The sequence below is a fragment of the Pongo pygmaeus genome, chromosome 4, assembly GCF_028885625.2.
Source record: "Pongo pygmaeus isolate AG05252 chromosome 4, NHGRI_mPonPyg2-v2.0_pri, whole genome shotgun sequence".
Taxonomy (NCBI): domain Eukaryota; kingdom Metazoa; phylum Chordata; class Mammalia; order Primates; family Hominidae; genus Pongo; species Pongo pygmaeus.
This window is the reverse complement of record NC_072377.2, coordinates 28,640,207-28,712,295: the sequence shown is the minus strand read 5'-3', so window position 1 is coordinate 28,712,295 and position 72,089 is coordinate 28,640,207.

The following is a 72,089-nucleotide window of genomic DNA, read 5'->3' as shown; positions in this document are numbered from 1 at the left end:
ATAGAAATTTTAGCAGTAACAGTTCTTCCAATTCATCAACACAGGATATTTTTCCATTTATTTTTGCATTTTCAGTTCCTTTTATTGGTATTTTAGAGTTCTGTCTTTGGTTAAATTTATTTCTTAGTATTTTTTATTTTTTAGCAACTGTAAATAGAATTGTATTCTTGATTTCTTTTTTAGATAGTTCATTGTTAATGTATAGAAACACTACTGATTTGTGTGTGTTAATTTTGTATCCTGCAAGTATACTTTATTTGGTCATTAGTTCTAAGAGTTTTTAATGGAGTCTTTAGGAATTTCTGTATATATGATCAAGTAATCATCAAACATCTATATTTTTACCCCGTCCTCTTCAATTAGGATTCCATTTACTTATTTATTTATTTTTGTAGGTCTAATTGCTCTGGTTAGAACTTTCAGTACTATGTTTAACAGAAGTGATGAGAGTGAGCATCCTTGTCTTGCTCCTGATTGTAGAGAAAAAACTCATCTTTTCACCATTGAGTAGAGTGTTAACTATGAGCTAATATACGGCCTGTGTGGCCTTTATTAGGATAAAGTAGATTGCTTATAAATCTAATTTGTTGAGAGTTTTTGTTATGAAAAGATGTTTAATTTTGTCAGTTTTCTGTATTTAATAAAAAGATCATATGTGTTTTATCCTTCATTTTGTTAACATGGTGGATCATATTTATAAATTTACATATTCTGACCTATCCTTGCAACTCTGAGATAAATCCCACTTCATCAGGATGAAAGATTTTTTTAATGTGCTGTTGACTTCAGATTGTTAGTATTTTGTTGATAATTTTTGTATCTATGTTTACCAGGGATTGTATTTTATATGGTTTGGCTGTGTGTCCCCACCCAAATCTCATCTTGAATTCCCACATGATGTGAGGAGGTACCTGGTGGGAGGTAAGTGGATCATGGGGTTGGGTCTTTCCTGTGCTGTGCTCGTAATAGTGAATAAGTCTCACAAGATGGCTTTAAAATGGGAGTTTTCCTGCACAAACTCTCTCTTGCCTGCTGCCATTTGCATAAGATGTGACTTGTTCCTCCTTGCCTTCCACCATGATTGTGCGGCCTACCCAGCCAGGTGAAACTGTAAGTTCATTAAACCTCTTTCTTTTGAAAATTGCCCAGTCTTGAGTATGTCTTTATCAGCATTGTGAAAATGGATTAGTATAGTAAATTGGTACCAGTAAAGTGGGGCACTGCTGAATATATACCTGAAAATGTAGAAGCAACATTGGAACTGGGTAACAGGCAGGGATTGGAACAGTTTGGAGTGCCCAGAAGAAGAGAGGAAAATGTGGGCAAGTTTTGAACCTCCTACAAACTTGTTGAATGGCTTTGCCCAAAATGCTGATAGTGATTTAGACAATAAAGTCCAGGCTGAGGTGCTCTCAGCTGGAAATGAGAAACTTATTGGAAACTGGAGGAAAGGTGATTCTTGTTATGTTTTACCAAAGAGACTGGCAGAATTTTGCCCTTCCCTGGAGATCTGTAGAACTTTGACTTTGAGAGAGATGATTTAGGGTATCTGGTGGAAGAAATTTGTAAGCAGCAAAACATTCAAGGTGTGATTTGGGTGCTGTTAAAGACATTCAGTTTTATAAGGGAAACAGAGCATAAAAGTTTGGAAAATTTGCAGCCTGGCAATGTAATAGAAAAGAAAATCCCATTTTTTCAGGAGAATTAAAGCCAGCTGCAGAAATGTGCATAAGTAGCAAGGAGCAGAATGTGAATCCCCAAAACAATGGGGAAAATGTCTTCAGGGCATTTCAGGGGTCTTCATGGCCACCCCTCCCATTACAGACCCTGAGGCCTAGGAGAAAAAAGTGGTTCCATGGGCCGGACCCAGGATCCCTGTGCTGTGTGCAGCCTAGGGACTTGGTGCCCTGTGTTCCAGCCACTCCAGCCATGGATGAAAGGGGCCAATGTAGAGCTCGGGCCATAGCTTCAGAGGATGCAAGCCTCAAGCCTTGGCAGCTTCCACATGGGGTTGAGCCTGCCACTGTACAGAAGTCAAGAATTGGGATGTGGGAATCTCTGCCTAGATTTCAGCAGATACATGGAAATGCCTGGATGTCCAGGCAGAAATTTGCTGCAGGAGTGGGGCTCTCATGGAGAACCTCTACTAGGGCAGTGCAGAAGGGAAATGTGAATTTGGAGCCCCCACACAGAGTCCTCACTGGGACACCATCTAGTGGAGCTTAGGAAGAGGTCCACCATCCTCCAGATGCCAGAATGGTAGATCCAGTGACAACTTACCATGCACCTGGAAAAGCCACAGACACTCAATGCCTGCCTGTGAAAGCAGCCAGGAGGAGGGCTATACCATGCAAATCCACAGGGCCAGAGCTGCCAGAGACCATGATAACCCACCTCTTGCATCAGCATGACCTGGATGTGAGACATGGAGTCAAAGAAGATCATTTCAGAGCTTTACAGTTTGACTGCTCTGCTGGATTTTGGACTTGCATGAGGTCTATAGACCCTTTGTTTTGGCCAATTTCTGCCATTTGGAATGGCTGTATTTACCCAATGCCTGTACCCTCATTGTATCTAGGGAGTAACTAACTTGCTTTTGATTTTACAGGCTCATAGGCAGAAGGGACTTGCCGTGTCTCGAGTGAGATTTTGGACTGTGGACTTTTGAGGTAATGCTGAAATTAGTTAAGACTTTGGGGGACTGTAGGGAAATCATGATTGGTTTTGAAATGTGAGGACGTGAGATTTGGAAAGGGCTAGGGGTGGAATGATATGGTTTGACTGTGTTCCCATCCAAATCTCATCTTGAATTCCCACATGTTGTGGGAGGGACCTGGTGGGAGGTAGGCAAATCATGGGGGCAGGTCTTTCTCATGCTGTTCTCGTGATAGTGAGTAAGTCTCATGAGATCTGATGATTTTAAAAATGGGAGTTTTCCTGTGCAAGCTCTCTCTCTTGCCTGCTGCCATCTATGTAAGATGTGACTTGCTCCTTCTTACCTTCTCTCATGATTGTGAGACCTCCCCAGCCATGTGGAACTATACATCCAATAAACCTTTTTATTTTGTAAATTGCCCAGTCTCGCATATATCTTTATCAACAGTGTGAAAACAGATGCTGTATTAGTTTGTTTTCACACTGCTATAAAGATACTACCTGAAACCGGGTCATTTATAAACAAAAGAGATGTATTTTCCTCACAGTTCTGCATGGCTGGGAAGGCCTCAGGAAACTTATAGTCATGGCAGAAGGGGAAACAGGCATGTCTTACATGGTAGCAGGCAAAAGAGAGGAAGCAAAGGGGGAAGAGCTCCTTATAAAACCATCAGCTCTCATGAGAACTTATTCACTATAATGAGAACACCATGCGGGAAATCACCCCCATGAACCAATTACCTCCCAACAAGATCCTCCTGGGGATTACAATTTGAGAGGAGATTTGGGTGGGATCACAAAGCCAAGCCATATCAGATATATTATCCTGTAGTTTTCTTGTAATGTCCTGCCTTTTGGTATAAGGGTAGTGGTTTGAACCTACTACAGAAGTTGAAGGAAGGAGCACCTAGGATTTGCTATCACTTGCCCAAATGTGAGGAAGGATTGGGGAGAAAAAAGTGGGAAGCAAGTGATATTTAAAAGTTGTCAGAAGTCAAACACCTACAAAATCAAATCAGATTTTTTAATACAAGTAGACATAATTTTTATGTATCATATGTAAGCTTTTGTACATGACATAATATGGAGGGCTCTCAAAAATCCTTAACTTCAGGCTGGGCATGGTGGCTCATGCCTGTAATCCCAGCACTTTGGGAGGCTGAAATGTGCGGATCACTGAAAGTCAGGAGTTCGAGGACAGCCTGGCTAAACTGGAGAAACCCTGTCTCTACTAAAAATACCAAAATTAGCCAGATGTGGTGGCAGGTGCCTGTAATCTCAGCTACTCAGGAGGCTGAGGCAGGAGAATTGCTTGAACCTGGGAGGCAGAGATTACTGTGAGCCAAGATCAGGCCATTGTACTCTAGCCCGGGAGACAGAGCGAGACTCCATCTCAAAAATTAAAATAAAGATGGGCCTAGTGGCTCATGTCTGTAATCCCAACATTTTGGGAGGCTAAGGCGAGCAGATCATGATGTCAAGAGTTCAAGACCAGCCTGGTCAATATGGTGAAACCTCATCTCTACTAAAAAACACAAAAATTAGCTGGGCATGGTGGCACATGCCTGTAGTCCCGGCTACTCAGGAGTCTGAGGCAGGAGAATTGCTTGAACCAAGGAGGCGGAGGTAGCAGTGAGTTGAGATCACACCACTGCACTCCAACCTGGCCGACAGAGTGAGATTCTGTCTCAAAGTAAATAAAAATAAATAAATAAATAAATACAAATAAAAATAAATAAATTAAAAGAAAATCCTTAAGTTCAGAGTAAAAGTGAAATCATCTTTGCTGAGGCTTATGTGGTATAATTGGAATAATTGAGTTATTGAATAAACTTCTTCTAGCGACAGCATTATGGTGCTACTTACCCAATTTGATATATAATCTCATTTAATTTTATGAGGGGACTTGACATTTGAGAAGTATTTATTCCATTTAATAAACAACATTTATTCATCTCAGACTTTCAGCCTCAATAACTATGAGTATTACTAAAAGTTTAAAGCTTTAGTAGTTCTTGATAATTTGAAAACCTGCAAATGTTGCAGGTTATAGTTAAGGCAAATATTAACAGTCAACTACATGGAAATATAGATGATAAACTTGAAGAAAATTAATATAGATGACAGAAAAAAACTACAGTGAAAGTTAAAATTATTATTTTAAAAGCTAAAAAAGTTGAGTCAGAATACTTTTCCATTGTTGACTTTGCTTTATTTAGCAGGTTGTGCTTTGTTCAGATGGTATTTGAATTGAGTTGGTATTTTCAAGATTATCAACATCTGTTGTTATTATGCTATTTGAAAGGTAATGCTTGACAGAGATAGAAAGCAGATTGCAAGAAAACCATTATTTATAATATTTTAAAATAAAAAATAATCAGAAAATTATTTCATTTACTAAATTTAAATAACATTAACTTTTAGAGATTTAGAAAAAATTACTACGTTTTTGTATTTTGAATAAGCACAATACATGACCTATTACTTTAAAAATACATGCAATTATATACAAGGTGTTTTATATAACATGTGAGAAAAATTTTGTTCTTGGTACTTTGCCAAAACTATACCAGAAAAGAAAAATAATGAGAAAATAACATGTTTTATTACATAATTTTTCTTATTAGGACATGCATTATATATACCACTTTCTTTCATGTAACTCTTAATGTTCGGTAATTATAATCACTTAAATAATCCAAGCAAGGCTAATCACTTCAAAATGTTTTTTGTATCTGTTTTCTTGATTAAATAATAATTAATAAGAAAATTATGTACCTCAAAGTGTTTAAGATTATTTCATTTAAATTAGGTCGGGCACAGTGGCTCACCCCTATAATCCCAGCACTTTGGGAGGCTGAGGAGAGTGGGTCAGTTGAGACTAGGGGTTTGAGACCAGTCTAGGCAACATAGTGAGACCTTGTCTCCATGAAAAATACGAAAATTAGCCTGGTTTGGTGGTGTATGCCTGTGTTCCAGCTACTCAGGAGGCTGGGGTGAGATAATCACCTGAGCCTGGGGAGTTCAAGGCTGCAGTGAATTTTCATCACAGCACTACACTCCAGCCTAGATGACAGAGTGAGACCTTGTCTCAAAAATAAATAAATAAATAAAATAAAGGAAAAGATATCTAATTTACTTTCAACAGTAGTGTATATTTTATTACTACCTAATTTCTGTTATGGGTTGAATGTGTATGTCCCCCTTTAGAAGTGTTATAGGCTCAACACTCAATATGATGGTATTAGGAGGTGGGGCCTTTGAAAGGTGCTTACGTTTAGATGAGGTCATGAAAGTGGAGCCCTCATGGTGAGATTAGTGCCTTTATGAAAAAAAAAAAAGGAAGAGACACCATTTTTCTCTCTCCACTATGTGCTGACAGAGCAAGACAGGAAGAGAGTCTTTACCAAACCAAATCATCTTGGACTTTCAGCCCCCAGAACTATGAAAAATAAATTTCTGTTGTTTAGGTCACCCAGTCTACGGTATTTTTTTATAGCAGCCTGAGCTAACTAAGACAGTAATTTTCTCCTACCATCCTGAAACAGCTGGCTTGATAGAATACTGAAATGTTCACTTGAAGACTGAATTACACCACCATCTAGTGGACAATACCTTGCAAGATTGGTGTAAGGTTTTTCAAGAAGCACTATATGCTCTGAATTAGTATCCAAAATTAGTAGTGTGTCTGTAAGGCTGTTTCTGCACAAAACTAGCATTTGAACTGACAAACTAAATACAGCAAATTGCCTTCCCCAATGTGGGTGGGCCTCATCCAATCCACTGAAGGCCTGAATAGAGCAATAGACTGAGCAAGAGAGAATTCATTTTTCTGCCTGATGGCCTTTAAGCTGGGACCTCAGTCTTCTCCTTCCATGGACTCAAGCTGGAACTTCTCCATCATTAGCCCTCCTGATTCCCGAGCCCTACGAGTGTGAATCTTGAAATGTCTCAGGCTTAATAACAACATGAGACAATTTCAAGTGTGTATATATAAGTATACAAAAATGTAGACATATACATACATATGAATTTCTGTGTGTGTGTATATGTGTGTGGGTATATATATGTATATGTGTGTGTGTGTGTGTGTGTATATATATATATATATATATACACATATATATCATTAACCCTTGAACAATGTGGGGCTTAGGGGTGCTGACACTCTGTGAAGTCAAAAATTCATGTATAACTTTTTACTTTCCCAAAACTTACTATTAATACCTTACTGTTGACCAGAAGTCTTACCAATAAAATAGTCAATTAACATATCTTGTATGTTATATGTACTGTATACTGTATTCTTACAATAAAGTATGCTACAGAAAAATATCATTAAGAAACTCGTAAGGAAGGGCAAATATAATTTCTATTTATCAAATGAAAGTGGATCATCATAAAGGACTTCATCCTCATCATCTTCATGTTAAGTAGGCTAAGTTGGTCTTTCTGTCCCAGGGGTGGCAGAAAATAAAGACGTAGAAGGAAAGGCAGGAGAGGTAGGTACACTTGGCATAACTTTATGGAAATACATCATAAATTTTATCTATTTTTTTGCTTTTTAATTTCTCTGAAAATGTCTCCATTCTCTACCAATCCTTCACTGTTTGCTTTACTTTCAATGCCCATGTCATAGAATGGTCCACATCATAAAAAATGTTAAAACCAGTCTTGAATAATTGGGACCCTTCTACCAGACTGACTAGTGTCAATTTGTTTCCTGGTACTGCTTCTTCTATGTCTTCTTTCACATCATCTGGCATTGGTTAAGAAGCATTCATTTCCATTATGTCTTCTATTGTTAATTCCTTTGGTGCAGTGTCTGTTAGCTCTTTCAAAAATTGTCAAATCAGGCCAGGCACGGTGGCTCACGCCTGTAATCCCAGCACTTTGGGAGGCCGAGGTGGGCGGATCACCTGTGGTTGGGAGTTCAAAACCAGCTGGACCAAGATGGAAAAACCCCATCTCTACTAAAACTACAAAATTAGCCTGGTGTGGTGGCACATGCCTGTAATCCCAGCTACTCGAGAGGCTGAGGCAGGAGAATCTCTTGAACCCAGGAGGCGGAGGTTGCAGTTAGCTGAGATGGCGCCATTGCACTCCAGCCTGGGTGACAAGAGCAAAACTCCGTCTCAAAAAAAAAAAAAAAGAAAGAAAGAAAATTATCAAATTATCAAATCTTCTTTTTGTTTGCAAAAAATTATTCACCTTTAGATCTTTCACCTTCTTTTTGCTTTAAGTTGTCATACAATGACTTTGCCTTTTCTCAATAGGTATGCCTTTTTTATAGCAATCTTGCACGCCCATAAAAAACTGCATTTTCAATACAAGATAAAAAGTTATTTCACAAAAATTACGAGTTTTTTACACCTGATAGTGTAGCTACAGCAATAGCATCACTAATTTTCAGTTCTTTTCTTTTTTTTTTTTTTGTTTGCACTGCAAACATTTATCTTGAAATGGCAGCAACCATAGCTGAAGACCTCAATCTGTGGTTACATATCAAGCAATTACACTTTTTCTTCTAATGTCATGACCTTTTTTTGCTTCTTGGGAGCACTTCCAGCATCAGTAGTGGCAGCTTCAGTGGGTCCCAAGGTGTTATTCACTAAACATGATATATATGTATATAAAAAAAAAAAAAACCTTGAGAACTGCAAGAAATCACTTTTTATTGTGTTACACGATTTACTGGAGAGATGAACTGCTCAGTTGGGAAGGATGATCATCACAGGGTGTTTTAAGTGGATATTTGCAAAACCTGAGCTCACCGCAATACCACCTGGAGGTGACTATAAAATTATTACAATAGTACAGTATGTACTATAGTTAGTTTTATGCAGTTATGATGTAATACTGCATCTTTATTTTTTCCTGTTTTTTTTTAATATTTGCAGGCTATGTGGTTCATCTGTGAGTTTTTCCAAATTCTTGCAAATCTCCAAAACATTTTTCAATATAATTATTTTTTAAATATACATGGACCCACATAGTTTAAACCCGTGTTGTTCAAGGGTCAAGTATATATATAGTTGAGCCAATATGTGTGTGTGTGTGTGTGTGTGTGTGTGTGTGTGTGTGTGTGTGTGTGTAGCTGACCCTTGAACAACATGGTTGCTATATATATATATGAAACCTGTGTTGGTAAACTTGTGTGTATAGATATACATAGTTGCTTTTAACTTTCTTGGTAGAAAACTGAAAATATCTAATAAATATTGTTTTTTTTGTCAAGGACCAATGTTCTTTATTTAAAAAAGAAGCACTGAACAATTAAAATGTATTTCATTTTGTAAGCTTTTTAAGAGAGAAACATTTTGAGCATGATTTAGTTACCAAACGGTAGTTACTAAACTTCAGTTATAAATTAGTCTGTTCATTCTGTTCTTAGAATATTTGCCACTTAAACTGAATTTCTCCACTTCTATAAAATCTAAAAGACAGAAAAACAAACATATTACTAAATAGCTTTCGGAAAAGAGGAAGAGAGAACCTTCCCTAAATTGTTTTATGAGACCTGCATATGCCTAGTACCAATATCTGACCATCACATTATAACAAAAATAAATTAGGATGTAATATCTCTCATAAACCTAGGTTGAGTTTTAACACAGTATTAGCTAAGTGAATCCAAAAATATATAAAAATAATAATGCATGCCTGAACCAGAACGATTCATCTCAGGAATGCAAAATTAGTTCAACATTCAAAATGAATTGATACAACTTTCTATATTAAGAATATAACAAAGACATAATGTGAGATTACATCAAAAGATGCAGGAAACAATGCATTTTGCAAAATTTCAACAGCCATTAATGAGAAAAATTTTTTCTCTAAAAATTAAAATGCACCTATTGCAACCTGATAAAGACACCTAAGTAAACCTTACCACTTCAAATTAATTCATTGTTCAAATATACTTTCTATAAATCTTTCTTTTTATATTTCATTTAATGTGTGCCCCCCCAATGAATTAACATATGTAAAGTTTTAGAGCCGTGTCCCACATATTGTATATGCTATACAATTATGTGCTTTTAGTATTTACCCCAAGGTACATGTCTCCTTTATCTTGAAGTGTTTCATGCAATCTTAATATGTACTGAAATATCCTTTTCAGTATAGTCACCTCTCCTAGTGATACAGGTGTTGAAATAAGTCCCAACAAAGACATTCTTTGCCTTCATTAATCAATTTCATTTCTGGATCTTATTATTATGGTCAAATTAATGTCGTGTTTTAGTGTTCTATTGCTCCATTGTTTTCCTTGCTTTAAGTATCTTTTAAAGAACCCATCTGGTAAAGTAAATCCCACAGAATAATTTTCCTTCTGATTAATCAAAATCAAGAGATTACAACTTCATCTACATTTGCAAAATTCCCTTCATTTTTACTGTATAACATAATCCAATCATGAGAGTTACATCCATAATATTCACATACTCCACCCAGATTCAAGGAGATTATAAAAGGCATATGCACAGCAAGGGGTGGTGATCCTGGACAGCCCATATTACCATTCTGTCTATTGTCTACTAGAAACTTTGCTTAAGCTGTGACCTCAAATTCAGGCTACTCTTTATTCTACTCCAAGTCACAAGTGTCATACCTCAGGAACATATATTCTCCTTTAATCCAGCAATCTTTAATATGTGGCCAATAACTGTTATGGATTGTGGCTGGGGTAGGAATTTCTGTTGTTTTTGTTAGTGTGAAAATGAAAGTTTTATTTTCTCTCTCAGTAGAGTAGCAGTGACTGACAAAAATCATAGTTCATAAATATAGTTCATAATAAATTTATTATTTATAAAATACTAATAAATTGTGTCTTTATACTGCATAATAGTAAATTATTTCCAATTTTTAAAACTGATTTTGTCCTCTAACTCTCCAAATCCATGATAAGCTCATGAGCTTATCATTTTGCTATACTTAGATGGCAAGATACATTCGTGTTCAACTATCTTCATTACCCTATCTGTGGTATCAGTTCATGCAAAAGCATTATACATATTTCCTGGTTAAACTTAGATATGGCTCTGTGAGTTGCTTTATCTAATGTGATGAGGGTGGAACTGGCATACGTTATTTTCAGACTAAAGATTTAAAAACTAGAGAGCGTTTTATCACATTCTCTTTACCTTGCATCTTAAAATATAGAAGAATACATTGAAATGAAGCACAATTTGTTATTGAAATATGTACATGTAAGACTAGTAACAGATAAATTTTCTTGAAAACCACTGAGATTTGGGGACCTATTTGTTGTATTAGCACAATATAGCTCTTTTCAGCTGTTCTTCCTAGTTATTGGGCAATTTTATGTATCATTTTTTATTACATTTGTGTTTAAGTATGTGATGTATGCAAACACTCTTAAATTACTTTCCTCTCTTAATAAGTTGCTGATGAGGGAGCAGAGTGTGGAGATATGTTTTAAATGGCCCTGAGGTTTAGTTGTGTATAATTGTTTACTCCATGCGAGTCCTTAAATTATATGGTAATTTACCTAAGTAGAACAGTTCTCCCCAAAATTTGCCTTGCTCTAAATCTCCTCCTCTTTAATAGGTTTTGATGTATATTGTGTATGTGTGTGTGAGAGAGAGAGAGAGAAAGAAGGGATCATGTCAACAGAGAGATTTGGTTGTGAAATCCACATGAACTCCTCGATCATTCCTTGTTCTTCTGTAGGGCATACTTCATTTGCTTTGACCTCAGACCTTCCATCTCAACTACAATTCATTTTGATCATGTCGAGAAATTACTTCTGGCTTGTCTAGCTCCTGAGGATAGACTAGCTTTAACACAGACACATCAATCTGCATCTTTACCAGGTTCAGCCGTGATACTTAACAGATCCATAAACAAGCTTGCACTGTACAGTAAATTCTTCTCATGTCTTTTGTGGTGAGACAGAATCCAGTCATTGTGAAGGACAGCAGCTTCATGCTCTTTCTGTATATTGCTCTCCCATAACCGTTCAGCTTTACCAGGATAAGTCAATTAATTTATTCTTAAACATTAAAAATAGGATAGTATATAGCACTTACCCTATAATACTTTATGAAGTCATAGTAACATTTTGCTCTTTTTGTTCTCACACTTAGATTATGTAAGAAATGAATAGAATTGGCATGGAGGGGAATGTTTAGCCTATATGTTTTTCAATGTTTGTAAAATATAAAACAAAACCCAGATGATTTTTTCATTTTGAAATAGAGTACCTGGCAAGCTTTGATGGACAAATATTTCAGATTTTCCATGCCATTCTTCTGAAATGAAACATCAACTTTCTGTCAACTTAATATTATTCCTATTCACTAATAATCAATCTTTCATTACATATCCCATCAGCATAACAGAAAGTGAACTAAAACATGTGCTTGTGCTTACAGACCCTAAAACAATGATTTAAAAAGTCTTGAGTTTGACCCCAGAGTAAATCTCTTGAGTATGAGTTGTCAAAGAAAATTTGTTTAAAAATTGTTTTAAAAGACACAGAGCATTCTTATTGTTCTATCTGTAGTATTTTGACAGTGATTTTAAGTGGCTGATAGTTTTCAATTTACAAAAAGTTTTCAATTTACAAAATGAAATAGATTCTACATTTACTTCAAATGCAGTGCTATACCTATACCGTAATAACTTATAGATTTTAATTTGCATATAATCCTGCCTTTAAAACAGTATTTGTTACACAAATTATTTCATAAGAATTTATTGAGAGCCAAATTATCACGTTTTAACCTATTTTAAATATGTTAAGAATCATCACTTCTCTTCAAGAAGATAATTGAGATTTGACTCTATGTTTGGAGGCAAGGGAACTGAGCCATTGACATGTTAGTGCCCAATAATAATATTTTCAAGTAAAATAAAATATTATACGTAAATAAAACAGAGAAACAAGATTGACACTTGTTAGATGCTTGGGCTGCTGTAAGAAAATACCACACACAGGGTGACTTAAAAAACAGAAATTTATTTTCTTACTGTTCAGGATGATGGAAATCTAAGATCACGGAGTCAGCAGAGTTGATTTCTCCCGAGTCCCCTCTCTTGGACTTGCAGATGGCCGCCTGCTCAGTGCACCTGCATGTGGCCTTCAGCATGTATAGCCCTGATATCTCTTTCTCTTCTTATAGGAACACCAGTATTACTGCATTATGCTCTTATGATGTCTCTTAACCTTAATTCTCTCTTTAACGGCCTTATCTACAAATTAGTCATATTGGGGGTTAGGGATTCAACATACAAATTTTGGGGGAACATAATTTAGTCCACAATAACATATTTTAAAGATATGGACCAGAAAAAGATAGTCATAAACTGGGAAAGTTAGGCAGTGTTAAAGTATGTAGAATGAGAAAGATGAATAGGAATGTAGGAATAGTATTATTTTACACACTTGAGTTATCATTTTTGTGTTAGAGCAAGGCATGTGTATGTGCATATTTGTGTGCTTTGCATCCTTTTTTAATCAGAAGCGGAAGTTGAATTTTTATCTGTAGATTCTTCTCAGTTCATGTAGCATCAAGTTTGCTTTTAGGTTGCTATTTTCTTATTAGTGGTGGGTACAAATTTAACGATCTATTATCTAGGTATTAAGTTCACCTATTATTTCACTGAAGATGATAAAATCAGTATTTATTGATATTTTCATTTTAGAATTCTTAATTTTATAGTTATGATAAATGTTACTTCATTTAATTTCCTAAATCACTTTCCATGTGCTATTATCTGAAACATTTTATATAAAATATATATTCCTTGCTTTATTTATTTGTTCACTTGATTTGTATAAAAGGTGTCAATGGAATTAAACTATGTAAATGATGTTGAAGCAAGCAGTCAGTAAGAGATATTGAATCAAGCAGTTTGATATCCATGATGAATAAAAAGGAAACCTGACACCTATTTTACAACATTCAATGAAATTGACACAATTGTAAAAAGAAAAAAACAGTCTAAAGTCTTGAAAGGAAAACACAGAAAGTTACCTACTTGATGTCACAATTGGCAAAGATCTTTAATATAGGAGTCAAAAACACCAAAGCATTCCAAAAAAGAAAAATAACAAATTGGCTTTTATTCTAACTAGGATTTCCTGTCCATCCAGAGGCATCATATAGAAAGTGAAGACACCAAGAAATAGAAAAATTATTTGCTGTATATAAATTTTTTGAAGGACTCATATCCAAACATACAAAGGACATCCACAAATAAAAAAGAAAAATAATAATAATAACAGTGGGAAAGAACCTTAGCAAAGAGCTCTCAGGAAAAGGGGTATTTTATTAGTTAATAAGTATAATAAAAGGAAGTCAACTTCACTATTCGTGGGGAAATTATACATTAAAAATACAAAAAATGTATTATTTTACAGCCACCAGAGTAACTATAATTAAGGCTGCAAATACCAAATATGGGTTATATAGGAGCAACTCAAACCCTCATACACTGCTGATAGAGGTAGAAAACCATTTTGGACAACTGGCCATTTCTCAGTGTATACATAAGAGAAGTGAGTCTACACAAAACCAAGAATATTCACAACAGATTTATTTACAATAGTCAAAATCTTGAAAAAACCAATTGCCTAACAAATAGAGGATGAATAAACTGGAATAAATATTATAATGGAATACTACAGAACAGTACAAAAGAATAAACTCCCTGATATTTAACATGAATGAAACTCACAGACATAATTACTGAATAAGATAAGCCCATGACAGAAAAAAAAGTATGTTCTATATCATTCCAGGTATAGGAAATTCTAGAATAATTAAGGCCAATAGATGATGAGATAATTCAGGATAGTAGTTAGCTCTAGGGGGCAAGAAACTGTCTTACTGGATGCTGGGATTGTTCTACCTCATGATTTGGGTATACATGGGGCATACAACATGCAAACATTATTATGCTATACATGTATATTTAGTTATTTTCAGTCACTTTACTACATGTATCTTTACCCTTGATTCTAAAAAGGAAGTAAATACTCACATATGTGGCAAATATATCTCAGGCAACTGCTTTTAAATGACACTCATTTCTTTCTAAAAAGTGCAATATTCACAACAGAACATAGCTCACAATCACCAATATCAGAAAAAAGTAATTATTCTTGTCCCTAAACACTAGACATAAAAAAGACAGATTTGGAGTGTTGTTAATTATTTATTTAAAGGTAATCGTATACAATAGAAAAAGGTATTATTTGTAGTCTCCTAGAGAATGTTACTATGTAAATGCTGGCCAAAAGGTAGACAAGTATGTCAACAATAATTACCAAGTAAACAAAATAATATGTCTACAAACACATTTAAACACTAACAAGCAGCCAGATGATCTAGAACCTTAAGTAATTATGCAATTTGAAAGCTATGTTCAAAGAAAAAAAACTCTATGTTCAAAGAGTTTAAGCAAGTCTAGTTCATTATCAGAAAATAACCTACTGAGGAGACAGTAGTAGTTTTAAACATTTCTGTTTCAGGTTTTGAGATAATCAATCTTTAATATAGGGGCTTCTCAGAGAGTTTTTGTTCCATGTAAGATTCCTATTTCTTATACAGTGAGTACTGTATTATAATTGAAAACAAATAAACTTTAATATGGAAATTGAAATAGCACATGATGGACCTGGTTGCAAAATATGTCTTTTACTTAGTCATTGGGTATGTTTTGGCTAATACTTCTCAATTAAAGGATCCAAATTTCTCCAAGTTTGCAGGCTTCATCAGATAAACTCTTCCCCATGATACAAAACTTCCAGGGTGTTACTGGTAACTATTCTATTCTTCTAAAATTCCAAAACCAACATATATTAGTCTACACATTTCTTTTTTTTTATGATCTCATCCAATCTCAAGGGAACCCAAAGTATAATTATTTACTTATAAACTTTTTAAAATAAGGAAACTGAAGCTCGCAGAAATGAAAGTTATGTTCAGGATTATACAGTTAATAGGAAGTAGAGGCAAGACTTTTAAGATACACTTAAGGGGTACAAGTACAATTTTGTCACATGGATATGTTGGGTAGTGGTGAAGTCTGGGCTTTTAGTGTAACTATCTCCTGAATAATGTACAGTGTATCTATGAAGTAATTTTTTATCCCTCTGCCCCCTCCCACTTTCCCATCCTTCTGAGATTCCAGTGTCTATTATTCCACACTCTATATCAATGTGTACACATTATTTAGTTTCCACTTATAAGTGAGAACATGCCCGTATTTGACTTTCTGTTTCTGAGTTGTTTCACTGGAGATAACGGCCTCCAGTTCTGTCCATGTTGCTGGCAAGACATTAAGAGGTTTAGATTATATATTCAGAAACTACATTTCATGAGAATTGGAAAATATTATTGTTAAATTTTCTCCACAATGCTTATACAATTTTAAAATATGACCTTAAATAGAAATTTTTAACATCAATCTGTGTATTGGCTTTCACCCTTTAGAGTAAAAGAATTGATTTAGGGTCAAAAGTCACAGATGGTATAAGACCGAGAATTTTCACTTGAATTTTTAAGTTACTGTCTCATTTATTGTGATCATCTACCATGAAAGATATTCAATTTGCTCTTGAAGTACTAACGATAACCCCAAAAGATGCTGTTACAATTTAAGCCAGTGTTTTAATATTCATAAATGGAATAAATGATACTTTATATGTGGCAAGAGAGGAAAGGCACCTTCACTGTGAAGGACCTTATATATTGTCTCAAACTGCATTATTCAAGAGATAAGACTATAAATCATAAAGAGAAAGGCTAATGAAACTTACCAATCCATATTCTTTTTGTGCACTTGACTTAACCACATTGAATGATTTTGAGATTCAGAGAATTTAATATCTAGTGCATCAATTAATTAAAAATCGTAGTCTAATGATGACAATTAAATAAGGAATATAGAAAGGAAAAATACGGTGTTATTTTGAGTACAGTGATATAGTTAAGAAAAAAATAGCACAAATGAAAAGAATTGTAGATCTTTTACCATTCGATAATCATGAAATTGTGGTAAACACTTCAGTGTGACTTTACAAAATCTTCTTTTACAAAGTTATTAATACCCATAAAATAATAAATAACAATAATGTTTAGCATTATGTCTATATCAAATAAAACACCATATTCCTTATTTGAAATTATAGTTAATTATTAACACATGTACGATTTTCCATGTCTTTATGTTTTATTATCTCATGGTGAAATAACCATTTAACATATAATGAAAAACAACATATGTTTTGGAGACTTAAGAAAAATATCTAAGACAGATGGACATTGAAAGCACCGAGGCCTTAGTGAGAAAACATTTGTTAATTTTACTTTATTATTATAATTTTTTTCCCAGAAAGCTAAAACATTAAATTAAGAAAAACATATTTTTAATTTAACTTAGCAGCCAGAGCACCCATGCACCTGGATCAGCAGCCTAAGCTGTACAACCCTTCCTGTGAAGAAATTATGGTGAAGCAGTGCTCTCTTCACTTCACACTCAGGCAGATATCTAGGTATTCTGAGCACCCACTTGTCTGAATCAGCATCCTGAGCTGCCCCACTGTTACTGTGCAGAGACAGTGGTACAGCAGGGCTCTCTGCACTCCATGCCCAGGCAGATTTCCATGCACCTGAAATACCTGCTGTCCCGGATTTGAAGCCTGGACCACCCCACTCTGCCAAGACAGAGAACTTGAGGCCCTGGAAGTTTCCCAGCTCCATGCCTGCTCACACTTTTGGGCCCTCAGTGACCACCCATTGGATTGTCCCTTAGCACCAGTGCTTGTGCCTGCCCTCAGCAGACCTGTAGGTGGGCTTGTCCAGGCTGGCCCCTCTCTTTTTGTCCCCTACCCATGCTAGGCTGAGCAGGGAGCTCAGACCACTCCATGGATCAGCCTATTGCCCAAGGCAACAGAGATCTTCTCCCAGTAAACAAGCGTCTCCTAGCCATGTTAGTTTCAGCTGGCTCTTACCCAAAAAAGTCATCTACTGGCTTATAGATACAACTGCACAGCCCAATATAAACTGTGCTGAAAGTGCATAGGACTATAGAAGCAAAACTAAAAGCCCTTACTCAACATTCCCTACAGTCCCAACCCCTAGGGGGAGAGGGAAAGGAAAGGAGAAAAAAATGATAATAATATTACAAGGAAAGAAAGAAAAAGGAAAAAATCCTACCAACATGAAAATAATTACAAAAATTAGGAATGCCATTATCTCCATATGAAATGGAACCAGTGCAAAAATTCTGGCACCATAAAAAATTTGAAGGTAGTGGTACTACCAAAGGATTACACTAGCTCTCCAGCAATGGTCCTTAACGAAAATGAAAACTCAGAAATGACAGATAAATAATTCAAAGCATGGATTGCAAGGAAATTCAATGAGATCCAAGATAAAGTTGAAAATCAACACAAATTTCTAAATCAATTCAGGAAATGAAAAGAAGAGATGAACATCTTTAAAAATATTAATCAGATCTTCTGGAATTGAAAAGCTCACTTAAAGAATTTCAAAATACAATTGAAAGCTTTATCAATAGACTAGACCACGATGAAGAAAGAATTTCTGAGCCTGAAGATCTGTCTTTCAAACAAATCCAGTCAGCCAAAAATAAAAAAAAAAATTAAGAAAAATGTACAAAGTCTTCAAGAAGTGTGGGATTCTGTAAACAAATCTTTGAATTACTGGCATTCTTGAAAGAAAAAGAGAAAAAGTAATTAACATGGAAACACATTTGAATAAATAATTCAAGAAAATTCCCCTTATCTTGCTAGAGAGGTAGACTTCAGGTACAATAAATCCAGAGTATATCTACATGATACTATGCAAAACTATCATCACAAAGGCATATATTATCACCAAACTGTTCAAGGTTAACACCTAATAAAAAATTTTACAGGCAGCTAGAGAAAATGGTCAGATCGTTTACAAAGGAAATCCTATCAGGCTAATGTGGACTTCTCAGCAGAAAACTTAAAAACAGTAGAGATTAGGGACTTTTTTTTAGTATTCATAAAGAAAAGACATTCCAACCAAGAATTTTATATGACTCCAAACTAAGTTTCTTAAGCAAAGTGAAAATAAAAACTCTTCCAGACAATCAAGCACTAAGGAAATTAATTACCAGTAGACGAGTCTTACAAGAGATTTTTAAGGGAGTTCTAAACATAAAAATGAAAGAAGGAAAAACACTACCAAAAAAAACCACACATAAATACATAGCTCACAGACTCTATAATGCAACCACATAATAGAAACTACAAGATAACTAGCCAACAACTTCATGATATGATCAAAGCCTCATATGTCAATATTAAACTTAAATGTAAACAACCAAAATGCTCCAATTTTAAAAGCACAGACTTGCAAATTGGATTAAAAAAACAAGACCCTTCCATCGGCTGTCTTCAAGAGACCCATCTCACACTAAATAACACTCATAAGCTGAAAGTAAAGAGTTGGACAAAGATCTACCACACAAATGAAGAAGAGAAAAGAGTATGGGTAGCTATTCTTATATCAGGTAAAACCAGCTTTAAGCCAACAACAAAAAAAGGACAAAGAAAGGCATTACATACTGATAATTCAACTCAACAAGAAATCTTAAGTATCCTAAATATATATGCACCCAACATTGGAGCACCCATATTCATGAAACAACTACCTCTAGACATACAAAAAGGCTACAGCCACACATTAACAGTAGGGGATGCCAACACCCCACTTCCAATGTTAGATCATCTAGGTGTAAAACCAACAAAGAAATTCTAGATTTAAATTTGACACTTGACCAATTAGACCTAATAGACATCTACAGAACATTCCACTCATCAACCACAGAATATACATACTTCTCATTTGCACACAGAACATACTTCAGGATTGACCACATGCTTAGCCATAAAGCAAGTCTCAATAAATTCAGAAAAACTGAAGTTATACCAACCATACTCTTTAGACCACAGTGAAATAAAAATAGAAATTAATACCTGGAAGATTTCTCAAAACCACAAAATTATATGGCAATTAAACAACTTGCTCCTGAATGACATTTGAGTAAACAACAAAATTAAGGCATATGTTTTAAAATATTTAAAATAAATGAAAACAGGGAAACACTACACCAAAATCTGTGGACTGCATATAGCAAATGTAGTGTTAAGTGGAAAGTTTATATTGCTAAACAGCTACCTCAACTAGTCATAAATATCTTAAATTAACTATCTAACATCACATCCAGAGGAACTAGAAAAACAGGAACAAATCCCAAAGCTAGCAGAATAAAATAAATAACTAAATAACTAAAATGGGAGAACTGAATGAAACTGAGACCCAAAATCCATACCAAAAAAAAAAGTTGTTTCATTGAAAAGATAAACAAGATTAATAGATCACTAGCTAGATAAAAAAGGAAAAAGAGAGAAGAGATCTAAATAAGCAAAATCAGAAATGACAAAGGTCACATTATAACCAATTCCATGGAAATACAAAAGATCCTCAGAAACTATTATGAACACCTTTATGTACACAAACTAGAAAATCCAGAGGAAGTAGATAAATTCATGAAAACACACATCTTCCCAAGATTGAATCAGAAAATTAAAACAAGGAACAGACCAATAATGAGTTCTGCTATTGATTCAGTAATAGAAGAAAACCAACCAAACTACCCATCCAAAAGCAAAAAAATAAATAAATAAATAAAGAAGCAATTGGACCACATGAATTCACAGCCAAATTCTACCAGATGTAAAAATAAGAGCTGGTACCAATTCTGCTGAAATTATTCCAAAACATTGAGAAGGAGACACTGCTTCTTAATTCATTCTACAATGCCAGTATCATCCTGACACCAAAATCTGAAAAATCAGAAAGAAAAAAGAATAATTACAGACAAATATTCCTGATGAAGACAGATGCAAAGCTCAAAAAAAAAAAAAAAATACTAGCAAACTGAATCTAGCAGCACATCAAAAAGTTAATTCACCACAGTCAAGTAGGTTTCATTCCTGGTATTCAAGTTGGTTCATCATATGCAAATTAATAAATGTGATTCACCACATAAGCAGAATTGAAAACAAAAACTACATGATAATATCAACAAATGCAATAAAAGCATTATGTAAAATCCAACACACCTAGAAGGAATATACCTCAAAATAATAAGAGCCATCTATGAGAAACCCAAAGCCAACATACTAGTGAATGGGCATAAGCTGGAATCATTTCCCCTGAGAAATGAAACAAGACAGAGGGTCCAACTCTCACCCCTCTTACTCAACATAGTAGTGGGAGTCTTAGCCAGAGTAATCAGCCTGGAAAAAAATAAAAGGCATTCAAATAGGAAGACAGAAAGTCAAATTATTTCTTATTACTAATAATATTATTATTACCTAGGAAACCCTAAAAACTCCATGAAAAGGCTCCCATACCTGTAAAACAACTTCAGTTAAGTTTCAGTATACAAAACACATTTAAAAAAATCAGTAGCATTTCTGTACACTGATAATGTTTAAACTGAGAGTCAAATCAAGAACACAATTCTATTTTCAATAGTCACAAAAAGAATTAAATAACTAGAAATATATCTATCCAAGGAGGTGAAAACTCTCTACAAGGAAAAGTATAAAACACTTGTGGAAAGAATAACATGACACAAATGAATAGAAAAATATCCATGCTAATGCATCAGAAGAAACAATATCATTAAAATGTCCATACTTCCCAAAGCAATCTAGAAATTCAATGTTACTGCTATCAAATTACCAAAGTCATTCTTCACAGAATTAGAAAAAACTACTCAAAAATTCATATGAAAGCAAAAGAGCCCAAACAGCCAAAACAATTCTAAGCAAAAATAACAAAGCCAGAGGCATCAAATTAAGTGACTTCAAACTGTACTATAAAGCTACAGTAACCAAAACACCATGGTAATAGTACAAAAGTACACGTACTCCAATGGAACAGAATAGAGAACCCAGAAACAAAACCACGAAGCTACAGCCATCTGATCTTCTATAAAGTTGACAAAAATAAGCACTGAAGAAAGGACTCTCTATTCAATAAATGTTGCTGTGATTACTGGCTGGCTACATGCCAAAGAATGAAACTGGGTTCCTACATTTTACCGTATACAAAAGTTAACTCCAGATGTCTAAACATTTAAATGTAAGACTTCAAACTGTAAGAATCCTTGAAGAAGACCTAGGAAACACCATTCTGGACATCAGCCTTGGGAAACAATTTATGCCTAAGTTTTCAACAGCAATTGCAACAAAATGAAAAATTGACAAATGAGACCTAATTAAACAAAAGAATTTCTACACAGCAAAATAAATTATGAATAGAGTAAAAAGACAACCTGTAGAATGGGAGAAAATTTTTGCAAACTATGCATCCAACAAAGATCTAATATCCAAAATCTATAAGTAACTTAAACAATTCTACAAGCCAAAAAAAAATAAAATAATAAAAAACCCATTAAAAGTGGGCAAAAGGAGATAAACAACCACTTTTCAAAAGAAGACATAAAAGTGACCAAAAATATGAAAAAATGCTCAACATCACTAGTCATCAGTAAAATGTAAATCAGAACCACAAGGAGAAACTGTCTCACATGAGTCAGAACGGCTATCACTGAAAGCCAAAAAATAACAGATGCTGGTGAAGCTGCAGAGAGAAGGGAATGTTTATACACTGTTGATGGGAATGTTAATAATTTCAGGCCCTGTAGAAAGCAGTTCGAAGATTTCTCTAATAACTAAAAGTAGAAATACCATTTGACTCAGTAATCCCATTACTGGATATATATCCATAAGAAAATAAATTATTCTACTAAAAGATACATGCACTCATATGTTCATTGCAGCACTATTCACAATACCAAAGACATGGAATCCACATAGGTGCCCATCAACAATAAATTGGATCTTAAAACTGTGGTATATATACACCGTAGAATACTAAGCAGCCATAAAAAGAAAGAAATGATGTGCTTTGCAGCACATGAATGCAGCTGCAGGCTATTATCCTAAGCGAATTAATGCAGGAACAAAAAATCAAATACTGCATGTTCTCACTTAAAAGTGGAAACTAAAGATTTGGTACTCGTGGACATAAAGATGGGAACAGTAAACACTGAGGAGTACCAGATGGGATAGGGAAGGAGGGAGAGGAGCATGGGTTGAAAAACTAACTCTTGGACACTATATTCACTATTTGGGTGACTGGTTTATTCTTGTTCCCAATCTCATCATCACACAATATACCCAAGTAACAAACCTGTACATGTACACTTCGAATCTAAGATAAAAGTTGAAACTATTAAAAAAGAAAATAAAAGCAATTTGAATTTAACCATATACGTTAAACATAAGACAACTGAATAAATACATATAATATGGATATGTATTGAATGTATTAATATATTTAATGATTTACATTCAATTGCAAGTCAGAAATATGATTAATCAATTAAATATGTATTCTTGTTAGCTGTCTGAATGAACATTTGAAAACTACTTCCTGGATTTAGTATAATTATTTTTGTAAAAAGAGTTATGTTTTTAAATCTTATTTTTTCACATTGTTTGTAGTTTGCCTCCAATTATTTTACATCTATCTCACCTATTTTGACAAATACTAGGAACAATTCAAGACAGAAAATACTGTACTTTTATTGCACACTTACATTTACCTTATCCATTATTTATTAATTCTATGTGATCAAGTCTATTGAAGTGACCTGGCCAGGTCCAAACATGCACCAACTTACTTGGGGATAGATATCATTCCAGTACTACTGATGGGAGCTTTTATATCCAAGCTTTTCTAGATCTTTCTTTCTCTCTTTCCTTTGCACACAGATATTACATTAACTCTTAGTTTTCCCTTCCACAAATATAACTAAAACACATATAAACAAAATTTTGACCAGTAAACCTAGCTGTGACTTCTTACATTAAAAAAATATTGATATGAGCATTTTATTGCCATCCCAATGTTCTTTCATAAGCTTAATTTTCATTTATTTTCATTTTTATAAAGCAAATCTTAAAACATAAAAAGAATTAAGACATCAAAAATTTTAAAAATATATTAGAATTATCCTAAATGAATTTGCTGAGTTTGTTGCTACCTAGCTCTTCTTTACACTATTAGCTGTAGATGTGTGAGCTCAATAAGAGCAGGAATCCTGTCTGACTTTTTTATTTTTAATTTTTTTTTAGACAGAGTCTTACACTGTCGCCCAAGCTGCAGTGTAGTGGCACAATCTCAGCTCACGGCAAACTCCATCTCTCGGGCTCAAGCGATTCTTCTGCCTCAGCCTCCTGAGCAGCTGGGATTACAGGCGCCCACCACTGTGCCTGGCTAATTTTTGTATTTTTAGTAGAGAAGGGGTTTCGCCATGTTGGCCAGGCTGTCCTCGAACTCATAACCTCACGTGATCCAACTGCCTTGGCCTCCCAAAGTGCTGGGATTACAAGCTTGAGCCACCGCGACTAGCCCTGTCTGAATTTTTAACCACCTTAACTCCATTATATATAACGGTGACTCACAAATTGTAGGCATTTAGTAAATCATTGACCAGATAATAAGGTATAGTTAATAATTATTTGTGGAATGAAGAAATAAGTAAATAAACAAATGAATTTAAAAATTAGTAGTGGAACTTTAATTCAAACATAACCTTTAGAATCTAAGGCATCCTCTTTGACAATTATGATTAGCATTCACAACTTGTGTACTGAAAAACCTATATTGTGTGTTCTTCCATTGCAAATCCGAATTCAGAGGATGTGAAAATCCATAATTATTTAAATATTCTTAAACTTGACAAAATTTAAGGGTTCAGTGTGTTTTACTCTAATTTAAAATACGACTGTTGTTATTGAAAATGACCAATAATCTTTATGTGTTAAATTTAGTTAAAAAGTCTCTGTTGTGTCACTGCTTGTGATGGTTAACAATAATTGTAAGTAAAAGCTTGAAAATTAACTGAATTTAATTTAAAAATAAGGATTAACATTGGATTTCTGCACTTTAAATTATTTAGGCACTTTTTAATGTCAATTGAAGTTATTGGATTGTAAATGCTATTGATTGGAATATCTTAATTCCACTCATAAAATTTTATAATTTATTCAGAAATTTGCAACAAAAATAGATTTCAAATCGTCTTTGCAAATAAAAGAAATAATAGACAAGTATAATAATTACTATAAATATACATACTCTTAAAATATATTTTATTAATACCCTAGCACAAACTATTTGACATCAATATGCCATATTTATAGTAAGGTACTGTTTGTTTTACATTCTAAATATATATACATAGCATCATTTCTTCACTTATTTAGTCTTTAACCATCAGAAAGTAATTAAATTAGCTCCTAGAGTAAAATCTCAGAAAAGCTAACACTTTAAAAAAAGATAATTTTGTTATGGTTGCAAAACTATGCTCTTTAGTGCATCATTTTAGGTTTTGGCATTTCAACCTGTTACAAGAATCCTTTGTTAATTGGGTTCATCTCTTTAAATTCAATTTGTCTCCACCTAAGAGCTACTTTTCTTGAAACATAACATAATTTACCTGGATACTAGACATAAAGCCTGGTAATATTTCATCTCCCACTTAAATATTTGCTACATGAAATTAAATTTTCTTTTATTACTTTGGAAAAAAGTATTATAAATAAATTTTATGTTGAGTTCGTAAGAAAAAGATACATAATAAACTGCCTAATATATTATTTTTGTTTCCCTTCATATTTTAAAAATTTAGTTAACCTCTCCATTAAGTCACTCAAAATCACATGGTTCACTTTGGTTCTAGTTTTCACCTTTCAAGATGCAGAGTAATAACTAAGTACTCACAAGAAGAACCAAAAATAGAACTATCAAAAGCATTTGCTGCTAGGCAATTGTGCAGTTTGTGGGGAATACTGAAGTGGAAAATTATCGTTTTAATTATAAATTAATTTCTGCCATATGATTTTAAAAAGCAGGTGCATATTTTATGTCAAATACAAATCATGTGAGATACCAATCCTCAAATATCTGGAATTCAAAAGACTATGGATTATAGATATAAGCTATGGTACACATGTTTAAAATAAAATGAACAGGATAATATTTGATTGGCATAAATATTAAGAAAAAATTAACTGAAAAATATTCCAGAGAATTCTATGCTTAAAAAAGATCTTTGAAAAGGTGTAATTGAGCAGATATGTGAAAAAAAAAAATGAGTCAGCCTCAGGGAGACCTGGTAGCAGAATATTGTATCAGAAGGAAGAGGAAAACACAGGTTGAAAGTAGAAAAATAAAACAATGGACAAGCCTGATCAACATGGAGAAACCCCACCTCTACTAAAAAAAATACAAAAATTAGCTGGATGTGGTAGCACATGCCTGTAATCCTGGCCACTCGGGAGGCTGAGGCAGGGGAATCTCTTGAATCTGGGAGGTGGAGGTTGCAGGAAGCGAAGGTCGCACCATTGCACTCCAGCCTGGGCAACAGGTGTGAAACTCCATCTTAAAAAAAAAAACGAAGAATGGCTATAGCAAAAGGCAAAATGAAAGTGAAGACACAGAAGTCAAACAGTTTAAATTATGTCTTGTAAGCAATGTTAAAAATTATTCTGTATAGAGATTCTAATGGAATTCTAATTTTAATGGGAATTTATTGCAGTATATAAGCAGAATGATATGAAATACATACATTTAAAATACAAAGGTATCCTCAGTAAAAAGTTTAAAAACTGTTAGAGGAATAAAAGTTGCACATGGATATGTGGCAGATTATTTTACAGTCATTATCGATTATAGCAGCTTGAAGAACATTGAAAGTGTAGATGTTCTTTCATTATGGATCCTCTACATATGGGGTTTAATTAATTATGATTTTTATGTCTTGGATGGTGTTCTTAGAAGGTCGTCCAATTTCTGGATGGTTTGGGTCTGTGTGCCAATCCAAATCTCATGTTGAATTGTTATTTCCATTGTGGGGTGAGAGGTGATGGATTATGGAGGGGGATTTCTCCCTTCTTCTTCTTGTGATAGCTAGTGAGTTCTCACAAGACCTGGTTGTTGCAAAGTATGTAGCACTTCCCCTTTTACTCCCTTTCCCCTGCTGTGGCCAAGTAAAGACAGTGCCTGCTTCTCGTTCACCTTCTGCCATGATTCTAAATTTCCTGAGGCCTCCCCAGCCACGCTTCCTGTACAGCCTATGGAACTGTGAGTCAATTAAACCTCTTTTCTTCATAAGTTACTCAGTCTCTCAGGTATGTCTTTACAGCAGTGTGGGAATATTGTAATATAGTGACCTTGAATTGCCACACAAAATCTCATTCTAGTAAGGGCATTTAATTATTATACTCATAATAGTTGTGAAAAAAACTCACACATCTAACTCCATACCCCACTAACATCTCTAGATAAAACAAAAATGTCTAAGTTCAGAACTGCTTTCCAGACAATTAAAAAGCTACCATGAAGTATAATAATTTTTTATCTGATATTTCCTCAGAGAGATGACATATAGTAAATAGTTCCAAATGACATAAACCTAACTAGAAAAATAGAAGGAAGAATTTGAAAACCCATATCAGATGAGCCAAGGGACAAACAGTGAAATAAAGAAGGAAGAATTTGAAAACAGACATCAGATGAGACAAGGGACAAACAGTGAAATAACACTACAGAAAGTAATCCCAGAGCTGGAGATAGGTAATAATGAAAAGTAGCCTCAATGCCAAGCTTAAAGAGATTGAAAATGGCTTCCAAGATAGAGACTATATTCTTTATGCCATGTTTTGTGTTTATAGTTGATTGTGCTAAAATTTAAAAATAGAAGAAGAAGAAAAAATGCAAGTACAAATGAGAAAGACTTTTTTTTCAGGAATTAGTCTTTCCTGATTAAATTAAATATTTAAGTCTGTAGTCATTTATGATATATATCCTAAGAATGGTACAACTATTTGAAGGTATAAAGTTTTGGATGAAATATATGAAATATTTAGTCTTCTATAGGCCCTTGAAAGATTTTTACCTCAATTCTATTTATACATTAGTGACTTCACAATTCACACTAATTGAAAACAAAAACAGTTAATATATATAATTATATATATAATATATAATATATATTATATATATAATATATAAATTATTATATATCAATAAATTATATATAAACATATAATATACATTATATATAATAATTTAATATAATATATAATAATATATTATATATAATAATTTAATGTAATATATAATCATATATAATATATGATGATTTAATATAATATATAATACATATTATATATGATGATTTAATATAATATATAATATATATTATATATGATGATTTAATATAATATATAATATATATTATATATAATGATTCAATATAATATATAATATCTATTATATATAATGATTTAATATAATATATAATATCTATTATATATAATGATTTAATATAATATATAATATCTATTATATATAATGATTTCATATAATATATAATATCTATTATATATAATGATTTCATATAATATATAATATCTATTATATATAATGATTTCATATAATATATAATATCTATTATATATAATGATTTCATATAATATATAATATCTATTATATATAATGATTTCATATAATATATAATATCTATTATATATAATGATTTCATATAATATATAATATCTATTATATATAATGATTTCATATAATATATAATATCTATTATATATAATGATTTCATATAATATATAATATATTATGTATAATGATTTAATATAATATATAATGTATATTATATATAATGATTTAATATAATATATAATGTATATTATATATAATGATTTAATATAATATATAATGTATATTATATATAATGATTTAATATAATATATAATGTATATTATATATAATGATTTAATATAATATATAATATATAATATCTAATGATTTAATATAATATATTATATATTATATATAATGATTTAATATAATATATAATATATATTCTACATAATAAATATATATATTATTTATAATTTATAGAAATTTATATAACTTTATAAATTTATAAAGTTATAAAGTTATAAATTTATTTATAATTATTTATAATTATAATATACAAATTATGTATATTATAATTATTTATAATTATAATATACAAATGATACATAATTATTTATAATTATAATATATAAATTATACATAATTATTTATAATTATAATATATAAATTATATATAATTATTTATAATTATAATATATAAATTATATATAATTATTTATAATTATAATATATAAATTATATATAATTATTTATAATTATAATATATAAATTATATATAATTATTTATAATTATAATATATAAATTATATATAATCATTTATAATTATATAATTATTTATAATTATAATACATAATTATATATTATAATTATTTATAATTATAATATATAATTATATATTGTAATTATTTATAATTACAATATATAAATTATATATAATAACTATTTGGAATTATAATATATAAATTATATATTATAATTATAGTTATATATAACTATAGATTATATAACTTATATATTATATATAAAACATATATATAAGTTATATATAGGTTATATAATATATAATTATGTATTATAAATTATATTAATATTAATTTATAATATATAATTATGTATTATAAATTATATTAATATAATTTATAATATATAAAAAAGTGAGTTTCATCATAATTTTAAAAATTTAAATTATGTGAGTATATAAATGAGAATATAAATGTCTATCTATGCTATCACGACCTGAACAGTTTTATTTTTGCATATTTGCACTTTTAACTGATTTTAAGTCCTGACTAAAAAAGAACTGGAACCTTGGCTTGGTGAAATCAGTAACAGAGAGCATACTTTGATGCTTTCATAATTTTCTATTGTCTGCTTTGTCACTCTTGCCTGTTTATCCTGCCTGTATCCAGCTACGAAACTGTTTTCGAGGCCCCATTTAAAAGTCACGTCCCCTGTGAATTATTTAAAAATTATCCATTTTGTAGTAATCATTATTTCCATTGCTTTTACAGTAGATGTATTTAAGTAAATGTATCTTCTTTTTAAAAGTACATTTATGCCATTTTATCAAATATTATAATTGTCTTTTAGCATGATTTTCCCAGGTCCCACTTTTCTTTCTGCAGCACACTGACCTGAGCCAGGTCACATCACAAGGTACTTTGTGGTAGATGAGAGTTATAGGTTTCCTCTTTTGTAAACTCATTACTGGGTGTATGTTAAAAAATTAAAGCAAGTAATGAAAAAGTATTTCCACCACACATACATGTATTTATCAATAAGGAAATACAAAATCTCATACTATCTGTTCTTTAAGCTTCAATAAATTTCTAGCTTTCTATCTTTTAATCCCCTTCACAAAATCATGTAGAATTTAGTTTCTGACAGAAACAATATTATTTTAAGGCATAAATTAAATTTTATTGTTAACTTTCTGGAGAGACTCAAGTGACAAAAATCTTCTGAATCTAAACCCCAGGTCAATAATGTCACTTAGAAGTTTGTCTTTTATTGGATCCATCTATATATTCAAAATTATACCTATAAGATTACCAAAAAATCAACATATCTTGACCATCACTTATTTAAACAAATACAGCTTATTTCTAGGGTAACTTTATTCTGATTAATAAAATTCTAACATTAATCCAGGAAACCTAGAACTTTTAGTATACTGATCCAATATTAATAAAGTTTATAATACTAACTGTCTCCCTTCTTCCCTCACTGCCAAAACATTCAACATTACTTCATGAATATTTGAATATGACACTTAAAATGAATGTACTCTAGGATGTTTGTTAAAATTAACTAACACATCTATCTACAATTTTAGTTGTGTCTTTGCTAAAATATTTAAAAATACATTTTAGACAGTATTTTTCTCCAACATCAAGTTTAAAATTTCTGCAAGGCAGTGTTGTAGATTTGAAGATTGTACTAATTTTTCAAAATATGTATTGCATCTCACTGTAAGGGAGGCACATTCATATTCCGTGAACTCCAGGCTTTGCCGTGGGGCTCACATTCAGTTTGACTAACAAAATATAAATAGAAGTGGGATGGGCACTTCCAAGGGAAATCTTTAAAAGTCTTTTCATGGTTTTCCCTCTTCCATGAAGGCAGAAGTTCCTTTGATTGGAGCTACTCTTATGGCTTAGGTCCTTAAATTAATATGGGAAAGAAATCCACGGTCAACCCACTATGAGCTTGTCTCAATAGTAGGAAATAGAACTTGTTGTACGTGTGTCCCACTGAAACTTTGTGGTCTGTAACCCAAAAGCCAACAAATGCATGTTGTAATTTAGTTGTTTTCGGCACCTATGTTGTCCTAAAAGAAGTCTTCTCCAAATTTTAGATGCTTAATAGGTATTTCTTCTTATGACTGAATTTCCTTGTCATGTATTGAGTACAAACGTATCATAGAATGTTTATATATACTAATTTTCTCTCTTTTGGTATTTAAGTTAAAATATAATTTTTCTTATGTTTCAAGACTTCCGAGATTTCTAAGGTGTGTATAGATAGATAGAAGAGAGAGCAGTCCCATTTTGAAATTTAGTCAAAATCTTTAAATGAGGAATCAGAAATTTGCATTTTTATCAGCTTTACCCAAACAAGCATAATGTACACCAAAGTTCTAGCTCTATTGTTACATAAAGTAACATCTAAATCTTTTTTCAATTCATTAAAATAAAAATGCAATAGTGTCAGAAATAATTTCAATTAAGTTTTTTATATAACAAAGAAGAAAAATAAAATTGATATACAATAATTATATTTTAGTATAATTTATATGTAGTATGTATAAATTTAGTGTAGTTATAAAAATATAAATTACATATTATTTTAAATTTATATTCTAAACTTTAAAATTCATAAAATTTATATATATGTAAAATTTTCAAATATATAAGAAAATCCTAGTATCCTTCAGATTAATATATCTATCCTTTGAATTTTATAGGGCTGGTAGGTAGAAGTTTCTGTTCCAAATCCCATTTTTAACTTGAGGTCATTTTCTTTTTCTTTTTTTGTTACTAACAGTTACAGAGTATTTAACAAGACTTCTCATTACAGAGGGAAAAATAAATGATTAATTGTAAATTCCTCCTAAAAATGTAGGAAAAATTTGATTTTATACGAAGAAATTAACATTTCTTCTTTTTATTTTCGAGTGTCCACTGCTGTTATCCAAATAAGAAGGATATTGTCATTATGCAAAATCAAGATGTTACCTATGAATCTCATATATTGAAAGGATTTCTGCTCTCTTGATGATATTCACCTTCAGGTTCTCATTAATTCATCTTTTGCCTCCTTTCCCATTCACATATGACATATTATGAAGATACTATCTATTAAACAAAGAGATGAAAAAAATTCCAATAATATGTCTGGATGTGCTTCAGATGGACTCTGTTGTGAACAACAAAAATGGTATACATATTTGAAAAGTTGTCAAAAGAATAAAAATTTATAAGATCAGAATTTAAGGGAAATGAGAAAGCTACCTATGTAAAATATAAAGAGGGAACATGAACTATGCAGTAGATTTTTAAAATTACATGAAAAGTTATCATGAAACACTTTAGACCAAGATTTCACAAACTTTGCGCTATTAACATTTCAGGTCAGATACGCTTTTTGTTGGTAAGACAAGCTGTCCTCTACATTCTAGCATGTTATCAGCATCTCTTGTTTCTACCTACTGAATGCCACTAGCAAACCACTGTTGTGATAAACAAAAATGTTCCAGAAATTGCCAATCCTTCTCTTGGGAGGGAGTAAAGTAGCCCCCATGAAGAACCACTGCTCTATGTCAATAAATAAAATTTGAATGAGATGAAAATAAAAAGCTTTTTAGAAATATGTAGCCTACAAAAATGAAACTAAGAAGAAACTAAAAGCTTAAAAAACATTTACCCATAGTAACAAATCAAATAGTCCCGTGACTACCACTCTCTTATAAAAAAAAGTCTTACCAAGAAGACACTATTTCTAGATAGGCCGTCATGTAGTGGAATTCTTCTTTGCCAACTCAGCTAGGCCGAAACGATTTTCCCCAAAATTCTCTTTCCTATATAATTGTAGGTTAGCATGGTCCAAATAAAGCATTTTGCAAGACTCAGAAGGCAGAATTATGCAGCAGAAAAATTATTTTTGTACTTTGAAGTTTTTTTATTGTTTCTAAGTGGACTAGAAAAAAAATAAAGCAAAAAAAAATAGTGAACTCAAGACATTTATTTTTCAGCCTAAATTTCCTCTAAGAAAGTTTTTATTACTACCACTAAAGACAACCTCATCTCCCGTTTGAGATAATAGATTAGCATCTCCTTCACAGCTGACATTTTTGAAAACCAGACCCAAGTTGTAAGGTTGCAGGTGGCTGACTCAATGCAAACTGAATTTTCAAACTTGTAAGGCCTTTCATAATAAACCCAGGGAATTGGTTGGGAAGAATTGAGGCCCTAAAAGTTAGGACAGATAAAAACAGAAAGATTCCAGAAAAAGAGAATTGCCTTGAAAGGAACTTCCCATCATCCTCATGTCCTATCCCCAATGACTCTTAGTCTTCCTATATCTGTAACCAGACTTAACTTTCAACAGTCTATGAATCTCTTGATTTGGCTTAATGACAATGTCATTCTTATTTGAACATTAATGCTGACCAGTTGAAAATAAGAAGGTGAGAAACGTAAGGAGAATTGTAAAGTGTAATTTTCCTACATATTTTCTAGTAGGAGTTTATAATTAATAACTCTTTCTTTCTCTTTGTTGAGAAGAGAAATTTTGTTAAATACTTTGTAATTACTTGTAACAAGAAAAGAAAACAAAGGGTAATACATAAAGTGTGGTACAAAAAGTATTGCACAAAACGGGTTATACATACCATAAAATTACGTAGGATTTTGATGTTCTAAATTTATAGAAACCTAAGTAACAAGTGTGAGATAATCCTAAATGTGTCTAGTCAAGGTAGAAAAAATATTGAGTTGATTCCAGAATAATAGACGAATATGGACTCACTAAGCAGAGAAACTGGGTTCAGTATGTGAAATCAAGGAGATTGGAATAGATTTAACAATTTGCTTTGTTGTTGACTGGAACCTAGGCTCAGAAATGGCTTACATTAAGTGAAATTAAAACACCAGAAATTCCGTATCATATTTTAGAGGAATGTACCCAAAGTCAGAGAGATTGAAAGTTCAGTGGATTTATCATATCCTGCCTGTTCAGTTATCTCCTGAAATACCTCTCAAGTAGGTCCAGGATACTTTGCCTTCACTAGGTGTAGAAGAAAAAGAGTTATGTTGAATCCCCAACATCTTAACAAGCCTCTTGGTAGTTACTTTCTATAGGCTAGAAATATTGTACAAATAACAACTACTGTCGTGGAAGATTACAAAGAGTGGCACTTAATCCTTAAGAAAAAACAGTAATGCAATTTTATTGCAGATCAGGGCCCAAGCAGCAGACAAGTCTATGCTTCAAAGATCTTTAGTGTTGAGTAGTTGATCACCATATTCGCAGAACTAAAATAGATGGACAGTCTAGTAAAGTTGTATAAGTAGAAACCTCCAAGTCTGTTAAGTGGAATCTGCCTTAGATTATAATAGAGTTACAGCCACGCTTCAATCAATTTATGGTACCGGAGTCATTTTAATGAAGAGAAGTCTGAGTCCCCTTGAGGAAAGACCTAGCTACATAGCCAAACATGGATATTGTGAATATTCCTCATACCTTTCCCCAAAAGATCTGCAAATATTTACCAGGCTTACAGTTCATTAACAAATGGAAGTTAATCGGACTTCTCAAGGACACTAGATCTTGGCTCTGACTCCTCACAAATTTCTGTAGAATGAAATAATACCATGGGGCACTAGTCAGAATAGAGACTTAGAAAGCTCAGATGATCAACAGAGTACCCAACCCATCACGGGCCCAGTGGACACCTAAACCCAATATACTGTAATCTTCTGAGTTTTAAAGTGTAGGTTTGTATTACACATAATCAGCGACTGACTTGAATTTCCACATGGTTTTCTGGTTCCGTGGAAAGGAGGCTATTATGATAGGGAAAGTCAAGTGGAAACCACTAGCCCTTCCTTTACATACAAAATACTAAAACAAAACCAACACTGCATCCCTAGAGAGATTACACAGAATAATGCCACCATTAAGGATTTAAAATATGCTGAAGTGGTAATTCCTATCACAGCTCATTCAATTCTCCTGTTTTTCCTGTTCAGCGGATGGATAGAAATGACAATTATGAAATTGGATTAGTAAAAATAATACCACGTGTCTTTATGTGTCTTTATAGTAGAATGATTTATAATCCTTTAGGTATATACCCAGTAATGGGGCATGCACACGTATGTTTATTGCAGCACTATTCACAATAGCAAAGACTTGGAACCAACCCAAATGCCCATCAATGATAGACTGGATAAAGAAAATGTGGCACATACACACCATGAAGTACTACAGTGCCATAAAAAAGGAAGGGTTTATGTCCTTTGCAGGGACATGGATGAAGCTGGAAACCATCATTCTCAGCAAACTAACACAGGAACAGAAAACCAAATGCCACATGTTCTCACTCATAAGTTGGAGTTGAACAATGAAAACACATGGACACAGGGAGGGGAACATCACACATCAGGGCCTGTCAGGGGATGGGGGGTGGTGACTAGGGGAGGGATAACTTTAGGAGAAATACCTAATGTAGATGACGGTTTGATGGGTGCAGCAAACCACCATGGCACTTGTATACCTGTGTAACAAACCTGCACATTCTGCACATGTAACCCAGAACTTAAAGTACGATAAAATAAATACCTAAATAAATATAATAATAATAATAATAATAATAATATCATGTCCTGACTCCAGTTGTAGCTGCTAATCCTGATGTTGTTTCATTGCTAGGGCAAATCATCACATCCCCGGCAACAACATATATGGAAAACAATCTTTTTCTCTATATATCTCAGTAAAGAGTATTAGAAGTAGTCTGCTTGCAGACATGGCCAGAAATACTTCTGTATAGTTCTAGAACAGGGTTATATCAATTGTTAAACTTTCTATCATAATCCAGCCCATAATGACCTGAAACACCTCTTAGTTTACAAAGATGTCATGTTTCTTCTATATGTTTATTATGTAATGATTTTGAATCTAGTGAACAAGATGTACCAGGTACTCCAGAGACTTTGGGAAGACATATGCATGTCAGAAGTTGGGGAATGCATCCCATAGAAACTCAGGGGCCTGCCACATTAGTGGACTCTTTAGGGGTCTACCTCATGGAACATGTTGAAATATGTCTTCCAAGTTGAAGAGCAAGTTGCTATGTCTGGCCCCTCCCACTATTAAGAAACGTTGTAACAATCTGTGGGCTTCTCTAGATTTGGGATGCGATGTATATCTCTGTTAGGTTGTAATATTCTTGCTTACTTACTGGGTATCCTGGAAAACTGCCAGTTTTGAGTGAGACCTAGAATAAGTCTCTATGAAAAGTCCATCTGCTATTTCTGAAAACTCCTGTGCTTCCTGGAGCATATGACCCAACAGAACTAATTTTGCTTCAACTGTCTGTGGTGGAAAGAAATGCCATACGGAGCAGTTAGCAGGATGGTAAAAATGATTCAAAGACTGGAGCTTAGGAATTTTAGAGCAAAGCTAAGACAGTTTCTACAGATACTAATAATTCCCCTTATGAGAAATCACATATCTTTTGCTACTGCGCTTTGGTAGAGATTAAGTGCTTTAACATGGCAAAACCAGTTATCAGGAGACCTGCGATACCCTCCATGAACTGGCTTTTGTCTGAAGGAAATCAATTATATCTAATAAAGTAAATAAAGACAAAAATTCAAATATTCAAAATTCTATACGCAATGAAGGTTGAATTAAGCAAAGAATACTTTAAATTTATTTGATAAAAAATACATTTTTACATTAAAGTGCATACAAAATAACCATTTCAGTGTCTTGGTGACTTACAGAATTTTTCATAGGCATAAAAATGTGCTTTGTTTTGTTTTTTAGTAAACCAATAGATGGTGGGAATTGGAATAATAAATATTATATTGATTTTCCTCTAAAAGGATTTTTGTTTTTCTTCCAGACTGTGAGAAGCCTAAAACTTCAGGTGACATGGAAGAGAAAAAAAGATGTGGGAGAAAAAAGGCTTTAAAGGCTATGATACACTACTTATGCTTACTACTACTACTTATACTACTGTAAGTATAGAACTGTGCTCTATGGGGGCCAGAGAGCCCTTGGTGCAGTCATTTGCCAAGATGTTTTTGGTTATCATTTACTCCTTTATGCTGCAATGAACAAAATGTTTGTGTCCTAAACTAAATGTTTGTGCTCTAACTAAATTCATATGTCGAAGTTCTAAAGTGCTGATGCCAAACATGAGGCCTTTGGGAGACAATTAGGTCATGAGGGTGGAACCTTCATGAATGGGTTTAGTGAAGCCCTTATAAGAAGAGACTAGAGACCATTCTCAGCCTCATTTTACCATGTAAGGACACAATGAGAAATCTGCTCTCCACAACCCAGACGAGGCCCTCACCATGTAACGGAGCTCAGGCTCGGCTGCTCACTGCTTGCAGAGCCAATGACAAAGGTGAAGTGCAGTGAAATAAAAGTGATTTTATTTTCCAAAGCTAGCAGTGGGGAACTGGCTGGCTTGCACCTTTAGAAACGGCTTCAAACTTTAGGCTGAGGAAATGGGTTAAATAGGGGAACCTGGAATGGAGGATGCGGGAGTGGTGCTGAGTACAAGGTCTGCGTGTCTTGTTCTGGTGGCTGTCAGAAGGGGCTGGTGTCATCCTAAAAATGGCCGGGTTGTAGACTAAAGGCCTTGAGGTAATGTCTGAAATTTTGCATCCTGGTCTCCCTGAATGGTCATTCCCAAGATTAGCCCCTGGAACCACATAACTAGATATAAGTGTACAGTTAGATAGATGTGTACAGTGTAAGAGGGTATACAGTGCAAAAGGGAGGGACATGGTATTTCAAATAAAGTACATCTCAAAGCTATATTCTAAGACTAAGGGGGAAAAAAGGGGAATTTCTGCAGTAAGCTTCAAGGTTACATCTTGATCTTGATTCTAGGGAGAAAAAAGGAAAAGGGGTAAAATAAAGTTTTAAAGTACAGTTTCAGGCTGTAACCAGTTGGTTATAACCAGAACCCAACTGGCTGGCACTCTGATCTCTGACTTCCAGTGCCTATAGCACTGTGAGAAATAAATTTCTGTTGTTTATAAGACACTCAGTGTATAGTATTCTGTTTCAGCAGCCTAAACTGCCTAAAACAGTGCCCTAATCTTAAATAATTATTTACTACATGTAATCGAAGTTGGTATTGACAATTTGGGCAGTAATACAAAAGACCGTTTCCACGTTTGTGGTACGATGTCAGCAGTTGCAAACAATAAGTCTCAACATTGGTGATTTCAGCTGGAGCTGGAAATACAATTTCTGGGCAAGAATTGATCTTCCTTTAATTTTTTTCTTAAAAGTATATATAAAATAATAAAAACAGCCATAATTGTAGTTGTAATAATATTTTATCTACATTATTATTTTATTGCTACTAGATAATATGAGTCAAGAACACTTATTTCCTCTGTTTTTCACTGAAGAACTTGAGTCATTAAAAGATTAAGTAACTTGGAAAAGGTCAAACTTCTTACAAAAAAAGCTGCAGGATATCAGAGAGGTTATCAGTGGAGAATATCACTAGACATTTGCTCATACCCACTCTTCATTCATTGAATGTGGAGATGAAATTTCTTATTTGATTTATATATTAGTTGGCAAGGTAATTCTAGAACACTGAGTTTCTTTGGGTTATGAATGTTACAGTTGCATTTATTTTATATTTTTTTACCTTTTGTTAAGTAGAATTATTTTCCATTTTATTTGTGTGAAACATAATTGTGTTATGAAATAAACATCACTAGAAATGTACTTTTCACATTATTGATTCATTGCAAAGTTATGCACTTAAGACTGATTAAAATTGAACAAGGACTGTTGTGCAAACAGACAAGTTTTATCTGCCATAAGACTGGTGATTTAGGAAATACTTTTCATAATAAGTCAAGAAGACTGTAGAACTATCACTTCACTATAAATGAAACAAGAGAATCAATTCTTTACACAGAAAATGGCTAATGTGGAAATTGAATTCTGTGACAACTCATTGAACAAACAATCATGAACAACCGCAATAAAATGTAATTTCCTTTATCTTAAATTCTTTAAAGTTAGCAGTTAAAGCTGGATTCTCGTATATGCCATTTCACATAGTTTATCTTTCAAGCAGATGATTTTATGTGTCATATATCTGTAGCAAGGTTAATTCATGAGCTGAGATTTTTAGGGTGAAGAAATCAATGGGACATTGCACTGCTGTTTCTTTGCTTCGAACTCATAATGGCACAATGCTAATTTTTTTTTTTCAGTTTTTTTGTGAGCTCATGTAGCAGCAGGAAAGCATAATATAATCAAGGCAGCAGGGAGCTTCTCTCTACAACTAGAATCAATTTACATTTGTCCATTATGTAAATGATTCTTCACTATTTTTCTGTTTGCCTATTTGAAATTGTGGCAGGGTGAATTTCCACATGCACTTATGAGAATTTTTCAAAATCTTTATATAACGATATAATAACACTCAATTTTTCATTAATATTAAGCTAGGTTACTGGTATGTTTCCTTCAAAAACAACAAATTGATCACATTTGTCTAATTTTTTTTGTCCTGTGCAGGATTTAATCTCAAAAAGAGAGTCTGTTTATATATTTATTATGTAACTAGAATTATTTATGATTATAGTTTTAATAGTTGTACTTATTTTTTAAAATTAAAAAGAAAGGCACCAATATTATTTATTAAAACCAACCAAAAAGAAAATTTAACCATTTCTGTATTCTGATAGATGTCCTTAATCAAGTTCTAGGAATTTACCAAATATTATAGAAAGTTTCCAGACTCTGCTAGTTTGAATTATGTCTGTCTAGTTCTGTTCTCTTGTGTTATAAATATAGTTGAATGGATTTTGCTGCAAGTATAAAAAATATTTTCAACCCCAGAAGAAGTTAAAGTGCAATTTAAAACTGATGCCTTTCTATGTATTTCATTTAATCATCAACCTTACTTTTGACTCAATGAATGTCATATATTTTTTATTTCTGAAATTTAGTTCACTTTATAGCAGCTGCACAAATAGTCACTCACTCAGTCAGTGTAATTAATAACAAATGCCAGGCAAGTAGTAAAAGTGTTCAAACTATTTATTTTCTTTAGCGCAGACTCTTGGGGCAGTGTGCTATGGCACAGTTTTCTCACTACTAAGCAAGTTTATGTTGAGTAGTGTGTGACTTTTTTCTCTGAGCGTATTGCCCACAGAATAAGCTCAAGGCTCCATTCTTTTCATTGAATAGTTCTTCTCCCAAATTGCTCATTTACATTTATGACTTCAAGCATCAGCTTTGTGGTGACAACTCTCACACTGACAAGCAGAGATCTAACTTTTTGCTTTTCTAGTTGTGTATTCAAAGCTACCCTCAAAATACTTGCGCTTTATTTTTCTCTCAACCACACATATTTAATAGTCATGAAAGAAAAGCCAGTTTTCTATTGTTCTTGCACCTCCTCCTTTCCTAAACTTTTCTCTTTCATCTTTTTTTGTTGTTGTTGTTTTGTTTTGTTTTTGAGATGCAGTTTTGCTCTTGTTGCTCAGACTGGAGTGCAATGAATGGTGTGATCTTGGCTTACTGCAAACTCTGCCTCCCAGGTTCAAGCAATTCTCCTCAGCCTCCCAAGTAGCTGGGATTAAAAGCATGAACCTCCACACCCAGGTAATTTTGTATTTTTAGTAGAGATGGGGTTTCATCGTGTTGGTCAGGCTGGTCTTCAACCCCTGACCTTATGTGATCCACCCAACTCTGCCTTCCAAAGTGCTGGGATTACAGGTGTGAGCCACCTTGACCGGCCCTCTTTCATCTTTATGTCATGTCCAGGATACTCTCTCCCCAGATATAAAGGCTTCAATTCCTTATCTTAAGGTCCAGTTACCCCAAGTATCTTTGATTGGCTCTATTTTGAGCTACTTTAATTGATTTTATAAAATACTATTATTTTATAGAGCTCTCTGTGATCAATTAAACCCCTTTGTGCGGCGTCCAAGAATTTTCTTTAACCAGCGGAATGAGTTCTTTTCAGAATCATGTTTATTTCTTAACTGTGCAAGCCAACCAACCATTCTAGTTAAGTCATTTTTACTATTTCTGTCTTTTGTGCATCCCTCCAGGGACACATACACACACACACACACACACACACACCTCATATTGGCAACTGGGCCTTCCATTTTATGCCTTATGTACTGGCAACCCTTTCTTATATGCTCAACTAATTCAGATTCCACATTTTTCTTTAAAGATTATCTCAGAATCTTCTTACGATTTTTACAATTTTTGTGCTTAATTATATCAACACTTTGATAATCCCTTTGTACAACCTTTACCACTCTGTGATATGTGTGGTGACCTTAAGTTTCAGAGAAATTTCTAGAAGGAACATCCTTGGTATAGTAAATTATGTCTATTGTACTAGTCTTTATTAAATATATTGATATTATTTTCATCTAATGACATTTAAAAATAGTTTTCATATTCATAAATCAGTTATATATAATAGTGAAACTCATAACCAATTTTGATAAGATGATTTAAATTTCAGGATTTCTGTGGGTATCAGATGCAAGATATAAATCAGAAGAGGAAAGGGGGGCAAATTCTATAGAAATCATTTGAGCTTAAATATGATTTAGTATGTTCTCACTCTGCTTGAAAATGACATAAGTATGAGATAGACCTTTTTATATTTTTTGATATTTTAAAATATCACTCCAATTTGTATTTAATTAATCAATCTCTAGGTCCCATTTGGTTTAAAGACACAGGCAGGAGGCAGACATCACTTCTTGGACAAGTTTGCCTTCATGCAACTAGATTTAACAATTGGATGCCCGTTACATAATCAAGTTAAAAGTAAAATAAAAAGCATTGTCTCACGGTGACTCTTTTGTCTGTTTCCTTCAAGGGGGATCATCTGTTGAAAGTGAGAGATTTCTTGTCACAAGAACAAAAACCTCTTGTACCCCTTTCCAATTTATTAGTGACTGCCAATGACAATTGGTGTAGTGAAAAGTAGAGAGTGAAATGCTTGTTGTCAGGAATAGCACCAATCTGTGGAATGTAGGTGCAATAATAAAGAAAAGGAGCTGATGGATTAGGGTTTGTGCCAGACCGAAGTCCTCTGGAAAAGTCTGAGACAGAGATTTATTCACATAAGATTTATTGGTCAGTGTTCTTAGTAATAATTTCTGTAAAGAAGTAAAGAAAATAGTGAGGTTGAGTCTTGATGTAGCTGAAACAGAGGCCTCAGTCAATCCTATGAGAAGATCTAGAACAAGGATCACAGGATCCTTAGGGTGTCTTTTCTCCAGCTAGAAACCTCTGTGGCTGGTGGCACCTTGTCTTGAGTTTAGCTCACACCTGCTGTGTGCGTTCCACCCACTAGGTTTGGCAGCCTGTGCTCAGCTCTCACTACCAGCCTGGATCCCATGCCTGCCAAGAGCAAGCCAGGTGAGGAACAGTGAGGGGTGTGTAAGCGAGCAAGCGTGGGGTCTGGCCACTGCACACAGCAAGGTATTCTGACCGCTGCAGAAGGGCAGCATTTCTAGTTGCCAGCACGGTCACCAGCTCCATGTGAGACTGCGGCTGGACCAGATGTACTGCAAGTAGTTTCTACTGCGGGTACTAGTGTCTGGAAGAGGGGAACACGGTGGTGCCTGAAAGCTTAGTGATGCCAGAAACCACAAAGCCCCAAGACGGGGTTCTAGCACGTTACAGCTCTGACTCAGGGAGACCCAAGGTCTGGGCTCCCAAAAGGGCCACAGCTCTTCTCTCTTTCTTGTCATAGCAGTCTGGGTAGGTGGGGCACGGGGCTGTGTTTCTGCTCATTTTTGTTAATAGCTCTTTTAGTACCACCACTCCCTCTGGCCCACAGCCCCTGGGCTGGCCCAGCCCGCTGCTGCTTCCTGTCATAATGGGGGTCCGCCTGGAGCCAGCAGAGGGCAGAAGCAGAGCTGTTAACAGTGTTACAGCAGCTCTAGCTTGGGGAAATCCTGGGGTTTGGGCCCCCAGAAAGGTCACCACTCTTCACTCCCACAGTCCAGGAGTGTGTCAGTGCTTTCGACTCGGCAAGCTGGTCAGGAACCTGTTACAGCTCCTTTAGCTCCCACTGTTCGATGGGTCCTGAGATCTTGTCCCGCTGACAGGAAGAATGAGGTTACCTGGACAACTGGAGAAAGAGCAAGGCACAGAGGAGCTTCGAGTAACAGAACAGCTCTCAGGAGATCCAAAGTGGGTAGCTCCTTTCCGCAGGTAGGTCATCCTGACCAGTGTCTGAGTCTGGCTCAGTCTGAGGTTTTCATGTGTTCAGAATGGAGGAAGTGCATGCTAATTTGTCTGTCGGTGGCCATGGGCAGGCCTGGCAAAAGCACCATCCAATTATGCCTTGCAATGGAAGCTCAGCCCCCAGGCTTCAAGCCCTCTCTGGCTTGAAGGCGTGGTTTCATTGGGGACCTGCCCCTTCCCACCTAAGAACCTGTTGCCTTCCACTGTCATCAACATGCAGGCTGTGGGCGCCCAGGCAGTCCATGCTAAGGGGCACCTGCAGCCCCATACTGATCAGCACCCCCAACCTGCATCCCTGAGCACATCAGCGCCAAAAGTTGTAGAGAGAGCCAAGGTGGTGCGGGGGCGGTGGCTGGCATGTCAGCACCGCCTCGAGTGCATGCACACCTGTCTGGGTCGTGACATCGCCTGAGCTCTGACTTTGCTCCACACAGGAGTGGGTGCTGGGAGCAGGGACAGGCCAAGGGGTGGGCACTTCTGAGCCTGTGATGGCGGAGGGCATTCCAGGTCCCTGAGAACGCGGGGATGCCCGGGTCCAGAGCTGTGGCTGGACAGCTGCAGCTGTGCCTGAGAGTGTGGTCTCCCCCTGATATAACTTGTTACTGGCCTCTGCCAGTCCACGGAGCGTGCAGCCCCAGACATGCCTCCCTCACTGCAGCTTACATCCCCACAGCGATGGCTGTAGATGGGCTGAGGACACCATCACAGACTTGTCCAGTCCGTGGCCCACGGGCCACAAATGGTCTAGGGCAGCTTTGAATGTGGTTGAACACAAATTCATAAACTTTCTTAAAAAATTATGAGATTTTTTTTTGTGCAATTTTTGTTCTTTAGCCCATCAGCTAACATTCGTGTTAGTGTATTTCATATGTGGCCCAAGACAAAATACGAAAATATAAAGTTAAGGCAAATCATGTTAAGTGATATGTAGATGGAAACTGAAAAACAAATAACGTATATAACAAAATGAATTTATCATCAAATTTGCTGAGGTAAGGGATGGTAATAGAGAAGACAGGAACATTTTTACTGGTAAATAAAATTGCTTTACTTCTAATTCTAAGAATCAATCTGCTGTTCTCAGGAATACATATTTTGAGGAGTCAATTTTGGATTAATTTAAAAGAAGGAAAGATGATGCAAAAATAAAATTAGAAAAGATTAATTCTAGAACTTTCAAATCACCTGAGAAAAATAATCTCTTGTCAGAAATGAGGAGAGTGATTTTTCTAGTGGTTACTACTAGAAGAGAGGGTGAATGGGGATTCTGGGCTGAAAGGTTTAACAAAATTGGTATACAACTAAAACAATAGCACATTTCTTTTAGTTCAAGCATACTTGAAATATTTTCTAAAAAATTAGTGTATGCTCTGGAAATAAGATACAAAATAGCTGCAAAAACTAATTATGCTAAGTAAAATCTATATTTGATTGCCCTGGCAGGGAAGATTCTAAGGTATTCCCCAAATTTCTGCTTCCAGTCATAACTGACCTGCATAATCTTCTCTTGAGTGTGCACAGAATATGTGCATATAGAGGGAAGGACATGCTGTGATTAAATTATTAATAAAATGACTGTGAGTTAATCAGAACTTATATTATCCTAAGGAGGGGTTAATCTAAATAGGCAAGTTTTCAAAAGAAAGTGAAACATCAAAGAACGAAATCACACAAACAGCCATATTGGAAATTCCTTGAATTGTCAGTTTATTAAAATTACCAATTTAGTGACATCTATTTTGAGTTTCTGGATATTTTTCCTCTGTTTTTACTGAATTTTCTAAATTTTATTTAATGTAATTATTATGATTAAAATAAATTTATCATCTAATTTTATTAGTTCTTATGCTTACTCTTATTTTCTTCCATTTTCTCTGGATTTAATTTGTAGTTTTTGCTAGCATTTGCGTAGGTATCTGTATATTATAACTATGAGAAGTACATAATACATTTATAATATATATGTGTATATACATACTCTGTAAGAAAAATACATATATTACACACATATTTGTACACATAATATATACATAAGTGTATAACACGTATATAGTATATACATACGAGTATAATATATGTATACATAGTATATACATAAAATAAAAGTAAAAGTTAAAATTATGTGTGTGTAAATAATATACACACATATCTATTATATGTAATTGTAAAATAGTTAAATATAATAATTACATGTAAATAATGTAATACATTCTTATTTTACATATAAAATAATAATTTTACAAGTATATTGATATAATACACATATTATATATACACACATAATTATTTACATAATGTGCTATTACTTAAATATATAATAATGTGTACTGTGTACACATATGTAATATATGTATCTAATATATGATATATAGTATATTTTTATACATTATACATGACATGTATAATATATAGTAAATATAATGTTATATATACACTTATAATTATATAATTATTGGAAAATTATATAACTACAACTATAGTTATAGGTATTATGTATGTGCATATATTATATATAATTATATGATTATTAATTACATAATTAGCTAAGTAATTATATAATTGTATAATTTAATTGTAATTCTATGTGTGTCCTATATTGTATATACATAATTATAAATAAAATGTAATTATTATAAATATATGTGTGTATATAATCATAATATTTTATAATATAAAATTATATGAATTATATGTATATATTATATGTGCACACATAATTTATACACTTATAATTATATCTATATAATTATACCATTATAATTATTTGTGTATATTTATATGTATATATAATATATGATGATATAATTATAATTATATTTATTTACATTTACATAATATAATTATATATAGTTGATATAATATTACATTTTATATATTGTATATTTTACGTATATTTAGTACATATACTTTATATATAGTACACATAATATGTATATTTAGTTCATATATATAGTACATATATTACATTTCATATATATTTTGTGAAAATATGTAACATATACATATGTCACATATGTATGTGCATATTATACATTATTACACACATATTCAATATATAGGTACAATAGATATATATCTCTATTGCACACATGCATTACACACATATATATGCATGTGATATATGTATGATTATATATTTGTCATAAATGAAATATGTATAATATACGAAATATAACATTATATAAAAATAATACTATATATAATAATATGTAGCATACAGAGAGTAGATATATCACATATAACATTATATCTAGAGTATATATATTATATATTTTAATTATCATATTTATATATGATATAATATATCATATACCTTTGCAGGCTTGTTACATGAATATATTATGTCATGCTGAAGTTGGCATATGAGGTACCCTATCACTCAGATAGTGGGCACAGTACCCACTAGTAATTTTTTCACCCCTTGCCTCCATCCTACTTCTTCCGCTCCACATTATCTATTTTTCTTATCTTTACATCTTTAAATAACCAATATTTAGCTCCCACTTATACAAACATGCAGTATTTGGTTTTCTGTTTCTACATTAATTTACTTAGGATGATGGTCACCAGTATCATCCATGTTGCTTCAAATAACATGATTTTATTCTTTTTTATGGCTGTGTAATGTTCCATGGAGTATATGTACCATGTTTTTAATTGAATTCACTGTTGATGAGCAACTAGCTTGATTCCATGTCTTTGCTATTGCGAATAGTGCTGCAATGAATATATGAGTGCATGTGTCTTATAAAAAGAAATATTTATTTTCTTTTGAGTATATAGCCAGTACCAGTAATATTATTGCTTAGTTGAAAGATAGTTCTAAGTTCTTTGACAAATCTCCGAACTGCTACCCAGAGTGTCTGAACTAATTTACATTCCCATCCACAGTTTATAAGCATTCCCTTTTCTCTGCAGTCTCACCAGCATCTATTATTATTATTTTTCTTTTTAATAGTAGCCATTCTGACTGCTGTGAGAGAGCTTCTAATTGCGGTTTTAATTTTGCACTTTTCAGATGATTACTGATGTTGTGCATTTTCTCATGTTTTTTGCCTCCTTGTATGTTTTTTCCTTTTTTTCTTTTTTTTTTTTTTTTTTTTTTTTTTGAGAAGTTTCTCTTCATGTCCTTTGCCTACTTTTTACTGGCAAAAGTAATGTGGTGCCTCCAGCTTTGTTCTGTTTGCTTATGATTGCTTTGCCTATTTGGGCTTTTTTTTTTTGTCGGGGGGTTGTGTATGAATTTTGAAATAGTTTTTTTTTCTAATTCTGTAAAAAATGACATTGGTTGTTTGATGGGAATGGTGTTGAATCTGTAGATTCCTTCGGGCAGTATGGCTATTTTAATCATATTGATTCTTCCAACCCATGAGCATGGAATGTTTTTTCTTTTTCTTTTTTTTTTTTATATTTTCAGATAAACACATGGATTTATTTAAAAGCCTACAAGCACTACAGAGGAGGGCAGAGTGCTATTACCCAGAGATACTGACCCAGATGGGAATCAGAAAAGCCTTCCTTGAGGAAGCAGTAGTATTTTCATCTTTGAACCATTTTTTTAATTTAATTTAATTTAATTTAATTTTAAGTTCCAGGATACATGTGCAGGATGCGCAGGTTTGTTGCATAGGTAAACGTGGGCCATGGTGGTTTGCTGCACCTATCAACCCATCACCTAGGTATTGAGCCCAGCATGCGTTAGCTTGCCTGGGCAAGATCAAGATGCTAGCAGATTTGGTATGTGGTAAGGGCCTCCTTCATCATAGACAGCCATCTTTTCACTCTAACCTCATATGCTGGGGCAGTAGTCTCTTTGGGGCCTCTTTAATAAGGGCACTAATCATATTCATGAGGGTTCTACCCCATGAACTAATAACCTCCCCAAAACCTCATCTCTATTACCATCACCTTGGGGATGAGCATTTCAACACAGGAATTTTGAAGGAATGTAAATATTCACACCATAGCATAGGGTAATTCCACATTTAATATTTTAAGAAAAACTCAAAATGTTTTTCATAAGATCTGTGCCATTTTACATTCCCATCACCAATTTACTACAACCTCACCACTCACCACTATGACCTGTTTTTTCTTTTCATTATAGTCATTTTAGTGGGTATGTAGTTGTATATCACTATGATTTTGATTTGCATTTCCATGATGGCTAATGATATTGAGCATATTTGCTTGCGTTTATTGGACCTTCATCTATCTTCATTGGAGAAATGCCTGTTAAGATCCTTTACATATTTTTTTAATTGGGTAAAGTTTTATTAAGTTCTAAGAGTTCTTTTTATAGCCTACTATATATATTTTATCAGAAATGAGATTTGCGAACATTGTACATTGCATATTCAATTCCTCGATGGTGTCCTTTGAAGCCAAATGTTGAAATTTTGAAGTACAATTTATGTATTATTTCTGTGGTTACTAGTGCTTTTGGCATCATCTTTAAGAAAACATTGCCTAATCCAAAGCCATAAAAATGCATTCCTATGATATTTCTAAAACTGTTATATTTTTTCTTTTCATTTAGCACAATGATCAATTTTCAGTTACTTTTAGTCATTATGTGAGGAGAAAAGGGTCCACTCTATCTATTGCATATGGCTATCCAATAGTCTCAGTAACATTGAAAAGGCTACTATCTCCCAAATGTCTTGGCAATCTTCTCAGAAATAAATTGACCATAAGTGTAAAGATTTATTTCTGGGATGTCAGTTCTACTCCATTGTTCTATATGAATACCCTTATGCCAGCACCACATAGTCTAGGTTATTACAGTTTGGGATTAAGTTTAGAAAGTATGAGTCCTTCACTATTGATTTTCTTCTTAAAGATTGTTTGGCTGTTCTGTGTCCTTTGCATTTCATATAAATTTTAGGATCACCTTGTCAATACTTGAAAAAAAGCTGAGATTTTATAGTAACTACATAGCCTATGCAGGTCTATTTGAGTGTTGCCACCTAATAATAAACATGGGATATTCATGAATATGGGACGTATTTATGTATTTTATCTTCTTTAGTTTCTTTAAACAATATTTTGCAGTTCTCTGTTTTATCTTCTTTAGTTTCTTTTGAATAATTTTATTCTTTTTATTCTATTGTAAAAGTATTTGTGCTTCTGTGGTATAAAGCATTCGGTCTTTCATCATTAACTTTGATATTAGCTGTGAGTTTTTTACAGGTATCATCGTAAAAACTGAAGAATTTTCCTTCTATTTCTAGTTTATTGAGTGTTGTTATTACTATTGTGTGTTAAAGTTTTGCAAATGCTTTTTCCGTGTCTATTGAGATGCTCACATGCTTTGGGTAATTTGATCTATTAATATAGTGTGTTATATTAATAGTTTTCATAAATTAAATCAAAGATATGTTCTTTGGATAAAATCCACCTAGTCATGTAAAAATATTTTTATATGTTATTGGATTCACTATGCAAAATTTTTTCAGGATTCTGTGTTTATATTCAGAAAGAATATTGATCTATATATTGTGCTGGTAATATTACATTGAAAAAAAAATAGCCAGCTATCTTAAAAAGGAAACACTTTTTTTCATACTAACTTATAAGCTTATTTTGTTTTTATCATGATACAGAGACTATGAAAACTTTCATTGATATAGGAAAATTAATAATCATAATTACAAGGTTTTTTAATGTGGAAAATGCATGCAATTTCTATAGAAGGATCCACATTTTTTAAAAAAAGTTACTAAGTCTACATTATAGTGCTTTAAAGAAAGATCTCCCTTCTTCAGTGCTGCTATTTTAAATACAGTAAATTTAAAATATATACGTACAGTGGTGTTTGTCATATTTGGCTGGCCCATGAACATTATTTAAAATATATAACATTTTCCATTAGGGTATTATTTTCTAACCTCTCAACTAAAGTTTATAAACAACTGATTCTGGCATTGTGTACATTATAATATAAATGAGCATAGGGTACAATATCAAGCTCTTACCATAACTGATCATTAATGCTGAAGAATGTTTTATGTTAGAGAGAATAAAAAAGTTGACTATCATTGAATGAAAAACAGAAACATGATTATACCCAGAAAATAAAGGCAGTAAATGGTTCATTTGCTCTCTTTCCATTTGCAGAATTGTAATAAAAATGCCAAATAGATTGATATTTAGGCAAAAAGCACATTGCAATAAAGTTAAGATTACTAGAGGAGATGCATTAATATAGAACATTCCTCTTTGAGTCTGCTTTTCTACTTCAATTTCAAGAGTAGCTGGGTATTTTATTTTCAGTTATAGATACTCATTTAGCTTCTGATTCAAAAAACTCTCTTTTCCGTAAAATAAATGTGAACACTTCTAAGTTATTTTATTTTACCATGCTTTCTTAGATTTTAATCTTAATATTTAAAACAATCACAACATTTGAAAGAAGTTACAGTCCTGTATATCATACAAAGTACTAAATGCCTTCCAGTTTATATGTTTTTAAGCTGCTGTAGCAGCAGCTGCATAGGATTTAGCACAACATATGGTGTTGATTCTTTCTCTTTTTTAATGAAAATCTGAATTATAAATCTCTTGCAACAAACTGATGATGAGATGTTTAGCAAAGCTATAACACATATTACTTGATATTTCAAAATGCCACATTTTTTCCATGTGAGCAAAAGGGTGACAGAATTATGAAGCAGTGTTAAAAGAGAAGGGGAAATAAAATAGAAAGAAAGAATGAGGAAACAAAATGAATAGCGAATATACCTTAAATTGCATCTCATTAAATGATAAATTTATTTTTATAAGTGAAGTAATTAAGTAGTAATTTTTAGATTTTTCTAAAAATGTAAAAGCAATAAAAATAAAAGTAAGTGTGTGTGTGTTTTATTAATGAAGGGTAGAGAGATAGCACAGCAGCTAAACAGAAACTATAATATTTTAGGAGTTGTAAGAATACTATGTAAAACATGTTTCACATAAAAATGTTAACATGAATTACATAAATTTTTAAATATAGAATGATTGGCCAAGCGCAGTGGCTCACGCATGTAATCCCAGCACTTTGAGAGGCCGAGGCGGGTGGATCATGGTCAGGAGATCGAGACCATCCTGGCTAACACAGTGAAACCCTGTGTCTACTAAAAATACAAAAAATTAGCTGGGTGTGGTGGCAGTCGCCTGTAGTCCCAGCTACTCGCAAGGCTGAGGCAGGAGAATGGCATGAACCTGGGAGGTGGCGCTTGCAGTGAGCCAAGATCACGCCACTGAACTCCAGCCTGGGCGACAGAGCAACACTCTGTCTCAAATCAATCCATCAATCAATCAATCATGATTATATTCTCAGGTAAAATAAAATTAAAAGCTTCATAGACTCTTAGTATATGTATTCCAGGAAAACACCTTGGCAAAACTTGCCTTTGCCTTTCTTACTCATCAACTCTTATTGAGATGTTCCAGTGACATTCATTCTACAAGTTACCCAATGACTTGATGTGGTTTATAATCTTTTTCTCTCATGGAAGAAATAATTCTGACTCAAATATTTTCCGTAGATTTTTGAAAATTCTCTATTATTGCACCTGGGATCTTCCCACTTAAAAACAGAAGCAACTTGAGATATTCCAGTGAAAAATGTGTTACTCATAGACAATCTAACAAGGAGAAAACATCCTTTACCTCTACAGTGCTATATTATACGTGCTTTCAAGAATAATAGGTTTTCCTCATGGGTACATATATGCAGAGAGGCTTGATTCACAAACTAAGTTTTAAGCCTCCCTCACCAACACAAAATCGATATTTTTGTTACCAAAGATATTATCATAACTTATACAGCAGCCCTTCTCATTGGCAACACTTCGGCATTGTCAATGGTATTGTCTCACTTTGTCAATGTCACTTGTTGACTATATATCAGAGATTAGATTTGTTCATATACATTTTCTTAGAGCCAAGCTCTAAGAAATATATTCTTTCAGTCTGGGCTGGAGAAGATTGGGAATAAAAATGTATGTTTTCAGACTAATATTTTCTCTCTACTGTTCCAATAAACCTTTCTAGGCCCCACTTTCTCTTTATTCAGAGTAATCCTCCCTCACCAATTTTCCACTGAAGAAAGAACTTTATGGCCTGGCAGAATTTTCTTCACTCTTATTTAGATGTGTCAAAGTATATCTGACTACTAGAGTTGGCATGTTTTGGTCATTCCACTACATATAAGACTAATAAAGTCTATTTCAGAATCATAAGAAATAAAATATTTGGAGCTAGTAAAGAAGAGTTTTTAAAAAACTCACAAATTAATCTCTTATTGAGTAATGTATTTTTATTCATCTATTTTATTTGTAATAAACAGTACAGATTTTATTATGTGAAGTAATACAGCTTGTAAAATACTTATTACTAACAGAATTCACAGCACATAGAAATGGCCAGTCACTATCATTATTGTAATTTCCTGATGTGTTCTTTTTGCCTGCTGCACGGATAAACCCTGTTCTCTGAGACAGCATTATTGCAGTAGAGAAAGAGTTTAATTATTGCAAGGCAGCCCAGTGGAAGAATGCCCAAATTTGTCTCCCTAGGAACTCAGAGGCTAGGGTTTTAATGGATAATTTGGCAGGCAGGGGCTAGGGAATGGGTGCTGCTGATTGGTTGAGGATAACATCATGAGCATGTGGGAAAAAAAACCTTATGAGCTGAGTCAGTCTCTGGGTGGGGGCCACAGGACTGGTTGAGTTATGAGTCACAGGTCCAGATGGAATCAGTCTGTCATCAGAATGCAGACGTCTGAAAGCCATTTCAAAAGACCAATCTTAGGTTCTACAGTCATCATGGTATCTCTCCAAGCAATTGGGGAAGTCACAAATTTTGTGACCTCTGCCTGCATGATTTGGAGCAGGAAGGGATTATAGAAAAGCAAGCTAAGGAAAAATGGCTGGTTATCCTTTAACTACCTATACATTTAGCAGAATTCAGGCTGTTCCCATAATCCTAATCTCATACCTTTCATTAGTTTTACAAAGGTGATTTCAGTTCCTGAGCAAGGAGTGGATTAGTTTTAAAGAGGGGCTATTATGATCCTTGCTTCAAAATTAAACTATAAACTAAATTCCTCCCATTGTTAGTTGGTCTATGTCCTGGATGAGAGAGGCCAGCCAGCCTGTGAGGCTAGAAGCAAGATGGAGTCAGCCATGCTAGACATTTCTCACTGTCATAATCTCTATAAAGGCTGTTTCTGTTCTGATTACCGTTAGCATTATGCTTATCATCAATGAACATAAAAAATGTACAGTTGTATGATGACCTATCTGGAAAAGGGAATGGTATCATGGAAAGCAACAGATCAACAGAGAGAAAATTAATGAAATATTAACTTAAATCTTGACAATAGTCTTTCAGTAACAACAAAGAAGAAATGTGTTTATGATATAAAACACACATACTTAACATCATCTTCTCTCATTTGTAATATCTATCAGATCTATCACATGGGACACTTGCTCCAAAGTTTCTATGCCCAATTCCTGAAAATGAGCTCCACAACTCAATCTGATAGGTATATTTATGTGCGTTCCTACTTTTTGTTCTTTCTTACAATGTTTTAGGAACTTTGTAGTTTAGTTATCTGTAACTCCATTATAATTTGAGTTAGTTATCTTATGTATTCCTAATTTGATTTAAATGCCCTACTCCATTTCTTCATTGCCTAAGGCTGGTGTTGATCAGACTTAAAGAATCTATATGTGAAATTAGACTGGGTAAAAGTCTGTGAATGCTTTCGTATGAGTATTTTTGCTGTTGGCCTAGTTGCTGTCTGTATTACCTTTTTTCCATTCCAATATCTTTGTGCTGAATTTGACCTGTTACACTGATAAACACAATTAGTAATTTTAGGCTGCGGAGACTCTATTCCCTTAATGTACATGCTTGGGGTATAAAATATTAGAACTGTTCTCAAATTTATCCTGCTAAAGTGAAAATTTTTTTGAAAATTTAATGCTATTTATTGTCTAAATTACTTAATTAAAAAATAATGAAAAACAATCACTATATTCCAAGATCCCGAAGTGGATATGTCCTAATTTAAAAGTTTACTTTTTGGCTGGGCTCAGTGGCTCAGCCTGTAATCCCAGCACTTTGAGAGGCCAAGGTGGGTGGATCACGAGGTCAAGAGTTCAAGATCATCCTGGCTAACGCGATGAAACCCCGTCTCTACTAAAAATACAAAAAATTAACTGGGTGTGGTGGCAGGCGCCTGTAGTCGCAGCTACTCGAGAGGCTAAGGCAGGAGAATGGTGTGAACCCGGCAGGTGGAGCTTGCAGTGAGCCGAGATTGTGCCACTGCACTCCAGGCTGGGCGACAGAGTGAGATTCCGTCTTAAAAAAAAAAAAAAATTACTTTTTCTCATAGTATATATGGTGGCATTTTTTATATTCTTGACACAATTAGTATAGCATGTACCTCCCAAATTTTACCATTCTATTTCTCTTGCAATATCAGAAAATGGTGCTGCCTTTTGTGTTCTCTGCTTCTCAGCACCCAAAACATATTGACAAAACACAGGCAAGGTGGCCACACTTTTATACTCTAAATAATTGTTTATTCTTAATGAAACCTCTTTTAAAGATCTGCTTTTTTTGGTTTTACATGGATTATAATGAACCCTGTAAAGAACTAAACTATAATTATTTTTACATGGTTGCACAATTGTTTGCTTTAGTGAGCAATGACTAATTGTAGTTTTTCTGTTTTCATTTGTGTTTCTTAAATTCTTTTCTAAATTATAAGCCAGGAATCAGTCATCTTTGTGTATGTGTTAACAAGAATAATTATTTGTCTTCTTTCTATCTCATGACATAAATTGTGCATATCTTTCAAGTTACTGAATTTGTGGGAAATATATCTATCTCCTTTTAAGTGCTTTTAGTGTGTTTGTATGTGAAAAAAAACCTTAATATTTTGCAAGTGTACATAGGACTATATTATGACTGGACTCAAATAGCTCACAGACTAGGTTGTACAAATATTGAGTACATTAATGATTCTTCATTAAAAACAATCCTGGAGAAATACAGGAATAGCAACAGGAAATCAGTATTAAGTCTATCATTAAGTAAAAAGTAAGGGCATATAAGGTATCAGAAGATATAAGGAACATAATTTAAAAGATTAAAGTGCTTGCAGTAACTAAGGATAAAATGCCACATTCTCAATTTAGAAATTGTTACAATTAATATCAAAATTATTTTGTAGTGCCAGCCTGGAAATACTCTAGGAAGCATAATCCAAAGTTCCTTAATGATAAATGTCACCAGACAAGAGAGTTAAATATATTGATTACCAAACTTCTGTCCCAAGAGGTTCTCATTCTGTAGGTTGTCTGGATATCTAGCTTTTTATTATTTACTTTTGACTTCTAGCAAGCTTGAAAATCACTGAGCTGATCCATGTCCCTGGCAAATCTTAAGTCTTCTACTCTTCCGCATTTGTACTTGAAGTCTGTGAAACAGAAAATTTGTTACATACAAAATGTTATCCATACTTGATCACCGGGTCCTATTTGTGACTGACAGCTATGTAAACTAATTGGCAGAACCTTCAACTTAATGTGCATAAAGGTCTAGGACAGGACAAGTCGTTAACTTGCAAATTCATGCTCTACTAAATAGATTGTGATTCAGTTGCTCTCTGGTGGTATCCAGGAATCCTTATTTGAAATAAGCACTCTTCCTGATTCTAATGAAAGTGCTGTAAGAATACATACGACAAAGTCCTGCAAAAAGTAGATATATTGAAATCACAGCAACTTCTGGGAACCACATCATACTAGAATATCCACCTAAATCTAGGCAAACTCTATGGAAATAAATCTTTATATTTGGGCTTCCTATCTGTTGCCAATTTATTATCTAAATTTTAGTTTAAATTAAGGACTTTAATGTCACAGGGCACTATCATTATTAATTAGAATTATTTTGAAATTCATCCTATTAAAAAAAAACTCAAAGACAGAACTTCCAGATGATTTAGTCAGAACACAGTTATTTAAGAATAATGAAAAAAAAACAGAATTTTTTTTAACTTAGGTAAACTGTTTTTAAGGTGCAAGCAAAAGATGATAAAGTTTGCAATTGTACTTATGTTGTTAACCTATGTATCAGAAACCCCATAAAGAAACTCAGATTATGCTTTGCTACAAAAGTCTTAAAATTTTACAATTCACATTTTGTTAGGTAAAATACAGCATTCACTACCATGCATAACAAGATAGAGAATTTAGATTTATATGAGAGCTTTAATGTTGCTGATCTTTTTTGAAGTAAAATGTTATGCACAAGTTCTAAGACAATTGAATTACTATGCTTCTCACTAATGATTTTTGTAAAATTTTGCATGAATGCGTTATTTCTGAATCTCATTAAATTTTCCATTTGCAAGATTTTATTTTAGAATCATAGCTGTCATCTATCTTAATTTTCATGATCCTGAAATACACTTAATGTAGTTCACTTGGTCAAATTTGTATTCTGACTTACTTTAAATGTTTAAACATCAGATTTATTATCATGGTTATTTTAAAATTTGAAAGTGATACATGGAACAATAAAATTACCAATCTAATACTGATTAAAACAAAGGATAAACAAATTAGTAAACATATAAACAAGATTTTTTTCTATATTGGTGTGTCAGTGTTATAAATTAGGTAAAATTTGTCAATATGATCAGTTCATTTTTTACTTCAGCAAAAACAGTCCAATTTAATGAAGAATAACATTACTAGCTTTCTCATAGTGTTATTACTACAGTGCAATCAGCAAGTGTATTAGAAATTTGGTTAAACAGTGCTCATGTGTATGTGTGAGCATGTGTGTGTGGACACATGCACACGCTCACATTCAGGGGTGCAGTATATCTGTACAATTTTTAATTAGAAAATTATATGTTTACATGTAGTTAAATTTGTATAAACAAGTTTTGATTTCTATTTTGGTCTGAGTACTGTTAATTAAACTATGATCATCTATTGCTGATTAACCAAGTAAAAATGTTAAATAGAAGCCATATTCCTCTTTTCCCAGGTTGGTTTTGCTTACCAACAGTGTGTGTAGAAAAAATAATATTTTGATGAAAGAAAAGAGAAGTACTGCACAGTCTAACATTAGTTTTAGAGGGAAGCCTTTATATCTACATCCTCCACATACTTGACAGAAAAAAAGCAGCCATCATAACATTTTAAAGCCTGGGCTTTTTATTTGATTGAGATTAGTAAGGAATTCTGAATTTTATGTTTGTTTGCCTGAACACATCAAATTTGATATAATTTTTAAAGAAGTATTATATCCCATTTCATTTTCAACACTGTCATAGTCATAGACTATGACATAGTTCATAGTTCATAGACTGTGAGCATTGCCATGGTAAAATGTTGTCTTTTTTGTCAAGAAAGCAATTTTTCTTTTGTGAATATTATTTTTATTTCATATTCTAAATAATTATTTATGTAAAAATTCATAAATATATAACAATAATGTTTCTAAAGATAAATCACAGTTTGTGAAAATTTAAAGACAGATAATGCTATTCACTTATAAAATAGAAAATTGAAAAGTGATGACTATGGCAGTTATTAAAGCTTGGTAGGAATAGGGTTTAACATGATTCATAGAATTGTGCTCCATCTAATGTCACAGGACATAACTGATGGCTGTGATGACCAGTGTGGAAAATCATCCTAGATGCTTGTCTTGGAGATCAGTTAAACAAATGTCCCTTAGCTATTTAAATTTGCTATTTCAGTTGAAGACAGGTCTTAGAAAAGTGAATTGGTGGACTCTGAAATATGTGAACACACTTTGTGTCTATCCTATTACTGAAGCTAAAAGATAATTACGAATCACAGAAATGGCAGAGGCTTGAAGGGGTCAGGTTAGAAAGACAAGGAGAAAAGTGATGGTCTAATTTTTTTTTTAAACAATAGAATGTGTGTTTAAACCCAATTGAGTTATTTAATGAGTAGATTTATCGAAAGGATGGTACACTGTCAGACCACTTCAGCATATTGAATAGCTCAAGGGGAAAATGTTGCAAGGAAGCTTTAATTAATTTCCTTCATCTAATCCTCTCTTAACACTGAACAAGCTTTTGTCACATGCATCATATTAATTCCAAGGACATAGTAAAAGCCATTTTAAAGCAGTCATAGCCCAATAAGGTTTTTAAGAGATCATTAGTAAGTTCTTCATTAAAGTTAATGCATTTAACACTAATACCAGTCAGAAACCACATTCCAGTCCAGCAGTTTTATAAAATATTGATTGCTTTGGTGTGTCCTAATATACTAACATTATATTTTTAAGTAACTTAGTGAGACACATGTCCAGCTTATTTAATTCTAGTTTGTGAGACATTGCAACTCCTATGACAGCTTGAAATAGCACTATCTCAAGACTTTGGGGGTATCAGTTTCTATATCTAAAATTGAGTGCCAGCCTTAAAGCTTCTGTATTTCATCTAGCTTTTCTCTCTCAGGTCACAAGTAGTGACAGGAGATTAATGAAGTGACATATTTAAAGAGTTTTATGAATAATAAATATTATTCTTATTCTTCTGTAGAAAAAAATGGAGTCATATGTAGGTTAAGTAATCATTAAAACTGTGATCCCTTAAAAGGATCCATTTACACTGCATTTAACTGCATTCCAAGCACTTACTCCCCTCTACTATTCTTAACTTGTCACTTTGAGTGCCAAAGGTGGGGTGAGAGTAGGTATCATGTATAAAAATATGCAAATTTTGAGTCACTTGAACTATCTTTTCAAATGCATATCAATATATCAAGTTTAAGGCTCAAAGAACAAGTTTTTGTTTACTCTTTGCCAGAAAGCCTTTATTGTTGGGATGATCTTTAATATAAAGTGGAAATGAAAAAAGACAGGATTGCAGATATTTATTTTCCCAAATGTCTACTGATACACTCTGGCCTGTAAAGGTAGTGTAGAAAGAGCTTCAAAGTGTTTGTTGAAGAGAACTTGTAGAATGGTCCCCTCTCCAGGGTAGCTGCAGAGACCAGTTTGAAGAGGATGTCATAGCAACATTTTACAATGGCTTACTCTTGTGACGTTCTTCTCTCCACATACAGATAAAAGTTCTCACAAAATATAGCCAGCTGTAGCTTCCTAACATGAATTTTACAGTATTTCAGATACCTCAATTGATTACTCTTTTCCTGTCTGTATAGAGTATTTTTCATCTACCCTTCAAAAGAGACTCCTTCTTATCAGCATTTGGTCATATTGGAGCCCCATCAAATCAATCAAAATTCTGAGTAATAGAAAACTTTGTATCAATTATTGAACTTTTTTTTTATCAACAAAAAGCTTGTGAAGTTTATGATTATTAAATTGTACTAACCGTTCTTTTTTACCTTTGTGAGTTTTTCTCTTTCCACCTGCTTTGTAAATATGGGCATTCCTATAGATTTTTTTCTAGCTTATGTTCTATTCTCATTTTACATGTTCTGTGCAACAATTTTATCTTCATGCATGTTTTAAGTTGGAATGGTGATATGCAGACCCTTTCAGCTCAGACTCAACTCTAACTATTGAAACTTAGTTCTAAACCAGAAAGGAGGGGAGTGGTCATGCAAATGAACATAAAGCCTGACAGGTAAATGACTGATAAACCCATGAATGTGCTGAAGGCATGTGATGGTAAATTAATCCCAGTTCCCATGGTTGGAATTGTCCTATCAGCGATAGGAGACAATCTTTTGTACCAGCACAAGACGGTCCATTGGAATGTATTCGATGAATCTGGGACACTAAAAAGATTACACTTGCATGGAAAAACTTAGCAAGAAAAAAATTAATTGTGCTTTTAACACAAGAAAAATCTTCTGAAGTGGCCTGAGCTCTGGATAGAGAAGGGGAGAAAACTTCTTACGAAGATTTATGACATCAATCCTGCCTCTTTTTGGGGGGTAGGATTTGGATTTTAAATTTTTACTATCCATTCTTATTTATTTGTGGGATATAAAAATCCAAACAATTAAACTTATGGATACAGAGAGTAGAAGAATGATGATTACCAGAGGCTGGGAAGGGTAGTGGAGGGTTGACAGGGAAGGTGGAGATGCTTAATAGGTACCAAAAAAAAAACTAGAAAGAATTAATAAGACCTACTCTTTAATAGTACAACCAGCACTTTGGGAGGCTGAGGTGGTCGAATCTGGTCAGGAGATCGAGACCATCCTGGCTAACACGGGGAAACCCCATCTCTAGTAAAAATACAAAAATTAGCTGGGCGTGGTGGCGCGTGTCTGTAATCCCAGCTACTCAGGAGGCTGAAGCAGGAGAATCGCTTGAACCCGGGAAGTGGAGGTGGCAGTGAGCCGAGATCGTGCCACTGCACTCCAGCCTGGTGAGAGTTAGACCTGTCAAAAAAAAAAAAAAAAAAGGGGCCGGGCACGGTGGCTCACGCCTGTAATCCCAGCACTTTGGGAGGCCGAGACGGGCGGATCATGAGGTCAGGAGATCGAGACCATCCTGGCTAACACGGTGAAACTCTGCCTCTGCTGAAAATACAAAAAATTAGCCGGGCATGGTGGTGGGTGCCTGTAATCCCAGCTACTCGGGAGGCTAAGGCAGGAGAATGGCGTGAACCGGGAGGCGGAGCTTGCAGTGAGCCGAGATCGCGCCACTGAACTCCAGCCTGGGCCAAAGAGCGAGACTCCGTCTAAAAAAAAAAAAAAAAGTACAACAGGGTGACTATATACAATAAAAACTTAATTGTACAGTTTAAAATAACTAAAAGAATGTAACTGGATTGCTTGTAAGATAAAGGATAAATGCTTGAGGTTATGGGTACCCCATTCTCCATTATGTGACTATTAACGCATTGCGTGCCTGTATCAAAACTTTTCACGTACCCCATAAATACATACACCTACTATGTACCCACAAAATTTTTAAAAAATAAATAAAATTACACTATCTATAGAGTCAAAAGAGTCAAAAGTCAAAAGTTAAAGATACGTCTGGCTGGTATGACTCCAAGATCTAAGCACAAACAAAGAAAATCTGTTTCATGTTAACCATTCTGATGGATATAAGTATTAATGTGCCTTTTCCTTAAATCAATGGTAAATATTCATATATTTATTGGTTATTAGACATCTTTGTTTGTACAAGACCTTTTCAAGTCACTCGTTCATTTTGTCCAGGACCTCTTTTCCTAACAAATTTATTGAAATACTTAAATATGTTTTTACATGTACCTTGTAAATGTATGAATGGTAATATATTTTCCCATGCTAAACTTTGCCTTTTTAAACTCTTAATAGTGTCTTTTGATTAGCAAAAAACCCTTCCTTTATGTAAACTTGTACTTTACTTCTCTAGATTAGTGTTTTCTAATTTAAAATCTTTCACACTCATCAGAATTGCTTAAATAAAAAGCCAAGCAGTACTGAATGTTGGCAAGTGTGTGGAGAAACTGAACATCTAGTGTAAATGGGCCCAACTATGTTGGAAAAATGTCTGTATTGAACTAAAACTGAACACTTGTATTCCATGTGACCCAGTAAGTCGACTTTTACAGAAGCACTGCCCATATATAAAAACAGCTATATGTATTTACCTAAAGGTATACACACAATGGTTGGTTGGTATCAACACTGAATATAATAGCCCAAAACTAGAAACAACTTAAATGCACATCAACACTAGAATGGATACATGAATTGTGCTATATTTATACAATGGAATGATGCAGTGGAATAAACTGTCTACATACGAAAGTTCAAAGTCTGAAGATTTTTTTTCCTTTTGACCAGTAAATTGATTTTTATTATTATTGTTGTCTTTATAGCTCTAAGACTCTTTCTTTATCCTACAAGTACAATAATTTCACTTCAGATATGTCTTGACATTGATTATTCATTAATGCATCACTGCAGATTCAGGTCTTTCTTTATTTCAATAAATGGATCTTATATTTTGAAGTGTTTCTACTTTTTTCTTTATTAACCCCTCTTCCTTAACAACAAACATCATTAACAAGTTCAATTTTTTTGGTTCCATATATATCTATTATTCCCTCCCAAATAATACATAAATCTTTATTTTTCCTATTGTTATTTTCTAAAATCATTCCTCTGTTTAACTATGGTTTTAGTCTTTCCTTTTTTTTTTATTTTTCAGTTTGTAGCATTCTATAGATTTGCTTTTCTTTTCCTTTCGTATTCCTTTCATTCCTGAGTTCTGACAGGACACTTTTTAATGGCTGTTATCTCATTATTTTTATATGAGTCCTTGTGCCTCCTATTTGAGCACCTTTTTCAAAGAAAACTATTTTCTTTAATCTCTGCCATAGCATAGAAAACAAATAAGTATCAGATTATTCTCATTTCTTTCTTTTCTCCTGTTTCTTTTTTTTTTTTTTTTTTTGGATTTTTTTTAAGCAGAGTCTCACTTTGTCACCTCGGCTGGAATGCAGTGGCATCATTTTGGCTCTGCAACCTCTGCCTCATGGGTTCAAGTGACTCCCCTGCTTCAGCCTCCAGAGTAGCTGGGATTACAGATGTGTGCCACCACGCCCGCTAATTTTGTATTTTCAGTAGAGACAGGGTTGCACCATTTTGGCCAGGCTGGTCTCGAACACCTGACCTCAAGTGATCCGTCTGCCTCAGCCTCCCAAAGTGTTGGGATTATAGGCATGAGCCACCGTGCCCAGCTATTCTAATTTCTGATTCAATAATAGTGATGTGCATTTTTTATGTCTTTTTTATCTATTCATTATTTTTAGTTTTTTAAAAATTGTATTATAAAATATCCATAAGCATGTTTCAATTATTGTCAGAGTGATATTCTTTCTAAGCTAGTTTATTTGCTAATAACTTTTATATGGGAGGGTTAAGAAAGTCAGCTGGGGAAGCAGGGCTTAGGGACGTTTTCACAGTTTTTCCCTCACACCTCAGGCTTGAAAAAACACCTCTGTTCCGTATTTCTTTTCCCTTTTTCTGTTTTACACTAGAGTGATATATTTTAGAATGGTTTGTTTTCATCTGCTTGCTTTCTTGCTAGGTCATTGATACTGTTTTTTAAAATTTTTCTTCATATTTATTTGGGGGGGGTTACCAGTGATTGATGAGACTATTAATTTAGTAGAGACAAATATTAAAAACTTACCTTCATTGATGCAATGAACTTCACTTCAGCCAAGGGGGAATTCATAGGATCTGAAGTAAGAAACAACATAAGATTTGCATTTTAAGATCTGTTGTGTCAGAGTGGAGGGACTTTTAATAGGAGATAGAATATTTCATGTGAATATGTTGAAGCTAGTGGGATATAGATGAGGATAGATAAAGTAAGTGACTAATAAATGGCTATATGAATGTGTCAAGAATCCACAATACCAGATACAAATGAAAAAATGCTTTGAAATTAGAAAAATGACAAATTGAGCTGGAGAGTTCTCAGGAGAATATTATAATAGTTTCTTTAGGGTGGCTAAAGTCATATTGTGAATGTCGTTTTACATTGATTTATTAATTTATTAATTAATGTATTTACTTTATTTATTTAATTATTATATTTTGAATGTCTACTATGTGCCAGGCTAGGAGCTACGTACACAGCAAAGACCAAAACAGAAAAAAGTTCCAACCCTCACAGGTTTCCATATATGTAGAGTGAAGAGAGACCTATAAAAAATGAATGGGAGAACATGTAATGTGGAGTCTGTAATTGAGATAAAAAGCAGACAAAACAAATAAGATAAAAATAAGGAAAGAATGATGTAAGCCTAGGGAAGAGATGACAAAGAAAGTAATCATATATTCCTTGGACAATAAGCATTTATTGGATACCTATTATATGTTGGGAATAACACAATTGCTAACAGCTAAGAGCTTTCTGTTTAATTCAGTGCTTAAGTTTGAACGGAACTTTAGAACCCATAAAATACATAGAGGAATGTTTTCTAGTGATATAAGGTGAACCATGACAAAACTTAAGTAGAGGAAAGAGTTTAGAGAAGGTGAAAATGCTTAATAATACCTGATATAACAAACATCAAATAAAGTAAGAAACATAAAGTTTCCATTATGTTTGGCAATTGGCACCATTGGTTAAAGCTGCCCAAAAGAGAAAGATACCTGTTTGCACATGATTGAAGAGCCTGGGTGAGGAAAATTTGAATAAAAGGAGGCGGAATACAGAGACAAACATGAATAAATACATAGTGCGATAGTTGCAGGAGTGCACACATTTGGGAATTTTGTTGCTACATTTTACTTACTGTGGAAAGTACTTTATTTTTATATGTAGAGAGAGAAGAGTGACTGGTAAGAGAAGTAAAATTGTGAAAGAGAGAATGTCCTAAACCTAGAGAAACATTTCAGTACTAAGACAGGAGAGGATAGAACCCAATGCAGTGGCCATGAATATAAGTTTCCAAAAAAAAAAAAAAAAAAAAAGTGCACCTGTCCTTTGAAACTGAGGACAAGAAAGCAAATAGTTGAGTTTTGAAGTAGAAAATTACAATGCGATTGGCAAATTGAATGCCTATGAATCTTACGTCTTTTTGGTCTAGATGATTCTAGTGACGTGTAAGGCAAGGTTGATGGCTAAGCAAGGAAGAGAGCAGTGACATAGAGGGTACTTCACGGTCATGACGTCTTGGAAGTGCTAATTCATGGGATGTTCTTGGGATGACGAATTTGAATGGGAAGGTAGTTGAAATGATCAGTGAAGATTTAATAGAGAGCTGTGGTCCAGAAAACAGATACTGAGTCAGAAAAAATGGTTTTGAAACACACTTCTCCTGCTTACACATTTCATGATTTTGAGTTTCAGATTATTCATCTATAAAGTAATAGTAAAAATAATTTATTTGCCATTAGATTGCTACGAGAATACAATGAAATATTACAGGTAAAATAGACACTATGTCTCAATAAATGCTAATTATTATTTTTTGATTAGTCAGAATATTCACAATGACAGGGTAGGAGACTGAAGAGGTTGTTAAAATAGAAAAATAGCAATGGGTTAATGTGCATTTGATACATGTAGATCAAAAGTTGACGTGAAAGGACTGGAAGGATAAGTCATTCTGGTAAAGCAATACTGAAGATTAACATTTATTATTTAACATATGACAAAATTATGCCTGATGTCAAGATGTAAAATGTAATACATATTTTTCATAAAATTTAAAATTATTTTGGGGATTCTTAGCAGATTTAGAATGCTTTCACCTTCACATTTCTTATTCACTTTTCAGTTAATCTTTATCTACATTTTGCCCTCACAACTCCAATGCATTGCTTTGATACTAGCAATATCTTGTAACAACTTCACATTATGAAATTCCAAAAAAGCTTTTTCTGATTCCTAATTTTATTTGACCTAGCAACAACATTCAATACAATTGAAATTTCCCTTTCCTTTCACACATGTTCCCATGTCTTGACTAGCTTTTGAGCTTGTACTCTTTCCTCGCAGTCTTTCTATATCCTTGGCTGCTCCATCTTTATCTTCTAAGCAGACTGGCCTCCTCTCCAGTGATCTAAATATTGAATATAGGTGTCTTCAGTATATAGATGGCATTTAAGTTGTGGATGTGGGTGGCTGCCTTCGAAAAAAGAAGTGTAGATGGAGAACAGAGAAATTCCCAAATCAATATTCTAAAAAAAATAGATATTTAGAATTGCTGAGAATTTTCTTAGAAAATTATTTCTCAACTGTGACACCAGCTGCCTAAAACAGTAAAAAGAGCCACCTACCTCAATGGCTTCCTTTTTTCCATGGGAAATAGAATAAATATTATTTCTTTCTGCAAATAAAGCACTTTGATAATCTTTCCATAGTCTCCAATTCAGCCATTATTAAAGAGTCTGCATAAGCCATATTCATTTTTCATGGAACTCCCTAGCCCTGATCTTTTAAATTATTTATTCCAAGACTCTGACCTTATGGTCGAATCTTCAACCACACTGCAGAAAATTAGATTATTTCCATACTTTAAGCCACCTTTCTTTCCACACATATTGGGTGGTTAAGTGCATCATTTACAGCTCTGCCTACTGGATGTGTGTCCTGTCACCAATGCCCTTTAGGGTCAGTTTAAGAGGAGAGGGGAGTCACTGTTAAGAGACAGCAGTCTATTTTCCAAAGCAACAACAGAGCACACCAAACTGTTAACCAGGCCTGAGTTTTTTAACTTCTACTAACTGGTTGTAGGGAACCTTTCATGATTTCACCAAGCGTTATTATCTGCCTGAGGTATACCTAGCACCATCAGACCTGCCAGATTATATGCCCAATTTGTAGGCTGCAGTTCAATGCAGAGCCCTCTCTTCCTCTCTGCTCCACTTAAAACTAGCAACCTTCTAAAACACTGTGTAAAGTGTCAGAGTAGTATCCATAACCCCTCCAAAATCCAAGAGGCCCACTAAATGTTACATCTTTTTATTTTAGTGGCTGGAGGTTCAAAGTACAAAACAAATTTCATAAATTAGGAAAATTACCTGGGGATGACCACTAGACTCACTTAAACATCACAAGTGTGGCAGATCAACAAATATTTGAAAGGTTTCTATCTTACCCTCTGGTTTGCCTGTGTCTTTCTCACCAGGTAAGAGTACATAGAATACATGTAACTTACTACTTCCCTGGTTGAATTAGCAGGATCTATCCTTATCCTTAACATAGTGGGTCCACATGACGTTTGTAGAATATCAAGATGGTCAGGTTCTTCTGAACATTATAACAGAGAGCAGAAGTGTTAACAGACCCATGACAAAAACAATTAAAAGTTTAAGAACTGAGTGATGGAAGTAGGATAGTCCTTACCAACATCTCTCTCCCTGACCTACAGAGAAATATATGTTTCTGTCACCACACACTTAGTCAGTAGGATCCAAAACTCTGTTCATAGAAAAAACAAATTTCACAAGGGGCACTTAGCAAAAATCTTGGTCTATCCCCTTGCCAATTGAAGTTCCTCCGGCCACTGGGCCAGCAGGAAGAGAAAGGAGGTAACCCTAAACGTGTCATATTGTAACGTCTAAGGTTCTTGCCTAGCCACGCCAAAGAATTGGTGTGGTGGCTGCCTGTGGCAAGTGACAGAGACATGGACCGATAGAGAGAAAAAGCTGTAGGATTTATTGGGCAGAGTGAAAGTACAAAGCTTCCACAGCGTGGAAGGGGTCCCGAACAGGTAGCCACTGTTGGTTTTGGGTGATTGCCTTTTAAACTCTTAGGCGGGAAATACCTGCTGCAGGAAGATGTTACCAGAGGGAGAAACAAAGGCAGTAAATTATTTTGTGACATGTCCTAGATTTTGAGGAAAACCGGAATTGCAGGTTAGGTTTTATCAACTTTATGACCTTGCAGCGGTGTGGCAAAGGAGACAGGATCTTATAGGACTTTACAAAGTATGTTTACAAGGAATTGGAATTGGGAGCATAGATAAGGTCCGCTGGTCACAGAGAAAACGGGCAGTTAACATTCCTTTTAGCTTTAGGGGAGGGGGAAGGGAGAAAGGGAGAGAGGGCACAGGAAAGCTTACAGCAAAATTTTTACTCTTGAACTAGTTTACAGTCCCACCAACAGTGTAAAAGTGTTCCTATTTCTCCACATCCTCTCCAACACCTGTTCTTTCCTGACTTTTTAATGATCACCATTCTAACTGGTGTAAGATGGTATCCCATTGTGTTTTTGATTTGCATTTCTCTGATGGCCAGTGATGGTGAGCATTTTTTCATGTGTTTTTTGGCTGCATAAATGTCTTCTTTTGAGAAGTGTCTGTTCATGTCCTTCGCCCACTTTTTGATGGGGTTGTTTGTTTTTTTCTTGTAAATTTGTTGGAGTTCATTGTAGATTCTGGATATTAGCCCTTTGTCAGATGAGTAGGTTGCGAAAATTTTCTCCCATTTTGTAGGTTACCTGTTCACTCTGATGGTAGTTTCCTTTGCTGTGCAGAAGCTCTTTAGTTTAATTAGATCCCATTTGTCAATTTTGGCTTTTGTTGCCATTGCTTTTGGTGTTTTAGACATGAAGTCCTTGCCCATGCCTATGTCCTGAATGGTAATGCCTAGGTTTTCTTCTAGGGTTTTTATGGTTTTAGGTCTAACATTTAAGTCTTTAATCCATCTTGAATTGATTTTTGTATAAGGTGTAAGGAAGGGATCCAGTTTCAGCTTTCTACATATGGCTAGCCAGTTTTCCCAGCATCATTTATTAAATAGGGAATCCTTTCCCCATTTCTTGTTTTTGTCATGTTTGTCAAAGATCAGATAGTTGTAGATATGTGGCATTATTTCTGACGGCTCTGTTCTGTTCCATTGATCTATATCTCTGTTTTGGTACCAGTACCATGCTGTTTTGGTTACTGTAGCCTTGTAGTATAGTTTGAAGTCAGGTAGCGTGATGCCTCCGGCTTTGTTCTTTTGGCTTAGGATTGACTTGGCGATGCGGGCTCTTTTTTGGTTCCATATGAACTTTAGTTTTTTCCAATTCTGTGAAGAAAGTCATTGGTAGCTTGATGGGGATGGCATTGAATCTGTAAATTACCTTGGGAAGGATGGCCATTTTCACGATATTGATTCTTCCTACCCATGAGCATGGAATGTTCTTCCATTTGTTTGTATCCTCTTTTATTTCCTTGAGCAGTGGTTTGTAGTTCTCCTTGAAGAGGTCCTTCACATCCCTTGTAAGTTGGATTCCTAGGTATTTTATTCTCTTTGAAGCAATTGTGAATGGGAGTTCACTCATGATTTGGCTCTCTGTTTGTCTGTTATTGATGTATAAGAATGCTTGTGATTTTTGTACATTGATTTTGTATCCTGAGACTTTGCTGAAGTTGCTTATCAGCTTAAGGAGATTTCGGGCTGAGACAATGGGGTTTTCTAGATATACAATCATGTCGTCTGCAAACAGGGACAATTTGACTTCCTCTTTTCCTAATTGAATACCCTTTATTTCGTTCTCCTGCCTGATTGCCCTGGCCAGAACTTCCAACAGTATGTTGAATAGAAGTGGTGAGAGAGGGCATCCCTGTCTTGTGCCAGTTTTCAAAGGGAATGCTTCCAGTTTTTGCCCATTCAGTATGATATTGGCTGTGGGTTTGTCATAGATAGCTCTTATTATTTTGAGATACGTCCCATCAATACCTAATTTATTGAGAGTTTTTAGCATGAAGAGTTGTTGAATTTTGTCAAAGGCCTTTTCTGCATCTATTGAGATAATCATTTGGTTTTTGTCTTTGGTTCTGTTTATATGCTGGATTACATTTATTGATTTGCGTATGTTGAACCAGCCTTGCATCCCAGGGATGAAGCCCACTTGATCATGGTGGATAAGCTTTTTGATGTGCTGCTGGATTCTGTTTGCCAGTATTTTATTGAGGATTTTTGCATCAATATTCATCAAGGATATTGGTCTAAAATTCTCTTTTTTTGTTGTGTCTCTGCCAGGCTTTCGTATCAGGATGATGCTGGCCTCATAAAGTGAGTTAGGGAGGATTCCCTCTTTTTCTATTGATTGGAATAGTTTCAGAAGGAATGGTACCAGCTCCTCCTTGTACCTCTGGTAGAATTCGGCTGTGAACCCATCTGGTCCTGGACTTTTTTGGTTGGTAAGCTATTGATTATTGCCACAATTTCAGCTCCTGTTATTGGTCTATTCAGAGATTCAACTTCTTCCTGGTTTAGTCTTGGGAGGGTGTATGTGTTGAGGAATTTATCCATTTCTTCTAGATTTTCTAGTTTATTTGTGTAGAGGTGTTTGTAATATTCTCTGATGGTAGTTTGTATTTCTGTGGGATCGGTGGTGATATCCCCTTTATCATTTTTTATTGCATCTATTTGATTCTTCTCTCTTTTAGACTGGATTAAGAAAATGTGGCACATATACACCATGGAATACTATGCAGCCATAAAAAATGATGAGTTCATGTCCTTTGTAGGGACATGGATGAAATTGGAAATCATCGTTCTCAGTAAACTATCGCAAGAACAAAAAACCAAACACCGCATATTCTCACTCATAGGTGGGAATTGAACAATGAGAACACATGGACACAGGAAGGGGAACATCACACTTCGGGGACTGTTGTGGGGTAGGGGGAGGGGGCAGGGATAGCACTGGGAGATATACCTAATGCTAGATGACGAGTTAGTGGGTGCGGCGCACCAGCATGGCACATGTATACATATGTAACTTACCTGCACATTGCGCACATGTACCATAAAACCTAAAGTATAATAATAATAATAATAATAAAAAAATTTGCTCTTTATAGCTTTCTTGGGGAAGAAAACACATGCACAAGTCCTGAAGTTAAGAATATTTTAAGCATATATCTTCAATATTATCCATGCAGGACCGAAGTAAGTCCTGAAGCAGGAAATCAGTGAGCTTCACAGCTTTCTGAGCCCGTACGCAATCCAGGAAGTCCAGATGGCCCCTCCTTTCAGTGTCATCGATCAGAGCTTAACTAGGGCAAGATACTTGAAGTCTAACTCACCAAGAGGATGAAGTTTCATCATTCCATCTGACGAACAAGTGAGAACTAGCCAAGTGCTGGCCAAAGGTGAGTCAAATCTAGAATGACTAATAAAGGAAGAAGATGATAAATATCAGTTTTGGTTCTGAGACCACCTGCAGTAACAAGGACTCCATCTTGTTTGCTAACATTTTTTGTGTCTCTGGAGGAGACTGAAATTGACAACTACTTTGAAGAACTGAAATTGTTCCTTCTTTTCTGAGAAGGAAGCAATGGCCTCTTTTTCTAATAACAGCTTTGTGTACCATATAAAGGCATAAGTGCTATTTAATTGCTATGAAGGGTAAACTAATAAAGATTCAGTTCATGTACCACCCAGAATAACTTGGATCTCATTCATTTTCCTGCCTTAGCTGCAGTGACTGACTCTCACCTCTGAACACGATGAGCGATCTCAGAGTAGTCATGGAAGCAGGGATGGGTCTTCGGCAAGGCCACTATTGTGCCCTCCTAAGCGTGAGCTGCAGCAACATCAGCATCCAGTCCAACTGGGCTAAACTCGGGTCCAGCTGGGAACTTCTGCGTCCCTAGTGGCCCAGATCTGGTGAATTATTTTTCTACGAAGATTTTTATTAATAAGAGACTGGTAGATACTACATAGATGCGTCTTTCTCTTCTTCCCTCAAGGAAATGATCTGCTATCTGTGGTTCTGAGTAAACTCATAGACATATCACACTACAGAGAAATCCTATTTGTTCTCTTTGAAACTGTGCTCAGTTTAATAAAACCCTACCTTTTATTTTCTGTCCTTTTTTCACATTCTTGCTTTGTCTGATTTTCATGCCAACAATAAAAAATTAGGATGTAAGAATTACCTCTTGCTCTACTTTCTAGGAAACAAAGGCTAAAATGTAATGTTTATGGGACAAACAGATAAGATAAAATTGACAGCAGGATAAAAGACAATTTAAGCATTTTATAATCCTACTATTAGGCACAACATTTATACCTTTTAGTTACTAACACTTACGTTCTAGCTCTCATAATGTTATTGAAACTACAGGCAGTACTCCAAAAAGCAGAACTATGAGTCTTCACTCTAAAAAAAGTCTTTCACAACTATGTTTTCCAAGACAGTTTTTTTCCAGTGTGAACAGATGCAACAAATTAATTTTTCCCCATGCAGAACTATAAAAATATTGCAAATAACCTGTCAGTTTTGACCTTTAAAATGATATTGGCCTTTTAATCTCATAATGGTAGAAATGCAATAAAGTGTAGCTGCACATAAACTGTATTTTA